The sequence below is a fragment of the Staurois parvus genome, unplaced genomic scaffold (assembly GCF_062004578.1).
Source record: "Staurois parvus isolate SC_StPar_1 unplaced genomic scaffold, SC_StPar_1.0 ptg000842l, whole genome shotgun sequence".
NCBI classification, from domain to species: Eukaryota; Metazoa; Chordata; class Amphibia; order Anura; family Ranidae; genus Staurois; species Staurois parvus.
Genome location: NW_028318638.1, coordinates 86,193 through 158,281, shown reverse-complemented (window position 1 = coordinate 158,281; position 72,089 = coordinate 86,193). Strand labels below are relative to the sequence as shown.

Sequence of the window (72,089 nt, the reverse complement as noted above, 5' to 3'; positions counted from 1 at the left end):
AGGCAGCAGCATGGTTCCGAAAACAAGGAGACAAATTATCAGCAGATACCCCATTGGTAAGTGCCAACTAAGTAGCAACTTGGCCAGCTTTAATGTAGAACCCCCTTTAAGACCTCTGTGGACAAAGGGGCCTTTAGTGTAATAATATATACCTAGTGACACCCTAGTAAACTAATTGCCACGTACAGGCAGCAGCATGGTTCCAAAAGCAACCAGACAAATTATCCAGCAGATACTCCATTGGTAAGTCCCAACTAAGTGTCAACTTGGCCAGCTTTACTGTGGAACCCCCTTTAAGAGCTCTATGGACAAAGGAGCCATTAGTAGAATGATATATACCTAGTGATACCCTAGTAAAGTAATGGCCACGTACAGGCTGCAGCATGGTTCCAAAAAACAAGCAGACAAATTATCAGCAGATACCCTATTGGTAAGTAGCAACTTGGCCAGGTCTAATGAATAAACCCCTTTTAGGAGCACTATATTTAGGTCTGACTTGCATGGACCTTTAACAAGTTCTACTCAAGCCAAACATAAAAATAGAAAATCTTGAAAAGAAGAACGGACTTGCAGGACTTATGAACGTGGTCCACAGACTCGCCAGCTATGGTAAAAATCATATGAGATCATCAGTGGCATGATATACACCCTAGTAAACCAATGGCCACACAAAGGCAGCAGCATGGTTCTGAAAACAGTTACCCCATTGGTAAGTGCCAACTAAGTAGCAACTTGGCCAGCTTTAATGTGGAACCCCCTTTAAGACCTCTATGTACAAAGGGGCCATTAGTGGAATGATATATCCCTAGTGACACCCTAGTAAACTAATGACCATGTAGCGGCAGCAGCATGGTTCCAAAAACAAGCAAATTATCAGCAGATACCCCATTGGTAAGTACCAACTTAGTATCAACTTGGCCAGCTTTAATGTGGAACCCCCTTTAAGAGCTCTATGGACAAAGGGGCCATTAGTAGAATAACATATACCCAGTGACAACCTAATAAACTAATGGCCACGTACAGGCTGCAGCATGGTTCCAAAAAACAAGCAGACAAATTATCAGCAGATACCCCATTGGTAAGTACCAACTAAGTAGCAACTTGGCCAGCTTTAATGTGGAACCCCCTTTAAGAGACAAATTATCAGCAGATACCCCATTGGTAAGTACCAGCGTGGTATCAACTTGGCCAGCTTTAATGTAGAACCCCCTTTAAGAGCTCTATGGACAAAGGGACCATTAGTGGAATGATATATACCTAGTGACACCCTAGTAAACCAGTGCCCAGTGTAGTAAAGTAATGACCACGTACAGGCTGCAGCATGGTTCCAAAAAACAAGCAGACAAATTATCAGCAGATACCCTCTTGGTAAGTAGCAACTTGGCCAGTTCCAACGCAGAAACCCCTTTTAGGAGCACTATTTTCAGGTCTGACTTGCATGGACCTTTAACAAGTTCCACTCAAGCCAAACACGAAAATAGAAAATCTTGAAAAGAAAAACGGACTTGCAGGATTTATGAACGCGGTCCAGAGTCTCGCCAACTATGGTAAAAATCAGACGAAGGATCATATCATATGGGGAACAGACTGAAACCTGTAGATTGTAGCAGAAAACTGCTCTGAGCCCCTCCAGGAAACATTCCCAGCATTACTGTGCACAGTAAACAGGATGCAAACTGTTTCCAAATGGTGTGAAAGGCCCTCAGGACCAAGAACTAATTCTTAGGGTTGATTTTTCAATTGTACAAAAAATAGAATCGAGACTTATCAAACCCTGAATGGGACTTTGCTAAGAGACACTAAATCCATATTTTAAATACATTTGATCCTTAAAGTGTAAAACCCAAACTTTGCTTACATCTTGAATAGAGTAGGGAAGGGTTAGCACCCCTGCCTTTTTTTTAAAAATAAATAATACATTTATTTTTTATAAATAAATAAATACATGGATCATCACACAAGTCACTATTCTGCCACTAGGTATTGTAGACTGTGTCCATCCAGGATCATCTCCTCACCTCTATAGGATAATGAATACGGGTAAGTCACACTGAGAGAGATGTCCTTATAGTATTAGGTGATGTCATTGGAGTGTGGACTGGTCATCCCCAATACCAACCTTCTATTCATGGACCTACAGGACTGGAGAGGTGCTATCTGGGTGGATGTGGAGGGGATTTTTGTTACCGCACCTGGGTGGATGTGGAGGGAAATTTGGTACAATTTGGGTGGATGGGGGGGAAGGGGTAGGGAATCAATACCCTGCCTTTTAAGGTACTCATGAAATGTAAATGAAAAGGAGGTTTGTCTTTTTCTGACTTTAAAACATGCTACCCAGGCCTCAATACTAAGAAGTATCATAGACTAGGATTATAATTCCTCGTACAAGAGTTCGGTTTCCTTAGAAATGGTCCAATGTAAAGTTCCCTTAGACCTAGTGTTATGGTTACCTAGGAAATTTAGAGGTCTGGCTAATGTCCAATAACCAACAACACCCTAGAAGAGCCTTTCCCAACCTTTTCAACACAGAGGAACCTTTGAAATAACTTTCTGCTCTCGGGGAACCCCTGCTAAAAGTTACTATATCTACAACCTATGATACATTGGTGTGATGGTCGGTGGGAAGAATGCTCCTTACACTTGTGGTCATTGGGAAGAATTACCCCTTACAGTTAGGATAGCTAAAAATATCATTGGTATCCAGGGGTGTATTTACCACAAGGTAAACAAGGCACTTGCCTAGGGCAGCATTTTTCAGGGGGGCAGCACCTCCCCACAGAAGAAGGGGTGAATGAAGGGACAAGCACACCATGGAAACCAGGAGGGATCTGAGAGAGGCTGCGGGCTGCTTGATGGTGTATGTAGAGCCTGGCTCTCGTTCCTGGGGATGTGTGGAGCTGTGAAGATGAGTGTCTCTCTATCGCCAAGGGAGGGAATAGTGGAAGGCTCTCCCAGGTGGGGGGCAGGGGTGTTGTTGGTCAATGTCAGGCTCTCTCCGCGGGAGGAAGAAGGGGGGGTTGTGTTGGTCGGTGTCCATGGGAGCAGACGATTTTTGTGTTGCCTAGGGCAGCACAAAACCTAAATACACCACTGTTGGTATTAGTGGGAACTTATGTTGGTATCTGTTGGTAACCACTGTTGGTATCAGTGGGAACGTCTGTTGGTATCTGTTGGTAACCACTGTTGGTATCAGTGGGAATCTGAGAGGCAGAAATTGTTTATTTCTCAAGAACCCCTAATAACCTCTGGAAGAACCCTAGGGTTCTATGGAACCCTGGTTGAGAAACCCTACCATAGCAACATGAGATTTTTTTCTTCCTGGGAAAATAGATTGAATGTTCTTCAAGTGGATCTAAGCAAAAACCCTAAAGCTGGGTACACACTGTAAGAAAATCAGAAGAAAAATTCCATATGAGGAACGATCAGCTGGTTATCTGATAGTATAGTGCTTTCAACAGCGAATCCCGACTGTTCAGATGAAAAAAAAAGATGCAAGCTAGAAATTTTTATTGTAAGTGCACACAACGTCAGATTTTGGCTAAATGTATACAGTATTCATACAGAAATAATCGAATTTAAAAAAATGGGATTAGGTGCAAAGAACGGCCCAGAAAAAGGTGGCAACGAACATAGAGATCCTACACAAGAAAGAATGTTTGGCTTTGTCGTTTGCGAATTTTCATGCAGATTAATACCATGGTTGGTTACATCATGATACACACCTTTGTGGAAAATTGGGTGATTGTTCATCTGGTTTTTTTCGTAGTGTTTACCCCACTATAGATTCAATGATATCCAACCTTTGCAAGTATTTTGGGTCTGCTCTGTTTGGAGGTATCTTGATTTTAATGAAGGACAACTGGATTTTAACCATTTCAATACCGGGCAATTTTACACCTTCCTGCCCAGGCCATTTTTCACGTTTCAGCGCTCTCACACTTTGAAGGACAATTGCGCGGTCATACAACATTGTACCCAAACTAAAATTTTAGCATTTTCTTCACACAACTAGACCTTTCTTTTGGTGGTATTTAATCACCGCCGGCGTTTTTATTTTTTGCTAAAGACCAAAAAAAAGACCGAAAATTTTGAAAAAAAAACACGTTTTTCTTTGTTTCTGTTATAAACGTTTACAAATAAATAATAGTTCTTTATAAATTTAGGCCGAGATGTATTCTGCTACATGTCTTTGGTGAAAATAACCCAAATTAGGATGTATTATTTAGTTTGTAGGAAAGTTATAGAGTTCACAAACTATGGTATAGATCTGAAAATTGATAAATCCTGAAGTACTGACAGCCAATCTAATTTCTTGAGGTCCAAGAATGTCAGAACAGTACAGATATCCCCAAATGTCAGGACAGTACAGATATCCCCCCAAATGTCAGAACAGTACAGATATCCCCCAAATGTCAGAATAGTACAGATATCCCCCCAAATGACCCCTTTTTGCAGAGTAGACAGTCCGATGTACTTCATAAGAGGCATGGCGAGTTTTTTGAAGTTGTATTTTTTTTGTCATAATTTTTGGGAAAATTAAAAAAATTATTTTCACCATTTTTTTTATACATACTGTCACCAGTGCAGTACAGCGTTATCATATAACTGGCATGGCAGCGATCAGGGACACTGACTGGTGACAGTATGAAAAAAAAAATATATATATATATTTTTTCATTTTTAAAACAAAAATGTATTATTTTTAATTTTTTATTACTCTTTTTTTCTTTTTTTTAAGATTTGTTTTTTCATATTTCACTATGTCCAAAGTAGTACAATGTTACCATAGTAACATTGTACTACTTTGGGGAAGTGATCAGTATTTTTTTTTTTTTTTTTACGCAATTTGCTTATAGCAAAGAATTACTTTGCTATAAGCAAGCATTTACCTGAATGACATCGATTCATTCAGGGTTTTTTTTTTGTTTTTTTTTTGTGCTTAGCTGTGATTTGGCAACAGCTAATCACATGACATGTGCATGTGATCGCTGTGACTATTCACAGCTAGACACTAGTATACAAGGGATGGCATGAATGAAGCCATCCATTGTATACAACTATCATGTGACTTGCTGTGATTGGTCACAGCAGGTCACATGGTACCGGCAACGGGGCCTGTACTCAGATCTGTCATTGGCCGTGTCCGAGGTACACGGCCGGTGACAGATCGCGCCGCTGCGCGGTTCTGCAAGCACAAAATCTGCGCATATGCGGGAGGACGCCATATGGCGTCCACCCCGATATCTACAGCCTTTTCCCGGCCGCCAAACGGCTATTGGCCAGGCGGCTATTGGTTAAGATAAGGGTTGGGTTTATTTACAAACAGGGATATACATAAATTCCAATTACAAATAGGGAGTATGTGACGGAGGGTAGGCAGGACAGAACACACAAAGCAGATGGCAAACACACAAAGCTTTATTAAAGCAAATGACAGTCACTCAATTGGGGTCTGCAGGGAGCGTGGCAGTACCCGGTATGGGAAAGTAGCAAGGAGAGGGCTCAAAACAGTGTAATCCGGCCCCAGGGGCAAAGTTAGAGACTCTACAACAGTTTGTAATCCCAGCAGGGAAACGGGGATAGAGTACAGGAACAGTTCAGGGAAATGAAACAGGGGTGCAAACACCCACAGCTCCAGCAGGGATGCCCAGATTCACAGCCGGGGGGGGGGACTCTTCTCAGCCCACAGCAGAGGGTCCTAGCAGCAGGGACCAGCCTGGATTCTCCAGCAAGCAGTACGCCAGCACCCCTGGGTTCAAAGCAGGGGCAGTATAACAGCAAGCATTTGCCCTAAGTCCTGAGTATTCATAGTGTAGCCAGTGGGTAATAATCCTCCCCAGCCTGGGGTTAATGCAGAGTGTCAGCGGGTAGCACTTCTTCCCCAGATCCTGCGTTATTGCAGAGCGGCAGTGTGTGGTAATTCTCCCCCAAATCCCTGGTTATTGCAGAGTGGCAGCGGGGTTTATTTTGCCCGGTCTCGGGCTCTTGCAGAGTGGCTGTGACAGTCTCGACGCAGCAGAGACCTCTCAGCGGCTGTGCAGTGGAACGAACGATCGAGGAGCCTGGCATCAGCCTTCTTAAGCAGATGCAGGATGTTCCCTGGTCGTCCTGGCAACCGTGGGAGGCATGCCTCCTCACCCGGTAACGAGGCATGCCCCCCTTGACATGGGCCGCGCTCTCGAGAGCGCAGCCTTTGTCTGTCAGTATCTGCAATCGTGGGAACTTTCGTGCCCGTGCTGCAGATGCCGGGGCCGTGCAGCGTCAGGCTGACTGCTGCGGCCTGGAACATCCCCGCGGGAGGTTCGCACCTCTCCGCGGAGAGGTGCGAACTTCACTGTGGGAAACTATCTTCCTCCCTCCGGCCGAGCCAGATGGGGCGAAGATAAGTGACAGGGGTGACAGGAGTCACATCTCTTATCCTGCACGGCCTAGCTTCAAAGAGCCGCGGCAGGATGAGAGGTGGAGGGGGGTGATCAGTGTGAGCCAAGGAGGGAGCGGGACATCTGCCACACCATGACAGGGACATTCTGTACATACCTTCTAAAGGCACAGCAAATTAAGGAGGGGTAAGGTGAAGTAGCAGGGAGATGGTGATGGGGTCTTCTCTAGGCTCTCACAATCATTCTCGCTGGATGTTTCACAAAGGGTTTCTTGTCCAATCTTTGAACATTCCCATCAGGTGGATCCCAGAAAACCATATTCATGCTTGTAGAATTGCTGAGGACTTATCCAACAGGTCATGCAATGCTCATCTCTGTGCTGCACTCCAGGCATGTGACCTTTGATGTCTGAAGATGTCTGGGTCCCGGAGCGCAGGAGATATCGCATTTGGTTCATTGCCTATTAACAGCTGTGTCCTCAGGAGCTTATAGTGGTCAATGTGCTAAGGACTCCCAAGCATTCCTTTATCGGAAGATCAGTTAGTATCATTTCTCTTTCTTTTTTGAGGAGGCATACTGTACAGTACATTATATTATCTTATATCAAAGATGCAAAGATATCAGTTTTATCAGTTACAACACCAAGAGACCTGGGTACCTTCCCACATGGACCTCTGGAGATATTGAGAGCTTCTGAATTTGATCTCAGCCTTACCGACCTTAATGTGGATGACCTTTAGCCACTGGAAGAGTTACTGAATTTCAGATGCCTCAACTCACTGAGTCTCACAGACCTTTACAATCCTCACAACTCTTGAAGGCCCACAATCCCCACATTACCTTCTAAATGGGAACAAGAACTTTACATCACCCTGTCTACTGAGCAGAAAACGAAGATTTTAGCCTTTTGTCATATATCCTTAATGGCATTGGTCTGCAATTTGTGGCCAGATGTGGCCCTTTGCTTGCCTTTGGAGCATAATTCATCCCACTTTCTCCAATGATGGGGCAGAATTCCTCCCGCAAATACCAGTGATAGGGTACCATTTCTTCCACTGATATCAACAATGGGGCACTATTCCTCCCATTGATACCAATGATGGGGCACTATTCCTCCCATTGATACCAATGATGGGGCTCTATTCCTTCCAATGATGGGGCTTTGTTTGCTGCCATTGACGCTGGGGCATTTTCTACTCCCACTAGCTACAGTTTGTTTCCAAGTAAAGCCTGAAGAACAGCAAATTGACCCTTTGTTTGGAGACCACTGCTCTATAGACTCCAAAACAGAGGAGATGAACTTTAAATTGGTAGCCAGATGGTACAACATACCACCTAGAATTCATCACTTTAATCCTTTGACTTCCACCAACAAAAATATGGAGTGTTAACAAGTGATCCCCTTAGAATATGTCAGCACATCAAAAAAAAGAATCACTCCTTCATACAATGTATTTTTGTGTTTTTGGTTCTTAGAGCACCGATGAAGGGGGAGTGTTCAGACCTCCAAATGTGTTGGATATTTTTTAATTATTTGAACAAATAACTTTTCCTTGGTTTCTTGGACTCATTTGTGGTGTATGCTGTTCACGTGATCTTTGTCTTTCTGGATTCTGATTCTGCATACCCCAGGGCCATTGAGCCTTAGAAATTGATTTGACATCATGCACTATCCCCCCATCATTCCTCTCTGTTATGTATTCTAGGCCAGGGGTGCTCAACCTTTTTGAGGCCAAGGCCCAATAAATTCTTCCAAAACATTCCATGCCCCAACATTAAAAAATAAAGTTTGCACTCGTTCAATAAAGTTAGGGAATGGAAAACATGTATTGAGATGCTGAAAGTCCCTGGATGGTGATGGGTGTCACTATGTGGGGGATGTGGGTTGTGGACTGGGTCAGAAAACCCTGCAGCAGACTTGGTGACCCATAGGGGGATGGAGTTGCTGGTGGAGGCTGGGATGCACTGGTGGAATTTGGAGAACATTGTGGGACACTGTTGGAGGTTGGGGACACTACGAAGGCCTGGAGCCTGTGTAGCAGGCTTGGGTGCACTATGGGAGTTTGAGGAGCACTGTGGGACACTGTTGGAGGTTGGGGACACTATGAAGGCCTGAAGGCGGTGTAGCAGGCTGGGTTACACTGTGGGAGTTGTAGGGGCACTGTGGGACACTGTTGCAGGTTGGGAACACTATGAAGGCCTGGAGGCTCTGTAGCTGTCTGGGGTGTACTGTGAGAGTTTAAGGGGCACTGTGGGACACTGTTGGAGGTTGAGGGCACTATGAAGGCCTGGAGGCTCTGTAGCAGGCTGGGGAGCATTGTGGGAGTCTGAGGGGCACTGTGGGACACTGTTAGAGGTTGGGGATACTATGAAGGCCTGGAGGCTCTGTAGCAGGCTGGGGAGCATTGTGGGAGTCTGAGGGGCACTGTGGGACACTGTTGGAGGTTGGAGATACTATGAAGGCCTGGAGGCTCTGTAGCAGGCTGGGGGGGGGCACTGTGGGAGTTTGAGGGGCACTGTAGGACACTGTTGGAGGCACTATGTAGCCCTGGAGGCTCTGTAGCAGGCTGGGGTGCGCTGTGGGAGTTCTAGGGGCACTGTGAGACAGCATTGGAGATTGGGGAAACTATGAGGGCCTGGAGGCTCTGTTGCAGGCTGGGGAACACTGTGGGAGTTTAGGGGCACTGCCTCTAGGCTGATGGCTGTCAGTAGGCCTAGGGATACCTGGTGACACCATGGGCCACTATGGGAGGTTGGGACACTATGGGAGCTGAGAGGAATCTGCAGCTGGATGGGGGGCCCAGAAGAGGGGAGGCCATGGTCTGGTGGTTGATAACTAATGTTCTTGTCCTGTTTTTGTCCTGATGAGCATTATCCCTGGAACAGAAAGTGATGGTAAATTTGTAATGGGGCCGTCTGTTCTGAGGACAAGAGGGAAAATCTCCACCTTCACATGACTTCCTCTTGTGTTTCTGGGACAGGAAGTGAAGAAAAATAACCTGATCACAGGCAGCAAAAAAGAAATCTGACCGGGGCCCTAACCCTTCCTTACTCCGTACATTTTATTTTTAAGTTTTCACTTTACACTCAAGTCAAAACCAAAAATGAAGCTGCACTCATTTTCTTTTACCCAGTCCTTTCTATAGAACAGTGGTCCACTCCTCTCCCTTTCATTGACAATCTGGTGACCTGGGAACCCCTTTTGCTCACCTGTATGTAATTCCAGAGAAAGGTTCCCAAACACGCCCTTTTAGACTTCTCTTTTTTTCTCTGTGTCTGGTTTGCCATAGTGTCAGTACAAAGATATTTTTTTTTTTTGCAGCAACTAATCAGACCCATGGCCATACGGGGGATGGGGAAATTTATTGCAGCTTACCAATTCCTATTTGTGATGGCTGCATTAGTTTTCTTTTTTAGGTTTTCTTCTGGTTTCAGCTGGTGATCCAGCCAGCAAGTCTGTTGTTTTTCAACAGAACAAGCTCTCTTGCATGTATTAGTTACAGAGATGAGATAAAACATTGAACATGAACAGGGGTGCTTACAATAATCAGTTCCTATTTATTTATGTAAAACCTATATCCTGAAAGGAAACGAATGATTGCTGTGACTGCTTATGAATTATTAGCTGGAGTTTGGCTTCATATTGTTAGTGTATTTAAATCTGCTAGAACATCTAACACTCCCTCCCCCATACTGACAATGCTGCTGTCCAAAGGTGCCCCCTGTGCTCCATCCAGAACGGGGGCGCTCTAAAGCAGGAGGTGTGTTACTGGTCAGATCACCAGGTGAAAAAAAAAAAACAAATGCAGCCAGCACATCTAATGACTGGTAAGCTGCAATATATTACATTGTTGGTTTTGGGTTTAATACTGTTTTATGTTTTTGCTCTTGGGTGTAGTTATCCTTTAAATTTGGTGAAATTTATAGTGTGTGTGTCCTGTCCAGGCAACAGTGCCACCTAATGGTAAGAGCCAAGAAGACAGGTTCCATCTGGAAGTTGAGGTGTGGAAGCTGAAAACTTTACACAGCCATGCTGTCGCCTCCCTCTGAAAATACTAGTCGCCTGGCTGTCAGGATTACTCTGTTGCTTCAACATGTTGAGTCTCTGATCTGTATACAGATAAGGACTTCCTTTTTCTCCTCTGTTCTTGATCTGCATACTTGTTTTGGGGCAGTGACTTCAAAATACTGATGCCAGGCAGCCAGGCAACTAGCATTATCTCACGGTGGACAGCAAAAGAAGCCTCTACCACTGGTAGGTTCAGGGTTATACTGCAGCCTGGTGGTTAGCACTTCTACCTTGCAGCACCGGAAGAGATCCCGGCCAAGTCACTATCTACATGGAGTTTGCCTATCCTCCCTGTGCTTGTGTCGGTTTCCTCCCACACCCCAAAGACATGCTAGCAGGTAAAGTGACCCTAGTATGTGCTTATGTGTTGGAGGCAGAGACCTTAGATTGTACGCTCCTTCGGGGGCGGGGACAATATGTAATGTGCTGCTTACAGCAGAACAAACTGCAAAGCATTTTTTATTTCCATAGAGTAAGGGAGGGATTTTTAATTTAAATGTATTACTATTATTATTATTATTATTATTACACAACCATTATTACTTTTCTATTCTTATTGTTATTACTACTACTTTTATTATTATTATTATTCTATTATTATTATACCATTATTTATTATTATTATTACTCTATTATTATTATTACTATTATTATAATATTATTATTATTTTATTACCATTATTCTTATTCTATTGTTATTGCTACTATTAATATTAATATTATTATTATTATTTTACTACCATTATTATTATTCTATTGTTGTTATTATTATTATACTACCATTATTATTATTCTGTTGTTATTACTATTATTATTATACCATTATTATTATATTATTATTCTACCATTATTATTATTATTCTATTATTATTTTTACTATTATTATTATTTTACTACCATTATTATTATTCTATTGTTATTCTTATTACTACTACTATTATTATTCTACCATTATTATTATAATTATTATTATACCACTATTATTATTATTATTATTATAATATTATTATTATTAGTAGTATTATTATTATTTTACTACCATTATTATTATTCTATTGTTATTGCTGCTATTATTATTATTATTATTATTATTTTACTACCATTATTATTCTATTGTTATTGTTATTACTACTACTATTATTATTATACCATTATTATTATAATTTTTATTATTATACCACTATTATTATTATTACTATTATTATAATAATATTATTATTATTATTATTATTTTACTACCATTATTATTATTCTATTGTTATTGCTGCTATTATTATTATTATTTTACTACCATTATTATTATTCTATTGTTATTACTATTATTATTATACCATTATTATTATATTATTATTCTACCATTATTATTATTCTATTATTATTTTACTACCATTATTATTATTCTATTGTTATTGTTATTACTACTACTATTATTATTATACCATTATTTATTATTATTATTACTCTATTATTATTATTACTATTATTATAATATTATTATTATTTTATTACCATTATTATATTATTATTATTATTATTATTATTATTATTAATAAAATGCTTTTACTACCATTATTATTATTCTATTGTTATTGTTATTACTACTATTATTATTATACCATTATTATTATTATATTATTATTAATATTATTATAATAATATTATTAGTTTACTACCATTATTATTATTCTATTGTTATTGCTACTATTATGATTATTATTATTATTATTCTATTGTTATTACATTATTATTATTATTATACTATTATTACGATTAATAAAATAGTTTTTTGCCATCTGTGTCACATTGGTGAGATTTCCCTTCCTGTCCCCATAGCCACAGCAGGAAGTGAGAGGAAATCCCTGCAAAGTGCGGGAATCCCTGGTTGTCACCAAAACTAGTGTCCCCATGGGAAGATTTCCTCTCTATTCCTGTTTTGGTGACAGCCCAAAATTTGGGATTTTCTTTCAAGACAAAATGGAGAGGATGAACGACCCTCCCTAAGAGGGGCGCTGAGGGCTATAAAAACCTGGCCGAGGTTCTGATCCATCTCCATCTGTCACAAAGTTTTTTTAAAATGTTTTGCTTTTAGTTAGACTTTAATTAATAACAAATTGTGACAGTGACATCTGCTGGTGATTCAGATGTATTACATGAGGAACATTTGACCCTTTTTTCCCCATGTTGACATATTGGTGAGCAGGGCAGCAAAGAAGGGGATTGGTTTATGCCCAGAGATGGGCTTTAGTACAGTAAAAAAGGAGGGGCAGCTGCCCTGGGTGTGGTGGCACCTCCTCACCATGTGACGGCAACTAGTCAGCCACGGCTTCATGTATGCTCGGACAGCTACTATTGTCAAACCGTGCTACAACTTGCCCTCTCTCTACCCAATCTGCCCACAGTTGGCACGAAAAAGTAGATTGTGCAAGAGCTACTACCTTCTAGCAGCTAGAAAGCAAGCCATTGGCTGCATGTGTTCAGTGCACACTCCATGCCAACCACGGGCAGACACACCGCATGTGGCCCATTGGTATATGATGTGCGGCCCTCGGACCTCAGCAGTCTGTAGTGAGAACATTGATTAGGGTAATAGCATTGATCTCTACCAGCTCGTTGAATGCAAAGAGAGTGGAGAGGCTGGGTGGTGACGTCCCATTCCTTACCTCATCCAATCAGAGAACGCCTTGTATTTTTCTCAATAAATGCAAAGAGAGTGGAGAGGCTGGCGTGGTGATGTCACGTTCCCTACCTTGTCCATCCAGAGAATGCCTTGTATTTTTCTCAATGAATGCAAAGAGAGTGGAGGGCGTGGAGGGCGTGGTGACGTCATGTTCTCTACCTCGTCCATCCAGAGAACGTCTTGTATTTTTCTCAATGAATGCAAAGAGAGTGGAGGGCTGGCATGTTGACGTCAAGTTCCCTACCTCGTCCATCCAGAGAAAGCCTTGTATTTTTCTCAATGAATGCAAAGAGAGTGGAGAGGCTGGGTGGTGACGTCCCATTCCTTACCTCGTCCAATCAGAGAACGCCTTGTATTTTTCTCAATAAATGCAAAGAGAGTGAAGAGGCTGGCGTGGTGACGTCACGTTCCTTACCTTGTCCATCCAGAGAATGCCTTGTATTTTTCTCAATGAATGCAAAGAGAGTGGAGAGGCTGGGTGGTGACAACACATTCCTTACCTCGTCCAATCAGAGAACACCGTGTATTTTTCTCAATAAATGCAAAGAGAGCGGAGGGCTGGCGTGGTGACGTCCCATTCCTTACCTCGTCCAATCAGAGAACGCCTTGTATTTTTCTCAATAAATGCAAAGAGAGTGGAGGGCTGGTGTGGTGATGTCACGTTCCCTACCTCGTCCATCCAGAAATGCCTTGTATTTTTCTCAATGAATGCAAAGAGAGTGGAGGGCTGGCGTGGTGACGTCACGTTCCCTACCTCGTCCAATCAGAGAACACCTTGTATTTTTCTCAATGAATGCAAAGAGAGTGGAGAGGCTGGGTGGTTACGTCACATTCCCTACCTCATCCAATCAAAAAAAATACCTGAAAAATGCAAGGCATTTACTAAATGCTCCTGCTTAGCACTTCTCCACGGTGATTGCATTTTATTGCTCCTGAGTCTCAGAAGGAGCCTGTCAGTCTGCTCACAATACAGTTTGCATGGTCTATCCTGTAATTGGTTTTATCTCAGCTGCTAAAAAAAATTAAATAAAAAAAAATTATAATAATTATATATATATGTGTGTATTTCTAATTTGAAAAATGTCCCTTCTGTTGCTTTTGCCCTCCTCCAAATCACCAAATGTATATATATATAAAAATGTTTAATTATTACTAATATTATTAATATTATTATTATTATAAAAAAGTATCGCCGAGACAATACTCAAAATACTCATAATTGCTTTTTATATACATATGGACACACACACATACAGTATATATATATTCATAATATTAACAAAAAAAAAAAAAAAACAGCACAGGTTTAATTAAGGGATATTCCACTTTAAATATTTATTGACATATCTACAACGAAACCCAAAAATAGTAAAATATACAATGTGAATTCATAGGATAGGAAAGGCAATTTTTTTTTTTTTTTTTTTAACAAAACTAAATATCTCTCCCATCGCAATCAATATACCTTGTATAAAAGCATTTTTATTTTTTAAAAAAATATAATAATTGCTTTTCTTTTTTTTTCAGTTCACTCTATTTAAATATATTAAATATTTTTTTTTTAGAATTTTTTTTAGAATTGCAAAATATTTAAAACATAACCTATGTACCTATTGCTGTCAGGTGGGTGTAAGTGGGTGGGCGTCCTTACAGTAAAACCCTCCAGTGTTGTTGAGCAAAAAAAAAGAAGCCATTTCTCATGATCTGCATATACATTACAAGGACTTTAGAAAATATAATTGTATATATTTAACAGTTTCTGATGTGTAGATATTGTGATTAGGCCATCCAGAGCACTTGATGGGCTCTTTACATTGATAAAGGGATAAATGTAATGATTTGCTATTATCATCACGTACAGGGGCGGACTGACAACTCATGGGACCCCCCGGACAATAGGGGATCATGGGGCCCCTGTGTCCTCGCCCACACTCAAACCACACCCAAAATAGCCTATGAAAGGTACCAGGGGCATCTCATGGGGCCCTCTACTGACCCCGGGCCCTCGGACAGTGCCCGAATGGTCAGTCAGCCCCTGATCACGTAATTATTTTTATTGTTGCAGTGACGGATGTTGATTCATATGCATTCCTTTAGACGTCCAACCTTCTCATATGAAATCTAGTGCATTCAGCCAGAAGATTTAACTGGGGATGCCATATTCCATAAAACAGGCTGCTGGCGTGACAATCCAGTCCACCAGCAGATATTCTGAAAGCTGTCAGTTTGTGGATTGTCTCCTGCTGATGTATTCCCTACATAAATGTATCTCCTTCCCTTCTCAATGTTGTTGGGAAAGCTTTCCGTTCATTGGCAGCCAGTGTGTCATGTGATTCCTCTATGTCCATTCCTCTATCACAACATGATTGGCTGATCTGAGCATGCTCAGATGGTGATTCCCATTTCAGGTTGGCTGGTTATTTGCTCGTATGTCAAATGTAGAGCTCAGGAGGAACTTAGATCTCTGGAGCCTTCATAGGGAGCAGATGGGGCTCCACTATCTAATCCTATCATGCACACTCAGGAGCTTGGAGACATCGTTTACTATCAGTAAGATGCTTGATATTGAGAATACCCAAGTTGGTGGATTTAATAGATTTGGTTTGAAACTGATGGAAATCTCCAAAACTGCCAACATTATCAACTGTACAATTATTATTATATGGGCTCCTACCCACCCTCATTTCCTATACGAGTTGATCCCGAAATTCAGATGACATTGGATTTGTACTGGATTTCATGAATTCAGATGTCAGGAACTGAATTTCCATTATTTTTGTCCGTTCGGATTCCAAAAAGGCTCTTGGGAGAAAGGGGCCAAGGGCTGTTTCTGCCTCCACTGTTGGTCACCCTTAGGTTGACTGCCAATTCCACCGGGTCCCAACCTTCTATCTTATTATACCTACTAGAGTTTTTGAAGGAAGTGTTCCATAATTTATACTTTTTGGAACCTGCTTTAGAATCCTGTTAACTTCAAAGAGACTTCTAGTTCAGAAATTCCAAATTTCGAGAGTTTTTACAAAAATTCACCCAGTGATTGGACTTTTCATAAGTTCACCCAGCTCTAGTTCCCAGTGGCTTATTAGAGGCTACTGGGTTTTAGAGACAGACTACCTTCCTTTTATATATCTGAATGTGATGAAGATAACAAAATTCTTTTTTCAATGTGTTATTGATCTCGTCTCAAAGACCATACACTGGAGATGGGAAGGCTTACCTCCTGTGTAGATTGTGTCCAGGAACACATTGAGTACAACATTTTGTTGAGTGTACCCAACCAACTCTTCAAATGTGTTGGATTCATACATCTAGTAAAATCTTTGTTGACTTTACCCAACCAACCCTTCAACTGTACAGGATTAATACTGCTGGTGGATTCTTTGTTGAGTGTACCCATCCAACCCTTTAACTGTGCTGGACTAATACATCTAATGGATTTGTTGTTGAGTGTACCCATCCAACCCTTCAAGTGTGCTGGATTAAAACATCTAGTGGATTCTTTGTTGAGTATTCCCAACCAACCCTTCACCTGTGCTGGACTAATACATCTAGTGGATTCTTTATTGAGTATTCCCAACCAACCCTTCAACTGTGCTGGATTAACACATCTAGTGGATTCTTTGTTGAGTATACCCATCCAACCCTTCAAGTGTGCTGGACTAATACATCTAGTGGATTCTTTGTCCAACCCTTCAAGTGTGCTGGATTAATACATCTAGTGGATTCTTTGTTGAGTGTTCCCAACCAACCCTTCAACTGTGCTGAATTAATACATCTAGTGGATTCTTTGATGAGTGTACCCATCCAACCCTTCAACTGTGCTGGACTAATACATCTAGTGGATTTGTTGTTGGGTGTACCCATCCAACCCTTCAAGTGTGCTGGATTAATACATCTAGTGGATTCTTTGTTGTGCGTACTCTACCAACTCTTTAGCTGTATTGGATTATTACTTGGATTATCTGGTGGATCTGTCCATATGTCTATTAAAATCTTTGTTGAGTTTACCAAACTAACCCTTCAACTGTGCTGGATTGTCACATATAGTGGATTCTTTGTTGAGTGTACCCAACCAACCCTTCAACTGTGCTGGATTAATACATCTAGTGGATTCTTTGTTGAGTGTACCCAACCAACCCATCAACTGTGCTGGATTAATACATCTAGTGGATTCTTCGTTGAGTTTACCCATCCAAACTTCAAGTGTGCTGGATTAATACAGCTAACTGATTTTTTATTGAGTGTACCCAACCGACCCTTCAACTGTGCTGGAATAATACAGCTAACTGATTTTTTATTGAGTGTACCCAACCGACCCTTCAACTGTGCTGGATTGTCACATCTAGTGGATTCTTTGTTGAGTGTACCCATCCAACCCTTCAAGTGTGCTGGATTAATACATCTAGTGGATTCTTCGTTGAGTGTACCCAACCAACCCTTCAACTATGCTGCATTAATACATCTAGTGGATTCTTTGTTGAGCGTACCCATCCAACCCTTCAACTGTGCTGGATTAATACATCTAGTGGATTCTTTGTTGAGCGTACTGTACCAACTCTTTAGCTGTATTGGATTATTACATCTGGTGGATATGTCCATATGTCTATTAAAATCTTTGTTGAGTTTACCAAACCAACCCTTCAACTGTGCTGGATTGTCACATCTAGTGGATTCTTTGTTGAGTGTACCCAACCAACCCTTCAACTGTGCTGGATTAATACATCTAGTGGATTCTTTGTTGAGGGTACCCAACCAACCCTTCAACTGTTCTGGATTAATACATCTAGTGGATTCTTGTTGAGTGTACCCAACCAACCCATCAACTGTGCTGGATTAATACATCTAGTGGATTATTTGTGGAGTTTACCCAACCAACCCTTCAACTGTGCTAAATGAATACATCTAATGAATTAATTGTTGAGTGTACCAAACCAACCCTTCAACTGTGCTGGATTAATACATTTGGTGGATTCTTTGTTGAGCGTACTCTACCAGCTCTTTAGCTGTATTGGATTATTACACATGGTGGATCTGCCCAATGCAACAATGAAGAACATTTTAAAACAAAATCAAAACCTAAAACATATTCAAAAGATATGTTCACCTGTGTGATAACGTAAAAAATAAATATGTTTGCTTATGGAAATCGGCTAAAAAAAGTTCTCCAGAAAAGGTGACCAAGTTTTATCCTTCACATTAAATGCTTTGTTTAAAGTGGACCTCAATCATCAGTTCATGTTACCCTCCTTACACATCCCATGGTGCACCCGCAGCAGTAGGCTAACAGCTGTTTGGGAAGGTGGCTACTTTTGACCAATCCATGTCTCTGACTGAGCACATTTGCTGAGAGTGGCCATGACACCCCTACATATAAAGATCTTCTTTTGCTGCTACAGCCAGCTGGTGCCCAAGGTGCTGGAGATAGTTATGTGTACATGTTTAACAACATTTTACATGTTATTCCAGCAGGAAGAGGGTTGGGTAGTGAAAATTGACATGCATTGAGGGTCTGGGTCAACATATGCATAAATTTCCCTGCACATAAAGTTCAGATCATACTTATGCATATAAGATAACAGAAACTAAATCCAGGAAACCCAAGCTGAGATCTGAAGTGGCTGAACCCCTGTTAACAGACACGTAATTGGCCTGAATTTATATATTAGAGAGGTTATTGTATTTTAGCAGTGCACTTACCCTTTGTTTACAGCAACCTTTCCCAACCTTTTTACCTCAGAGGAACCCCTAAAATAAATTTCAAGTTTCAAGGAACCCCTGCTAAAACCAATTTATTGGGGTCTATGGGAAAATGCCCCTTACATTGGTGGTCAGTAGGAAGAATGCAACCCTTACAGTGGTGGTCAGTGGTGCCACCATTACAGACAGCTAAAAAGATACATTGGTGTCATGGTGGTGGCTTTGCCAAGTGGTGTTGGACCAGGACTATGCAGGCACAACCAGATGGGAAGACAATCAACCACAGCTCAAGGAACCCCTAACAACCTCTGGAGGAACCCTGGTTGAGAATGATTGGTCTACAGAATACCTCTACTGTCATACCATCCACCAGCCAATGGTTCTCCCATTACATTTACCACTGAGTATGATCAATACCAGTAAAATCTCAAAGGAACAACATGGTAAACAAATTCTATTTGCAAAGTTAATATTTTCCTGGCCCGGCCTTGCAGCACTAATTAGGTCAGGTTAATTTGGGCTTCTATTATTTTTTTAACTGCAGTTATGTGTTTTTTGTTCTAGTGAAGATTTACATTTTAAATTATATATTACATTGCATAAATAAATACAAAGTTCTAACCGCAATGAAATAGTTAAACTCTTTCCACTTATGGAGGAGGCTGTGTGGAGATTTACATCTTTCAGCTCCTTAACTTATAGATGAATGCTGTAGGAAGTCTGAGCCTGGCTCTGGAACCATGCTGGGACACTAGGTTTTTGAAGAGGTTCCTGCTACCAATACTGAAAGATATTAATAGTTATCTCTGGGGTTACCTACCCTTACAACCAACCCGTCTTAGACTAGTTTCACTCAAATTAGGAATCAGACTTCAAATAACACACAGCCCCCCCATTGAACTTAATAAGCGGAGTGCTGCAAAAACCCAAACAGCCATCTTCACTGGAGAACAACTTTAAACAAGTTTGAAATATCCAACATTCATCATATTTCTCGGGATTCTCATATTCACATTCATGATTAGTTTGTACAGGTCCACATTTCCATAAAGGTCCTCAGCTCAGCCACACCAGAACACCCAACAACAAGACAAATCAGAAGAAGAGCAGCTACAGATAAACGAGGCCCGCTTTCCCCTCTGCTGAATATATGTAAAGTTCCAGGCTCAGGATGGAAATCCCTTGCATCTTCTAAGGCGTGGTAGGCTGCGTACGTCAAATTGCTATTTCCTGATGCCATCAGGTCAAACACGCAAGACTGAAAGTAGACGTCTTCTACAGTCAATTTCTCCCCACAGAGGGATCTGGCTGTTTCCAGGTCCATGACTGTTGTCCTACTGAGGTCCTTAGTTCTAGATATCCATTGGCCGGATGGGCAGCCACCAACACAGAGCTGCAGGTCTTGCTCCTCTGGAAAGGCCTGTGAGATCTCCTTGGCCATACGCAGAGAGAAGGACAGCTGCTTGTCCAGCTGTCGTATGCGGATAGTGGTGCCAATATACGCTGCTTGGATTTCAATGTATTTCCCAGGCTCCCTTTCATGGATGGTCAGGCTGCTTCCACCTGCTCTTCGGCCCCCGTTCACAGAGCCATCGTCAAATGCTGCTGGCATGTTGCCAACTTCTGCCTGGTAGACCTTCTGGTCGATGCACTGCTTCATGTTCTTGAAGATAATTGTTAGCTTTGAAAAGAAAGGAATTAAAAGATCCAATGAGAAATCAATGAATAAAAATACATTTAAATGTGGCATCTTTTTACTAAATACAACAAAAAACACAAATATTGGCCCAAGCTCTGCTCAGCATTATTTCTTGACAATCTTTAATGTCCAAGGTGGATGAAAACAAATGGATGTCTGAAGAACATATTTTACCTCATTACCCACCCCCTTTCATATTTCAAAATTTTCAAAATAAGACAAACGTTTACATTTATATGCAACTAGCACAGCATTTGTTTTCTAGAGGGAAAAGGTGGAACTTCCTTGCTGTGAACCAGGTTCCTCCATCTGTTCCTCAGCTCCTGATCAAGCCCTGCTTTACTGGCCAGAACGGGAGGGATCTGTGTTGTCAGAGAAGGAACTTTCAAAAGAGCTATGCCATAAAGCTGTTGTTCAACCACAGCGTCTATTGTGCCCTTTGGTATGTTACAAGGGCCCAGTCCACTTAGAACTGAGATTTTAGTTTGGGAGGATGCTGTAGAGCAGTGGTTCTCAATCTCCAGGCTGTGGCCTCCCTCCTTCCGGGCCTCCAACCACCTGCAGATCCCTGAACCTCCCACAGTGCCACCCAGCTCGCATTGTGCCACCCAACCTTCCATAGTAGTCCACTGTGCCCTTAAACCCCCCACTGTACCCTGTTTGCTCTCACCCCCTACAGTGTCCCCCAACTGCCTACAGTGCCTCCCAGCTCCCATAATGCCCCCCACCTCCCATGATTGTCCACAATGCCCTGCAACCCCACTTAGCGCCCCAAGGCCCACTGACAGCTCTCAGCTCCCACAGTGCCTCCCAATCTGCTGCAGAGCCTTCAGCCCCCCAAAACACCCTCAACCTTCAACAGTGTCTCACAGTACCTCCCAGCCTCCCACATTACCTCCTACTCCCTGCAGTACCTTTGCAAAACCCCATCTTTCTGGAGAGACTCCATCAGACACCTCATCCCTTACAGGGCTACCAGGTTCGCTGCAGTATCCTCTTACCCACTCCAGAAACCCCTATCCCGCCCACAGTGACAACCAACTCCCCCCAGAGCCTTCCATCATTTCAATACATAATACATAATTCATGTATGCATGTATCAGGGATGCAAAAGGGTGGGGATGCTCATGATGTCATTTACCTGATATGACCATATGGCCAAATCATGTGACAGCTTCCCGGCAGTTTTTCAGAACTGGGTTTGGGTCAAGCTTGGACCAAACCCAGCTCATCCCTACATGTAATCAGATTCCACAGTCCCATTTACAGCAGAACTCAAAGTAGTCGGTCAATTTCTCTGCAATACTCATGTGACAACAAGGAACATGTTGACTAGAGGAGTGAGCAGAGTGACGGAGAGATGAGCTCATCATTCTGCTGCTTCTACTTTCACTGTCCAGTCACAGGGTGGGAGTGGAGAAGAAACTAGGTCCCCTCCCCTGCCAGACAGAGCTGTGCTGTGTGGAAGAGCTGTGTAAATCTCAGAAGTGGATGGGCAAATATACAAGTCCTTTGGCAGATAACACAGACACCATATACTGTATGTGTGCCAACCAGGGGCGGACTGACCATTCGAGCACTCGGGCATTGCCTGAGGGCCTGGGGTCAGTAGATGGCCCCAAGAAATGCCCCTGGTACCTTTTATAGGCTTTTTTGGGTGTGCTTTGAGTGTGGGCAAGGAAACAGAGGCCCCATGATCCCCTATTGCCCAGGGGCCCCATGAGTTGTCAGTCAGCCCCTGGTGCCAACTGTGGATTTTTGCCTGGAGTTGCTCTAGAAACTCAACCTAACCCCCCTAATCCAAAATCTTAAACACAACCAACCAAGCGTTCTCTAATTGGGTGAGGTAGAGAGATGGAGTGGTGATGTCACAATCTTCATCTCTTCCAATCAGAAAACGCTTTGTATTCTTCAAGTAAATGGAGTTCTTTGAATGGTTGCCCTTGCCAAGCTCTTTACCTTGCTTGTTACCGTAGCATTTGAGAACGGAGACACCGGTGAGCTGGTGGCCTGAACAAACAGATATTCGTTGTCCAAGAGAGGCCATGAGCCCTTTACACTGCAGGTTTGGAAGTCACCGCCGAAAGTCCGTACGTGTGGGTCCCCGAAGACCCCACAGTGCACATATTTGGGTTCGCTCCCATGCTTCTCTTGGTAGACCTTCTCATAGTCGCAGGCTTGTTTCATGGCTCCATCTGGAGGAGGAGGTGGAGGCTGCCTTCGTGGAGGGTTAGTGGGTCCCACCTTGGAACAGTTGAACTGGATCATGCGGTCCTCGATGATGTGCACGGCAGAGTGGTAGACCAGATCTCCGCGGCAGGTCCGAGCCGTGTTGCGGGTGCACTGGGAGTAGGAGCGCAAGGCGTTGCAGTGCGCTACGTTCTTGTTGGAGGTCTTTGCATTGGATACGGCAGCAACATATTCCGTGTTACATTTCATGATCCTGCACTGTGCATCCACTGTACAGAGGAAAAAGGAGGACATGTTATCAAGATTTATACTTCTGCAAATCAGTTAAAATATATATCTGAGGGATGTTTTGGATGCCAACGGATTTATAGGTTTGTCCATCCAGTACTAAAATTCACACTGCCCTGCTAGACGGAAGAGTCAAGCTTATGACCCGACCTTTTTCTGCTGTGTTTAAACTATACAGCTGGGTCACCTTCCTTCCCCCAGCCTGGGATTGGACAGTGAAGGAGCAACAGAAGACTGACTGATGATCACTGTGCATGCAGCACGCCTGATTGGCTTCCCGTGACGCCCCATGGAGATGAGAATCGGTTCATGGGACTTGTAGTTTGGCAACAGCTGGAGGGCCGCCAGTTTGACACCCGTGCCCTAGACTGTTTCCTGAGCCAGAATGGATGGATGACAACTGTGTGCCTGGCTGCCCTGCACTGATTAGAGAAAGGACCTGTGAGGACCTACAGCTCCTGCGGGGGTAGCGCTACATATGTATGTACATGGGGCATCCATATTTGTTCATTACACATGCAGGCTGTGCTTCCTTTGCTGACCCTTTGACTTAACCAATTGCTTACCAGGCCAATTCTGACCCTTCTCTCATATAGGTAAAAATCAGCATTTTTTTTGCTAGAAAATTACTTCGAACCCCCAGACATTATATATACTTTTTTTTTTTTTTGCGGTATTTGCGCAGCGATTTTTCAAATGCAATTTTTTGGGGAAAAAATGCACTTTAATGAATTAAAAAAAAACCAAAACACAATATATAACCCATTTTTTTTTTTTAAATATGAAAGATGATGTTACACTGAGCAAATAGATACAGTGTCTTGAAAAAGTATTCATACCCCTTGAAATTTTCCACCTTTTGTCATCGAAAACGCGTGTTCAAAAATGCACCAGAAAATGTGGCACAAAAACGCATCGAACGCAACCTGCATAGATGTGAACCTAGCTTGTGGGAGGGTTATAGAGTGCCTTGATGAGGAGTCATTGATGGGCATTGACAGGCATCACTGATGGGCACTGAAAGGTGTCACTGATGGGCAATTAAAGGCATCACTGATGGGCACTGATAGGTGGCACTGATTGGCACTGATAGGCAGCATTGATGGGTACTAATAGACAGCACTGATGAGGAAGCACTGATGGGCATTGACAGGTATCACTGATGGGCACTGATAGGTAGCACTGATGGGCACTGAGAGGCATCACTGATGGTCACTGAAAGATGGCACTGACGGGCAATTAAAGGCATCACTGATGGGCACTAAAAGTCATCACTGATGGGCACTGATAGGCATCACTGGACACTGATAGGCATCACTGATGGGTAGTGATAGGCATCACTGATGGGCACTGATAGGCATCACTGATGGACACTGAAAGGCAGCGCTGATGGATGCTGATAGGCATCACTGATGGGCACTGAAAGGCATCACTGATGGACACTGATGGGCACTGATAGGCATCACTGATGGGTACTGATAGGTATCACTGATGGGCACTGATAGGCATCACTGATGGACACTGAAAGGCAACGCTGATAGGCATCACTGATGGGCACTGAAAGGCATCACTGATGGGCACTGATAGGCATCACTGATGGAGACTGAAAGGCAGCGCTGATGGACGCTGATAGGCATCACTGATGGGCACTGAAAGGCATCACTGATGGGCACTGATAGGCATCACTGATGGACACTGAAAGGCAGTACTGATGGGCACTGAAAGGCATCACTGATGGGGCTGCACTGGTAATCAGGGCACTGATGATCAGTGTAGATGTCCCTCTGAGGATTGCTTCTTATCGGCTCTTCTCTCCTCACACGCTGTCAGCGTGAGGACAGCCGATAACCAGCATTTCCTGCTTACATGTGATCAGCTGTGATTGGACACAGCTGATCACATGGTAAAGAGCCTACATTATCGGCTCTTTACCACAATCGGTGATCCAAGGGACCACCAATCGCCACGCTGCGTGTCCCTGGGGGCGGGCGTTCGCAGCTAGAGTGGGAGGGCATCATAAGACATCCTCCCAGAACAAGAAAGCCGCCGCCCATCCGTCATTTCCCGATACGGGTAAATATTTTACGCCAAATAATTGGATTTTTTAACACGGGCCCGTGTGCCATACAGCTTTATGTAGTGCGAATTTTAATGACAGGTCCACTTTACAGTAAACATTGTCATCAAGTTACATTTGGAATGAATGGGTGGCGGCCTTCACTACTGATATAGAATACCTATCCAGGCATTTTTTTTAGGCTCCCCTTCACTTGAGCCCCAATGCAGCTCCCTGTGGGGTCTTACCTTCCCACATGGAAGAAAATATATTTTAAATGTATTTTAAAAATATTCTTCCCAAATATATTGACATATATTTGAAATACTGCAATTTTGGCCTTATTCAATATATTTATTTATATATATATATATATATATATACTGTATGTTGAAATGCATTTTTATTACAAAATATATGAAAAATATTTTTAAAAATGCATTTTAAAATATACTGTATGTAAAAATACATTTAATCTACATTTTTGGAATGCATTTACAAAGAAATGTAAAAATATATGTTAAAATTACTATTTTATAAAATGTTAAAAAAATTTAAAAAAAAGTTAAAAAAATCTGAAGAATATGTTTAAAAAATATATATATAAAAATATATTTTGTAATATATAAAAATGCATTTCAACATACAGTATATATATATATATATATATATATATATATATTAAAATATATTGAATACAGCCAAAATTGTAGTATTTCAAATATATGTCATATATAAAAAACGCATTTCAACATGCAGTATGTATATAAATATATATAAATGTATTTTGAAATATATTGAATACGGCCAAAATTGTAATATTTCAAATATATGTCAATATATTTGGAAAGAATATTTTCAAAATATAATTCAAATATATTTTTCTTCCATAGCACCTCCATCTGGCAGTACTAGGGTCATCGGTTCATATCCCCACCACGACACTACCTGCCTGGAGTTTGCATGTTCTCCCTGTGCCTGTGTTTCCTCCCACACGCCAAAGACATGCATTTACAAACATATGTAAAAATATATGTTAAAATTACTTTTTTATATGTTAAAAAAATCTGAAGAATATAATTAAAAAAATATATTTTTAAAAATGTTTTTCATTAATTTTTAATATATAAAAAATGCATTTCAACATGCAGTGAAATGCCAAAATTGTAGCATTTCAAATATATGTCAATATATTTGGGAATAATATTTTTAAAATATATTTCAAATATATTTTTCTTCCATGTGGGTTGGCCATGAAACCTTCACTTAGATTGCAGAGCATCGCACTTACCCTGATCACAGAAAACCAGCAGCAGCGTGGTCTTGAGGAGGACACCGGGCAAAGTTCTCAGCAGAAGGAACCTGGTGGTCGGTCTACCCATCACAGTCCATTCACATCGGCCACGGTGGTCACTCTTCACCGGTCATCCTCCACCTGCCAATTTAAAGTCGTGGATTAGGATTGATGTCTTCAGAAAAAATGAGAAGAACTAAAGAAATATAATAAAATGGGGTCTTAAGGACTTTTAAAACTGTACTCTAAGCGGATAGAGTGGAGTGGCCGGGGAACGTGGTGACGTCAGGTATCTGTGTAGGCTTTCAAGGGGATTGGTTGCTTTGCCCAGAAAAGGTTGAATCCCTATATAACCCTAATTTGAATAAATTTAGTTGTATTTGAAGTTTTAATGTAAACTTGGAGAAGAGTTTCCTATTTTCTCTGTTTGCTCTTCTATAAAGACATACTGGGAGGTTAATTGGCTCCTGCCTAAAATTGTCCCTAGTATGTGTATGTATGAATGTGAGTTAGGAACTTTAGATTGTACGCCCCTTGAGGGTTAGGGACCTTAGATTGTACGCCCCTTGAGGGTTAGGGACCTTAGATTGTACGCCCCTTGAGGGTTAGGGACCTTAGATTGTACGCCCCTTGAGGGTTAGGTACCTTAGATTGTACACCCCTTGAGGGTTAGGGACCTTAGATTGTATGCCGTTGAGGTTAGGGACCTTAGATTGTACGCCCCTTGAGGGTTAGGGACCTTAGATTGTACACTCCTTGAGGGTTTGGGACCTTAGATTGTACGCTCCTTAAGGGTTAGGGACCTTAGATTGTACCCTGCTTGAGGGTTAGGGACCTTAGATTGTACGCTCCTTGAGGGTTAGGAACCTTAGATTGTACGCCCCTTGAGGGTTAGGGACCTTAGATTGTACTCCCCTTGAGGGTTAGGGACCTTAGATTGTACGCTCCTTGAGGGTTAGGGACCTTAGATTGTATGCCCCTTGAGGGTTAGGGACCTTAGATTGTACGCCCCTTGAGGGTTGGAGACCTTAGATTGTACGCCCCTTGAGGGTTAGGGACCTTAGATTGTACATTCCTTGAGGGTTAAGGACCTTAGATTGTACGCTCCTTGAGGGTTAGGGACCTTAGATTGTATGCCCCTTGAGGGTTAGGGACCTTAGATTGTACGCCCCTTGAGGGTTGGAGACCTTAGATTGTACGCCCCTTGAGGGTTAGGGACCTTAGATTGTACGCCCCTTGAGGGTTAGGGACCTTAGATTGTACGCCCCTTGAGGGTTAGGTACCTTAGATTGTACACCCCTTGAGGGTTAGGGACCTTAGATTGTACGCCCCTTGAGGGTTAGGGACCTTAGATTGTACGCCCCTTGAGGGTTAGGGACCTTAGATTGTATGCCGTTGAGGTTAGGGACCTTAGATTGTACGCCCCTTGAGGGTTAGGGACCTTAGATTGTACACTCCTTGAGGGTTTGGGACCTTAGATTGTACGCTCCTTAAGGGTTAGGGACCTTAGATTGTACCCTGCTTGAGGGTTAGGGACCTTAGATTGTACGCTCCTTGAGGGTTAGGAACCTTAGATTGTACGCCCCTTGAGGGTTAGGGACCTTAGATTGTACTCCCCTTGAGGGTTAGGGACCTTAGATTGTACATTCCTTGAGGGTTAAGGACCTTAGATTGTACGCTCCTTGAGGGTTAGGGACCTTAGATTGTATGCCCCTTGAGGGTTAGGGACCTTAGATTGTACGCCCCTTGAGGGTTGGAGACCTTAGATTGTACGCCCCTTGAGGGTTAGGGACCTTAGATTGTACGCCCCTTGAGGGTTAGGGACCTTAGATTGTACACCCCTTGAGGGTTAGGAACCTTAGATTGTACGCCCCTTGAGGGTTAGGGACCTTAGATTGTACACCCCTTGAGGGTTAGGGACTGATGTGAATGTACAATATATATGTAAAGTGCTGCATAAATTGACAGCGCTATATAAGTACCTGTAATAAATAAATGATATCATACAGTATTGCTCTATATAAATGCTGTATAATAATAATAATAATTGTATCAAATATTGAGATTTGTAAATTGACCAATAGGGGGCGCTCACATTTCATGCAATCTGCCTAAAATTATTTTCTGCCTATTAGATTCCTTATCTTTTTTTTTTTCTTTTTTTTCCCAGTTAGGTAAATATATATGTTGCCTATTAAGAGGGATCCCCAGGTAACGTAACTAGAAAAAAAAAACATCAGGAGGTTAAGCCGAGTACACAAGATGAGAAAATTGGACGAAAAATACGGTTTTCGCAGCGATCGTCCGATAATCTGATCGTTAGTATGCAGCGTCTTAGCCCTGGTTCACAACAAACTGCAGAAAAAGTCATACAAGAACTACTTTTGAATTCGCGCCGCAGCAAATCGCATGTGTTAAGACGCTCACATTCATTGGATTCGATTTCAGGTACAATTTCAATTCCAAAATCGCAACTGAAATTGCGGCGGTGTGAACCAGGTGTCTTAGAACCCCAAACATTATTATTTTTTTTTTTTTGAAAGCAGAGGCCCCAGAGAATAAATTGGTTTTGCAATTTTATGTGTCGCACAGTATTTGCGCAGTGGTTTTTCAAGCGCAATTTTTAGGGAAAAAAATTCACCTCCATAAAGAGTACCTGTCATGTGTCTATTGCTGGGACACACAGATCAGAAAAAAAAGTGACAGTGTAAAAAAAAAAAAAAAAAAAATTAAAAGAAAAAAATAGCGTCCCTGTCCCCCTGTGCTTCCACGCAAATGCGAACGCATGCGCCGGTCCCGCATGCATGTAAACAGCGAATGTCCCACATGCGAGTTTTCATTACAAAAATCTGATCATGAGCAGTAATTCTAGCACGAGACCTTTGTAAATCTAAAGTGGTAACCTATAAAGGCTTTTAAAGCGTCGCCTAGGAAACGTTAAATTTCCATCCTTTGTCGCCATTGCACGTGCGTACGTAATTTTCAAGCGTGACATGTTTGGTATTTTTGGAACGCATTTACAAATATATGCAAAAAGATATGTTAAAATTATTTTTTTATATGTTAAAAAAAATCTGAAGAATATATTTTAAAAAATATATTTTTAAAAATATATATTTTTTAAATATATTCTTCAGATTTTTTTTAACATATAAAAAAAGTAATTTTAACATATATTTTTACATATATTTGTAAATGCATTCCAGAAAATGTAGATCTGTATTTTTAAAGACATACTTATTTGAAATGTGTTTTTAAAAATATTTTTCATATATTTCATAATAAAAACGCATTTCAACATGCAATATATATATATATATTTAGTTATTGAAATATAGGAATTTTTTATATACTACAAAAAGTATGAAAAATATTTTTAAAAATATATATTTTTTAAATATATTCTTCAAATTTTTTTAACATATAAAAAAGTCATTTTAACATATTTTTTTTACATATATTTGTAAATGCATTCCAAAAATGTAGATGAAATGTATTTTTAAAGACATACAGTATATTTGAAAATGTATTTTTAAAAATATTTTTTATATATTTTGTAACAAAAAACGCATTTCAACATACAGTATATATATATATATAGAATATATTGAATACGGCCAAAATTGTAGCATTTCAAATATATGGCAATATATTTGGGAAGAATATTTTACAAATATATTTCAAATATATTCTTCTTTCATATATGTATTTATTTATTGAAATATATAAATTTTTTATATACTACAATATGTATGAAAAATATTTTTAAAAATATATATTTTTTAAATATATTCTTCTAACTTTTTTAACATATAAAAAAGTCATTTTAACATATATTTTCCATATATTTGTAAATGTATTCCAAAAATGTAGATTAAATGTATTTTTAAAGACACAGTATATTTGAAAATGTATTTTTAAAAATATTTTTCATATATTTTGTAACAAATACGCATTTCAACATACAGTATATATATATATATATGTAAAATATATTTTTGAATACATTGAATATGACCAAAATTGTAGCATTTCAAATATATGGCAATATATTTGGGAAGAATATTTTAAAAAAATATTTCAAATGTATTCTTCTTCCATATATATATGTATTTATTTATTGAAATATATGAATTTTTTATATACTACAATATGTATGAAAAATATTTTTTAAAATATATATTTTTTAAATATATTCTTTTAATTTTTTTAACATATAAAAAAGTCATTTTAACATATATTTTTACATATGTTTGTAAATATATTCCAAAAATGTAGATTAAATGTATTTTTAAAGACATACAGTATATTTGAAAATGTATTTTTAAAAATATTTTTCATATTTCACGGATGGACTTATTGCACAGGTGGCCACCTATCACGGGACCACGCTTGGAGTCACTGAGCTCCTGAGAGCGACCCATTCTTTCACCAATGTTTGTAGAAGCAGTCTGCATGCCTAGGGGCTTGATTGTATACACCTGTGTCCATGGAGGGGATTGGAACACCTGAATCACATGATTGGGAGGGCGGGGCCAATTAGTGTTGCCACCTCATCCCTTTAAAACCAAACACGTAATAATTACTCAGGTTCTGTGGCTGATTATGGCGGTAATTAAACTCAATAAATTTGCGTCAGAACCCGTGTCATTAATATTTGTACGGTTTTAAAGGGATGAGGCAACCCTAGTCCCGATACTTTTGGCAATATAGTGTATATGTCCTATTTAATCAAACCAGTGAGGACCAACGTGTAAACACTGACCCTAGACCAACAGGGTTCCTTATTTTTTGGGGGGTGCTCGGGGAATAGAACACCGCCCGGTTGCCGTGGCCCATTGACTTTTTATTCTTCTCATAAATCATCCCATAGAAGAGGCCCTCGTCCAGCTTCCTGAGGCTAGATATGTTATTTTAGGTTAATCTCTCTTGATTTTCACATGGTCTGCCATCAGCTGCATCCATCTGTCGGTGGTGCAGCTGACAGAATTTTGGGGTGATCTCATCACTCTTTTCATATTTTGATGCTTCTTTTTTTTTTTGGGAAATGTTGCGATCAGCAGTTCCCACGCAAGGCAGTCTTTTCACTGCATAAAGTCGTAGCATGAAACTGTTATAGTGCTCTGCTATCAGCAGCCCCAGTTTGCCTCTGTACAGATATGTGAATGTTGGTATCGTCTGCAGTTATCAGATATGTAGGAAATGTATCAGAAATATATCTGCATAATGAACATTTGTTGTGACATTTCGGTTTCTGAAGAATGCTGTAGAGCAGTGGTCACCAACCACTGGACTATGGCCCACTGCCAAGTCATGTCCTTCCTCCTCCTGGACCTCCATCACCTGCAGATCTCTTAACCCTCCGCAGTGCCTCCCAACTCCCACAGTGCCACCTAACCTACCCTAGTGGTCCACCGTGCCCCTCAACCTCTCACAGTGCCCTCAACCTCCACAGTGTCCCCCAACCTCTCACAATGCTCTCAGCTCCCACAGTGCCACCCAACCTCCCATAGTGGTCTGCCATGCCCCTCAACCTCCCCCAGGCACCCTGTTTGCCTCCAACCTCCCATAGTGGTCTGCCATGCCCCTCAACCTCACCCAGGCACCCTGTTTGCCTTCAACCTCCCTCAGTTCCCATAGTGCCACCCAACCTCCCATAGTGGTCCACCGTGCCCTTGAGCCTCCCACAGTGGCCCCAGGCACCCTATTTGTTCTCAGGCCACACAGTGTCCACCAACCTCTCACTGTACTGCCTGTTTCCATGGTGCCGCCCAACCTCCCATAGTGGTCCACAGTGGTCCACCGTGCCCCTCATCCTCTTAAATTGCCACCAGGTACCCTGTTTTCCCTCACCACCCACACTATCCCCCAACCTCCCACAGTGCCACCCAACCTCCTGCAGTGATCCACCATGCCCCTCAACCTCCCACAATGCCTCCAGGCACCCTGTCTGCCCTCAGGCCACACAGTATCCACCAATCTCCCATAGTGCCACCGAAACTCACATAGTGGCCCACTGTGCCCCTCAACTTCCCAAAGTGCCACCAGTTACCTTGTTTTCCTCCAGTCCCCATAGTGTCCCCCAACCTCCCGCAGTGCCCCCAGATCCCATAGCGCCACCCAACCTTCCATAGTCATCCACCATACCCTTCAACTTCCCACAGTGCCCTCAGACACCCTGTTCTCCCTCAGTCCCAACAGTGTCCCCTAACCTCCCACAGTGCCCCCAGCTCCCATAGCGACACCCAACCTTCCATAGTGATCCACCATGCCCCTCAACCTCCCACAGTGCACCCAGGCACCAATTTTGCTCTCAGCCCCCACCGTGCACCTCAACCTCCTACAGTGTCCGACAACTTCCAGCAGTGCCCCCTAGCTTCCTGCAGAGCCTCCAGTCCCCCATAGTGCCCCAACCTCCCACGGTGTCCCCAGGCTACCTGCATGGATACCTATCCTGCTGCAGAGTCTCCAGACCCCCTAGTGCCCCCAACCTCTCACAGTATCTCAGCAGGCCCCACAGTTCCTGCATTCCACTCCAGTCTACCACAGTGTCACTGGAAAGTCCCCACCCTCCTGAAGAGACACACAGCCCCCTCCAGAAACCCCATCCGCTACGGTTACACCCAATCTACCTCCAGAGTCTCTTACAGGGCCACCAAATCTGTTGCAGAGTCCCCAAAACCCCTCCAGTATTCCCATACTTTTATTTTGCGAGTTTAAACTTTTTTTTTTTTACTGTTGGAACATGGAAGGGTATGGAACACTTTACCAAGCCATGGTCTCAGAAATGGTTCATTGTCCCCCTCAACCGGCTACCTAAACACTGTTAACATGCCACAGCCACGATGCATTACTTTGCAGATGTGCTAAGAATTAAACAGTATGCTGCATTTGGAGGACAGTACAGGCTGTGAACGCAACCCATTCAAGTAAAAGGGGCCATACCACAACCGCCATTCAACCACTTTCGATGCAAGTGGCTGCAGTGCCTTCTCTCGCGAACCCTTTTAAATTGTCCCCACTGTGCAATCTGAAGTCAACAGTAGTGCAGGATCATATTTTTTACATGCAAAGACAGAAAAGTTTCTCCTTCCTGGGTGGATTCTATTTACCCGGTGGTATCAGTTTTGGATCCTGCCTATAATTTCAAAGGGGGTAATGAGCCAAGAATCCCCACCCACTTTGAACCCAGCAGTGGGCTTCATATTTGATGGATGGAGTGTCCCTCTGGCCTTAGAATAGGGAACTGGTAAGTGGTCGGGGTCAACATACCCGATCACCGAATGAACTAGCCAGGCTAGCTAATATTCAAAGCCAGTTGATCCGACCCACCGTTAATTCAGTTTTCTGTCCACCTATCCTAATCTGCACACCTACTAAGGCCTTTACAAGGAACCTGGATCTCCCTACTGGATTTTTAATTTATTTTATGATATGAAGAACGTAACAAGAGGAACAGTGGGCAAGAGCACCAACACTCCAAAGTTGTCTGGATCACGGCAAAAATCTATGGCCCAGAAATACCCATTGTAGTACCCAAGAGACAAAAGGACACAAAAGGTGACTCAGCCAACCATCATTTGCCTTTATCACTTTTGGGTGGACTGACTCTTTAATATGAGATTTTTCTAAAGCCACTGCTTATTGTGGATATTCAATCATCTTTTTTGTGAGCACAGTCGTTTGGTGGTAAGCATTCCTTCTTTGATAGCACTAGGGTCCATGGTTCAAATCCAAACCTGGTTGGGATTTGAACTATGGATCCAACAACAAAACAGTTTGCATGTTCTTACAGACCTGCTGGTTGGTCAACTGGCCCTAGATTGTGTTTGTGTGGTAAGGACGTTAGACTGTAGGCTCCTCAAGGGCAGGGACTGATGTGAATGTACAATATGTAAATTGTTGATGCTATATAAATACCTGCAATGAAAAAACGGGAATCACTTGATCGTGAAGGGCATTGTGTTGCTGAGCATTCACCCTCTCTATTTGTTCTGGAAATCCAACATTTATCACCAAAACAAGGGGAAATCTTCCAGTGGGGCCACTTGTTCCAGGGGAAAATTCCTCTCATTTCCAGCTGTGTCTCTGGGACAGGACATGATAGGAATGTATGGAGGCAACAATATAATTTAGCCATAGCCCCCTTCAGGGACAAAGTTGCAGGTCCCCTTTGAAGTCCACTTTCTTCACACACTGAAACCCATCTACACCGCGTTCCCCCACGGCTCATTCTTCTGAAGGCCTTGAAATGACCCAGTTCTTCTGGTTATGGTGAAGCATGTGCCCTTCTCCCCATCCTCCAAGGATGTGACCAATCACCGGTAACAGCCGTAAATTTTGGATTTTGCTTTCTGGCCCAATGACAAGGTTCACCAGACCATACAAGGAGGTTGAATCTCCCCAATGGAGACAAAGACATCAAAAAAATTTACTGGCAAGGGTTCTTATCCTTCACTATTCTATCTAAAGCAACTAAAAGTTTTGGCTATACATACACTTTAACCCTTTTACGCCTGCTTTAAATGGGCTATGACGCCCAAGGCTGGTTGAAGTGCGGCTCTGCATTGGGATTGGCTGCACAGTTCTCGGTCTTGCTCCCGATCGTCAGTGGTTGACTTTGAGCTGTCAGTGACATCTCACAACAGATCTTGGGATGGGGGCAGGGGTTTGGTGTGGTGGCAATAGAACATGCCCCAGAACAAGTCACTTACTATCAGGGGCGGACTAACCATTCGAGCACTCGGGCACTGCCCAAGGGCCCGGAGTCAGTAGGGGGCCCCATGAAATGCCCCTGGTACCTTTTTTATAGGCTTTTTTGAGTGTGGGCCAGGACACAGGGGCCCCATGATCCCCTATTGCCTGGGCGCCCCATGAGTTGTCAGTCCGCCCCTGCTTACTATGATGTGATTGCTGAATAAAGATTTAGACCCATTCTGGAGATCCTTGGTGTGCTGGTGGCATACTTTCTGCCCAGAACATGACAGGGGTATATGAGGTGGCTGGGCCTTAAGGCTCACCTGCCCTGTTGCAGCATATTGCTGTTATAAAGGGGTTAATTGATGCATATATCTGTCTTCCGGAGCCCAAATGACCCCAAAAATGTGAGCGCCCAAACAGCTACACATCCAAGTCTGAACTTAAATGTTCCATCCCAAGCTGAGCAGAAAAGTAAAAATACCGCACGCTTGTCCATAGGAAACATCTGCTTTTTTACGTCCCCCCTTCCCTCCTTTCTCCAAAAAAACAATATATCTTGTTCCACCTGCACCAGGGACTGGGAAGTTAAGCTCGCCTGCCACAGTGTTGTATTGACCCCGCGCTAATATAAACCATTTGTTGCCATCATTTTCTGGGCCTTCAAAGAACACATTTGGAGAGAGGATGGAGATCCGTATGTAGAACACGAAGACGTGGGGCACCCTTTTCTTCCACCTGCTGCATGAGAGACCGTCCGCAGCTGGGAAGGGGCCGGACTTGGACTGTCAAGCCCTTTGCTGTCGAGCTAATTGCTCTCTGAAGGGTTGGGAGCTATTTCCTTCCAGATCAACATGTGTCCAGATGTCACGGGAGGGGGGAAGACGATACAGATGTACAGCATTACCATGAAAGCACAGCACTCCCGAGCTCGGCTTAGAGTATGGATGCTTATAGCAAAGATCTGGTTTAGATTCTGATTGAGTTTTAGAAGAAAGTTGTAAAAATTAAAGGGGAGCTCCTCATAAGTTTCTTCTGAAGAATGGCTTGATGATTCAGTGTGGCCTGTAGCCAGGACCTCACCTTTGGTAGATCTTGCCAATGTAATTCCAGTGCCACACAAGTACAGTATGTTTCTTTAATGTTTTATTTAGTGTTGGCGGTTCAGTTGGGCTTAGCGTTTGGGTCAAGAGACGCCTGGATGGTGAGAGATATGAAGGCTGCGACTGCTGAAGATGCAAGTTGCCGGTCTACTGATGGGTGACGTATGTTGGGTCACTGACCTAGATCAAGTATGCAGGTCAGGGAAGACAGAATGAGGTCAAAACTTCTGACTCCTGATCTGAGCACTGCTCCTGAGATCACCAGGAGATCCAGGGAGCAATGGTGGCCTCTATACTTCCTCAGAAAAGGGTTCCTTTAGGTGGGGTTACGTTTTAGGATCAAGGGCAAGGGTCAAAGGTTAATTTGACGTTAAAGCAGAACTTTTAGTTCAAATAGCTGAAGTTTTGCTGATCTTCCGGGTTAAGGGTTCCTTTTTTCTGGGTTGGGTTAAGGGTTAAGTTTACGAGTTTGGGGAATGATACCTCTAGGAGGGCGGGGGAGGAATTAAAGCTCAACTCCAGCCAAACGTTTTCTGTTTGGTTTTTGATAGAGTGAGCATAGCGCTAGAACCTCTCTTATTATCTCATAGGCAATGCATGTCCCCTTGGAGAGATTTCCCTTCTCTTGCAGTCAGGAGAGTCTGGTGACATCATTGCCTTTTGATACAAAAGTCAAATTTTATAGCCATGAAGTCATTACTCTCTGAAGATTCTTGACAGGACTGGATTAATTACTCATCAAATAAATGCTGTATAAAAAAAAGAGATGAACAATGCAAGTTCTAGTTTAGCTGAGATATTACCATCCCCCAGACACAAGGTATGACATCAAGGCTCAGCAGATGTAAGTTCTCTAATACCGCAGTGACATCACTGCTCTCCCTAGACATGTATAGGACATCTGTGCGACTTTCACCAGATATGACATCACTACTCCTTACATTTAATATTCTCTAGGCCTGACATCACTACTCTAATTATTTTATACTCTCTAGGTGTGACATCACTACCCTCTATATATTGTATATTTTCTAGGTGTGACATCACTACTCTAACTATTCTATATTCTCTAGATGTGACATCATTACCGGCTATATATCTCATATTCTCTAGCTGTGACATCACTACTCTCCTTAAATGTAATATTCTCTAGGTGTGGCATCATTATCCGCTATATATCTCATATTCTTTAGCTGTGACATCACTACTCTCCTTAAATGTAATATTCTCTAGGTGTGGCATCATTACTCTAATTATTCTATATTCTCTAGATGTGACATCATTATCCGCTATATATCTCATATTCTTTAGCTGTGACATCACTACTCTCCTTAAATGTAATATTCTCTAGAGGTGACATCACTACCCTCTGTATATTCTGTATTTTCTAAGTGTGACATCACTATTCAAATTACTTTTTATTCTCTAGCTGTGACATCACTACTCCCATTAAATGTAATATTTTCTAGGTGTGACATCATAACTCTATATATTTTCTCTAGGTGTGACATCATTACCCTCTATATAGTTTACATTTTTTAGGTGTGACATCACTACTCACTATATATTTTATAGGTGTGACATCATTACCCTCTATATAGTTTATTTTATTTAGATGTGACATCGCTACCCTCTATATATTTTATTATTATTTTTATTATTATACAGGATTTATATAATATTCTCTATGTGTGACCTCACTACCCTCTATATAGTTTATATTCTCTAGGTGCGACATCACTACCCTCTATATATTTTATATTCTCTATGTGTGACATCACTACCCTCTATATATTTTATATTATCTAGATGTTACATCACTACCCTCTATATATTTTATATTATCTAGATGTGACATCATTATCCTCTATACTTTTTAAATTCTCTAGGTGTGACATCATTACCATTTATATATTTTATATTCTCTAGGTGTGACATCACTACCCTCTATATATGTTATATTCTCCAGGTTTAAAATCGGTACCAGCTATATATTTTATATTCTCTAGGTGTGACATCATTACCCTTTATATATTTTATATTCTCTAGGTGTGACATCATTACCCTTTATATATTTTATATTCTCTAGGTGTGACATCATTACCCTCTATATATTTTATATTCTCTAGGTGTGACATCATTACCCTCTATATATTTTATATTCTCTAGGTGTGACATCATTACCCTCTATATATTTTATATTCTCTAGGTGTGACCTCACTACCCTCTATATATTTTATATTCTCTAGGTGTGACATCATTACCCTCTATATATTTTATATTCTCTAGGTGTGACATCATTACCCTCTATATATTTTATATTCTCTAGGTGTGACCTCACTATCCTCTATATATTTTATATTCTCTAGGTGTGCCATTGCTACCCTCTATATATTTTATATTCTCTAGGTGTGACATCATTACCCTCTATATATTTTATATTCTCTAGGTGTGACATCATTACCCTCTATATATTTTATATTCTCTAGGTGTGACATCATTACCCTCTATATATTTTATATTCTCTAGGTGTGCCATCGCTACCCTCTATATATTTTATATTCTCTAGGTGTGACCTCACTATCCTCTATATATTTTATATTCTCTAGGTGTGCCATCGCTACCCTCTATATATTTTATATTCTCTAGGTGTGCCATCGCTACCCTCTATATATTTTATATTCTCTAGGTGTGACATCATTACCCTCTATATATTTTATATTCCCTAGGTGTGACCTCACTACCCTCTATATATTTTATATTCTCTAGGTGTGACCTCACTATCCTCTATATATTTTATATTCTCTAGGTGTGCCATTGCTACCCTCTATATATTTTATATTCTCTAGGTGTGACATCATTACCCTCTATATATTTTATATTCTCTAGGTGTGACATCATTACCCTCTATATATTTTATATTCTCTAGGTGTGACATCGCTATCCTCTATATATTTTATATTCTCTAGGTGTGCCATTGCTACCCTCTATATATTTTATATTCTCCAGGTTTAAAATCGCTACCCTCTATATATTTTATATTCTCCAGGTTTAAAATCGCTACCAGCTATATATTTTATAGTCTCTCGGTGTGACATCATTACCCTCTATATATTATCACCCTCTATAAGTTACATGAATGTCACATCACTGAAATCCATATTTTTCTTCCAGACCTAATCACCAGATTCATAGTACAGAACTGATATTTACCCAAATATATCCTAAAGTAGCAACATCGCTCCTTTTATATATAATTTGCCAATTAAACAACAGACTTGCTGGTAGAATGCTGGGAGGGATAAGGCTTTGAATTCAAATTTTAGAGGCAGGTCTTAGTCAGCCAGGCTAGCCTTGAGGGTCCCTAGAGAAGTCTAAAGAATGTGAAAAGGCTGAAAACACCACAGACATGACGCGAGTCCAGTATATCTTTATTGCACATGACAGAAGGTAAGAAGAGAAAGCCCACGTTGAGTCGCTGACGACCTTTCATTTTGCAATCTGTTGTCTAATATTTTTCTTTATAACAGATGACATCGAAGTCCTGATGAAGGGGAACACTGAACCCCTGAAACATGTTGGGTTCTGATCTCCTGTCATGTGCAATAAATGTATCACTGCAGGAGAGAGTGGTGAAATGGGGTGAAAGAGTTCACCAGTGAGAGCCGTGGAAGTCCCTGGAGTTCAACAATCCCAGAAGTGACTGTTTCCCAGAGGACTGTGGGGGATCAGATTTTTTCACTAAAACAGGGTCCCCAAAGTCCATTAGGAAATTGACAGTCTCAGACGTGTTGACCTTTTGGGTTTCTCATTATTCTCACTGGTTCCTCCCTCATTATTGCAGGAGAGAGTGATAACATGGGTTTAGAGGGCGGAACCAGTGAGTGCTGTGGAAGACCCAGGTGGTCAACACTCCCAGAAGTGTCTATTTCCCATTGGACTTTGGTGGATCAGTTTTGTTCACTAAACCTGGTCCGCTGAAGTCCGTCAAGAAATCTACACTTTAAGTGTTGATCTTCTGAATACCCAACTGCTCTCACTGGCTCCTCGCTCGTCATTGCAGGAGACAGTGGTGGCATGGGTTTAGAGGGCGGAAGCAGTGAGAGCTTTGGAGGACCCAGGAGGTCAACACTCCCAGAGGTGTTGGTTTCCCCTTGGACTTTGGTGGATCAGTTCTATTCGTTAAAACTGATCACCGGAAGTCAGTCAAAAATACTACACTTCCAGGAGTGTTGATCTCCTGGGTACCCCACTGGCTCCTCCTTCATCATTGCATGATAGGGTGGTGACATGAAGTTAGAGGGTCAAACCAGTAAATGCTGCGGAGGCCCCAGACTATTCACACTCATGGAGTGTCATTTTTCCATCAGACTTTGGGAAATTAGTTCAGTTCACTAAAACTGGTCCACTGAAATAGGCATTTCTGTGAGTCTCCATCTCCTGGATACTGCTCTGCTCTTAGTGGTTCCTCCTTCAGCATTGCAGGAGAGAGTGGTGTCATGGGGTTAAAGGGCCTAACAAAAGAGAGATGCAGGGGGTCCAGGATCTTTAGAAGATCTGTAGCTGCCCTCTAACCTCATGTCACTACTCTCTCCTGCAATGATGAGGAAGGAGCCAGTGAGGGCAGCAGGTACCCAGGAGGCCCCCACAGTTACTTCTAGCCCCCTTCATGGCCCTTTAACTTGCTATAGTCCCAGCAGTGGTGGTTTCCCAGAGGACTTCAGGGGCTTGATTCTATTGGCTAAAACTGGTCCTTCAAAGTCCTTTGGGAAATCTACACTTTTGGAAGTGTGAATCTCCTGGGTACCTGCTGCCCTCACTGGCTTCTCTCTATTCATTACATGAGAGACTGGTGACATGAGGTTATAGTGCAAGCTGCAGATCTCCTAACTTCTTCCAGCTCCCATAGTGCTCCCCAACCTCCCATAGTGACTTGCAGTCGCATTGAACCTCCTACATGGCCCCAGCACCCCTGAGAGTCATCAGCCCCTACAGTTCACCCTGGCCCCCGTCAGTGTTCCTTAGCTTGCCACTGTCAGAGGAGTGGTGGTTTCCCAGTAGACTTCTGGGGATTGGTTCTGTTGGCTAAAACTGGTTCCTCAAAGTCCTTTGGGAAATCTACACTTTCAGAAGGGTTGTCCTCCTGGGTACCCACTACTCTCACTGGCTTCTCCCTTGTCATTCCAGGTGAGAGTGGTGACATGGAGTTAGAGGGATGAACAATTGAGAGCTGTGGGGGGACCCAGGAGATTAACACTCCTGAAAGTGTCAGTTGTCCAGGGGACTTTGGAGGATCAATTCTAATGATCAAAGCAGCATTCATTGATGTGGGCATTGGGAAATATGAGTATTTATTGCCTTCTCCCTTATAACCAATATCAGGGTCACTATAAGTGTAGAGTTTGTAGGGAAAAGAATGGCACACTATTTTTAAAGTCTACAAATGATTTATTGGTCACATGCTTTGTTCAGATAAGACACAGCCTACGCGTTTCAAGGGTTCTAAAGGATAGGAGCATATGTCACCAGCACACCATGGATCTGTAACCAATAGTCCAAATATTTTATTGAAACAATCCCATCAACAACAGTGTCATGGCAACATTTCAAGGCCACAGAGGACTTCTTTGTAGGTATGTGCTCACGCATGCTTATCACATGCCTCCCAACATGGTCTTGAAACGTTCCATTAACGCTGTGATTGCTTCAATAAAATACTTGGACTATTGATTACAGATCCATTGTGTGCTGGCAACGTGTTCCTATCAATGTGCTTCCTCTAGCTCAGTGGTCGGCAAGCCGCGGCTCTTTACAAACTTAAATGCGGCTCTTCTGTGTGCCGGGCACCCGCTCCCCTCCCTCCTCTCAGACGGCCGCCCCAAAAGTCAGGACTCTGCAGCTAGCCCAGCAATGGGCAAACTACGGAGCGTGGCAAACATTGGCTGTCAGGATGTAGGCGGGGCAGCGTGACGAACTCCTCTCCTCTCACAGTCCGCCCTGAAGACCGGAACGGCGCGGGAACACGGCGAGAGGAACGCGCGGAGCAAAGTTAAGTGAATTGACACAATATGGGGAATGAATTACTATAGGGGGGATGAATTACTATGGGGGATGAATTACTATGGGGGATGAATTACTATAGGGGGGATGAATTACTATGTGGGGATGAATTACTATATGGGGGATGTATTTTCAGTTTTAAAAATGTGGCTCTCAAAATAAATTTCAATCGTGGTTTTGGCGAGATTTGGCTCAGTTGAAAAAAAAGGTTGCCCACCACTGCTCTAGCTCAATGCTCCAAGCTGCGAACCGTGGGCCAGATGTGACCCTTTGCTTGCCTTTATCTGGCCCTCAGGGCGCATTACCTCTCAGTGACACCAATAATGAGGAACTATTCTTACTATTGACACCAACAATGGGGCACAATACCTCCCACTGATACCAATGATGAGGCACCATTCTTCCACTAACACCAAAGATGGGGCACCGCTCTTCCCACTGACAGCATTGATGGTACAGTATTCTTTCCACTGATATAATTTTCTACTCCCACTGGCTGCAGTCCAGCACCCACTAATGTCTTAAGGGCAGTAAACTGGCCCTTTGTTTAGAAGTATTGGAGACCCCTGTTCTAGATGACTTGCTGACAGTTGCCACAGCACCCTCTTACTCCAGGGTTTGTCCAGGAATGTGTGTGATGGGAATAGTTCTGGTTTTCAATGGACCCCCTTCATTAGTATTTACAGAATACAAGAAATTTGCCTTCAGTTTAAAGGGCAGGGTCACCTTTTCACAGAAAAAATTAAAAGATGAACTAAATCCAAATAGCTTGAACATAGTGGTTGTGATGCCCCATGCTACCGGTGCAGAACCAGCTGCAGATTTCCTATCTTTCCATATTGTCTCCCAGCTCCCATTGTGCTCCCCAATTTCCCATAGTGACTTGCAGTCCCCTTCAGCCCCCCACAGTTCTCCCTAGCCTCTTTCAGTGACTCCTACCTTGTCACAGAGCCTCCAGCCACCCATAGTACTCCCAAACTCCAACAGGGTTCCACAGTGGCCCCTTGTCTCTGCCAGTCTCCCACAGTGCCCCTACAAAATTTGATGACTTCTGGAGAGACCTCCAGCCCTCTTCAGAGACCTCAGCCCTAAAAGGTGTCCCCAGCTCCCTCCAGAAACCTCATCTATTATAGGCAGTGGCGTATTAAGGTTTTGTGCTGCCCTAGGCAACATAAAATCGGCACCCCCTGCGGAGAGAACCTGACATTGACCAACAACACCCCTGACTCCCACCCGAGAGAGCCTTCCACTACCACTGCCCCCCATACACCAGCCACCATCCCCCATGGCGAGAGAAAGAAAGACACTCGCCTTCATAGCTCCAGACATCCACGGGAACAAGAATTAGGCTGTGCATACACCGTCATGAAACCCGCAGCCTCTCTCGGAACCCACCAGGTCCCCATGCCGCATGTGTCCATTCTTCTGTCCCTTTTTCTGAGGGGTAGTGCTGCTCCCCTTGAAAAATGCCGCCCTAGGCAAGTTCCTTGTTTGCTTTGTGGTAAATACACCCCTGATTATAGGGTTATCAAAATCTGCAGAAGAGTCCCCTAACCACCTCCAGAACCCTCATCCCACTCAAGTGACACCTGCATTGCACTCCACTCCTCTACGGTGTTCCTGGAAAGCCCACAGCCTCCTGAAGAGGCTCACAGCCCCCTCCAGAGACTCCATTCCCCACATTTGCCACATGCTCCCTCCAGAATCTACTACATTATTATGTTTTCTCAGCACTTTACAATATAACGGGAGACAATACAGCAACAATACAGTTCAATACAAGAGGGATAAGAGGGCCCTAATCCTTGGAGTTTACAATCTAGGACATGGCAACAAATTCTGCTGCAGGGTCCCCAAAACTCCTCCAGAATCCACATCCCCCCACAGTGACACCCACTTCCATCCAAAGCCTTCCAGCTTTTGAATACATATTTTGTATTCCCATATTTTTTATTTATTTATTTATTTATTTTACTGTTGGGGCATGAAAGGTTTTGGAAGAATTTACCGGACCCTGGTCTCAGGGTTGAGGACCGCTGCCATAAATAAATTCATACATATTCACACCAATGAAAAACAAAACAAACTTTACAGTGCTTTAAAGTGCAGACTTACTACTCGGCGCAGTGTTCTGTCACCATGCATTTAATCGACACAGCGTGTCCCTTCGGGGGCCCCAGAGGTTAGGAGGATCCAGATTTTGTGTTCTGTAGTTCACCTGCAATTTATTTTGGAGAAAGCTGGTGTTCCAGGCAGAGCGAGCCAGCCTTTTTTTTTCCCGTCCTGTCCTGCTCCGTAAAAGTGATAATCCGGGGCTCTCGGCTGCAGCTGTCTTTCTGTATCCAAAAGGATTTTGTCCTCTTCTGTAGCTGTCAGTTACATGACTCCTCGAGCCGCTCTGCCCTTCATAGTGAACAGATAAGGACAGAGGGGTCTGGTGTGAAGTTGTAGCATCACAAGGGTCTGAAAGACCTCTCCCCTCCTCCCTCCGATAAATTTAGTGGAATTAATTTTTGGAAGACTATGGCGGTCACAAATCGTTCTTTTAGGTAGGTTCGGAAATTTTGAATCTGGAAGGGAAGTCCTCCCAGATGGTCTACACTGGCAAAGTGTTAGCTCATGGCCTTCTGGTCACTTTGCCCTCAACGAGCTCTTACCGGAATTGCGTAGGTGATGGACTTCAAGTCGGGAAACGCAACACTGTTCTTATAGATAGGTTTGGAAATTTTGAATCTGCAAGTGAAGTCCTCCTAGATGGTCCAAACCGGAAAGGTGTAAGCTCATGGCCTTCTGGGTCACTTTGCCCTCAACTAGCTCTTACCGGAATTGCGTAGGTGATGGACTTCAAGTCGGGAAATGCAACACTGTTCTTATAGATAGGTTTGGAAATTTTGAATCTGCAAGTGAAGTCCTCCCAGATGGTCTACACCGGCAAAGTGTTAGCTCATGGCCTTCTGGATCACTTTGCCCTCAACTAGCTCTTACGGGTCTTGCATAGGTGATGAGTTTCAAGCTGTGAAATGCAACACCGTCGAAGCTCTGCAAAGTTTCATAAATCTTCTCTTTGCCCCGTGTGACTTGATGAGGCAATCGTCACTATGTGCATCCTCCAAAAAAAACAAAAAGCTAATCATCAACTTAGGCCTTGATCTTTGTCAGTCGTTGTTCATGCCAACTCTAAGAGGAGGAAGTTTATTGTCACTTTTGATACTATTCAGCTCACGTTTGATATCATTTGAAGATGAACTCCAAGCAAACTGTTAAACACATATGGGAGCTGTTTTGCCTGAAAAAGGTTCACCCAGTCCTGAGATTTACACAACCCTGCCAGACAGTACAGTATTTCTGGTGCCCTGATGTTTCTCTGCTGCATTTAAACCATACAGAATGGTCACCGCTCCACCCCCAACCTGTGATAGGACAGTAGCATTGCCACCTTTGTTCTGGCAAAATAAGAGACAGGGGCAGGGGTGGGGCTAACTCTGCGGAATGATGAATGTGGCCAGTGGGGAGGGACTTAAATGAGTATGGTAAAATAAAACCTGAGCCTGCTGTGCTTCAGGTAAAGAATGCACGGGCTTGAGTGTGTAATGCAGAAAGTGCAAGGGTCAGGAGTGTGTAATGTAGAAAGTGTAAGGGTCAGGAGTGTTTAATGTAGAAAGTGAAATTGCCAGGAGTTCATAAAGTAAATAGTGTACGGGTCAGGAGCGCATAATGCAGAGAGTGCAAGGGTCAGCAGTGTATAAAGTAATAAGTGCATGGGTCAAGAGTTTTTAATGCAGAGAGTGCATGGATCAGGAGCATAAAGTAAAGAGCGCATGGGTCAGGAGTGTGTAATGCAGAGAGTGTATGGGTCAGGAGCATAAAGTAAATAGTGCAAGGGTCAGGAGTGTGTAATGCAGAGAGTGCACGGGTCAGGAGTGCATAAAGTAAATAGTGCACGGGTCAGGAGTGTGTAATGCAGAGTGCACATGGGTCAGGAGAATAAAGTAAAGAGCGCATGGGTCAGGAGTGTGTAATGCAGAGAGTGCATGGGTCAGGAACATAAAGTAAAGAGCGCATGGGTCAGGAGTGTGTAATGCAGAGAGTGTATGGGTCAGGAGAATAAAGTAAAGAGCGCATGGGTCAGGAGTGTGTAATGTAAAGAGTGCAAGGGTCAGGAGTACATAAAGTAAAGAGCGCATGGGTCAGGAGTGTGTAATGCAGAGAGTGCATGGTTAGGAGTGCATATAATAAAGAGTGCATGGGTCAGGAGTGTGTAATGTAGAAAGCACATGGGTCAGGAACATAAAGTAAAGAGAGCATGGGTCAGAAGTGTGTAATGCAGAGAGTGCATGGGTCAGGAGCATAAAGTAAAGAGCGCATGGGTCAGGAGTGTGTAATGCAGAGAGTGCATGGGTCAGGAGTACATAAAGTAAAGAGCACATGGGTCAGGAGTGTGTAATGCAGAGAGTGCATGGGTCAGGAGTACATAAAGTAAAGAGCGCATGGGTCAGGAGTGTGTAAAGTAAATAGTACAAGGGTCAGGAGTGTGTAATGCAGAGTGCGCATGGGTCAGGAGCATAAAGTAAAGAGCGCATGGGTCAGGAGTGCTCTAAAAAGCACTAATAAAATCAGGAGGCAACTATATCTTTGTAATGGATTATAAACAAAAAAAAAAAATATGTACAAAACACTACGATCCCCCTAGTAGGACCCTCGTAAAAAAAAAAAAAAAAAAGAAGCGGCTGCCCTATTGCCCATATTTATTTTGGTAAGCCAACTAGCACAAAGCTAAATTTATCCCCCTCTCCTGACACAGCCAATTCAAACGTGCACCTGCCATGCGGTAGTTGAAATAGCTTAATGTAGGATGGCAGTCAGGGCCCCCCACACGCTCTCCGGATCTACTGCAGCGGAGCATGTAAGGCTTGCATTATTTAGCCCCACTGAAACCCGGTATGCCTTCCACAACGAGGGATCTTCGTGCTCGTCTGTGTTATTTTTAGCCTAGAAAACATTTTAAGAGCCTATTTATGCATCTGTTAAAACAGGATCATTTAAAAGTAGTATTCTTTTTAAAAGCAAAATGTTTTTGGCAAGGAGCCAGGACATACGAGGCTGCAGGACTGAGTGTCCAAGAAAAGCAATGTCGGTTTGGTATGTGACATTCAGAATGATCGGTTCTGCAATATTCTAACTGGATCAGGAGGATTTGTGCTAAGGGCAATGCAAGAAGTTGTTCACTTACAGTCATTGGGTTGTCAGTCTCGAATCTCTAACAGCATGTGTAGCCAGGTCCACCTCCCCTTGCCTCCTACTCTTGATGATGTCTTGGGTTTAACTAAGGGAACAGCGTACAGTAGACACAGGAGGACCCCACGTAGTAGTCTGAAATCTCTATCAGCAGTTGTAGCCAGGTCCACTTACCCTTTGCATCTACCTTTGGTAATATCCTCAGTCTAGCACAAAGGAAGAGAGTACAGTGGACATGGAAGGACTCTACACAGTAGTCATAACCTCTAACAGAGATCTAACCAGGTCCACCTCCTGTTGCCTCTTTTCCTTGGTGATGTCCTTAATCCGGAACAGTGGAGCAGAATGCAATGGATACGAGAGGACCCTACAGAGTAGCCCTAACCATCTAATAGGAGGTCTATCCAGGTCCTCCTTCCCTTGGTGATGTTCTTGGTCTGGCACAGTGGAACAGCATACAGAGGACATAGAAATATCATACATAGTAGCCCTAAATCTCTAACAGAAGGTCTAGCCAGGTCCACCATCTCTCGCCTCCTTCCCTTGGTCATGTTCTTGGTCTGGCGGAGTGGATTAATGTACAGTGGCCACAAGTGGATCCTAAATAGAAGCCCTAAACGTCTACCAGTTGGTCTAGACAGGTCCACCGTCTCTTGCCTCCTTCCCTTGCGATGTCCTTGGTCTGGCACAGTGGAACAACATACAGTGGACACAGGAATATCATACATAGTAGCTCTAAACCTCTAACAGCAGGTCTAGCCAGGTCCACCATCTCTCGCCTCCTTCCCTTGGTGATGTACTTGGTCTAGCAGAGTGGAACATACAGTGTACACAGGTGTACCCTACATAGTAGCCCTAAACATTTAACAGCAAGTGTACCCAGATACACCTCCTCTTCCCTCCTATCCTTGGTAATGTCCTCAGTCTGGCACAGTGGAGCAGCATACAATGGACACAAGAGGACCCTATATAGTAGTCATAACCTCTAACAGCAAGTCTAGCCAAGTCTACCTTCCCTTGCCTTCTTGGTGATGTTCTCAATCTGGCACAATGGAACACCATACAGTGGACACAGATGGACCCTGCATAGTAGCCCTAAACCTTTAACAGCAGGTGTAGCCAGGCACACCTCGTATTCCCTCCTTTCCATGGTTATGTCCTCAATCTGGCACAGTGGAGAAGCATACTATGGACACATGAGGAATCTCTATAGTAGCTCTAAACCTCTAATAGCAGGTCTAGCCAGATCCACCTCCTCTTGCCTCCTTCTTTTGATGATGTTCTCAATCTGGCACAGTGGAACAGAGTACAGTGGCCACAGGCAGACCTTACATAATAGACCTAAACCTTTAACAGCAGGTATATCCAGGTCCACCTCCTCTTGCCTCCTTTCCTTGGTGATGTCCTCAGTCTGGCACAGTATTCTATGGACACGAGAGGAGCCCACATAGTAGCCCTTAACCTCTAACAGCAGGTCTAGCCAGGTCCACCTCCTCTTGCCTCCTTCCCTTGGTACCTGGTCTAGCAGAGTAGATGAAACAATATTCAGTGGCCACAGGTGGACCCTAATTAGTAGCCTCAACCCTTTAACAGCAGGTATAGCCAGATCCACTTCCTCTTGCCTCCTTTCCTTGGTAATGTCCTCAGTCTAGCACAGTGGAGCAACATACTATTGGCACGAGAGGACCTTACATAGTAGTCCTGAACCTCTAACAGCAAGTCTAGCCAGGTCTGCCTCCTCTTGCCTCCTTTCCTTGGTGATGTCCTCAGTCTAGCACAGTGGAGCAGCATACTATTGGCACAAGAGGACCTTACATAGTAGTCCTGAACCTCTAACAGCAAGTCTAGCCAGGTCTTCCTCCTCTTGCCTCCTTTCCTTGGTGAAGTCCTCAGTCTGGCACAGCGGAGCAGCGTACTATAGACACAAGAGAAGCCCAAATAGTAGCCTAAAACCTCTAACAGTAGGTCTAGCCAGGTCCACCATCTCTTGCCTCCTTCCCTTGGTGATGTCCTTGGTCTGGCACAGTGGAACAGAATACAGAGGACACAGGAGGATCATACATAGTAGCCCTAAGCCTCTGACAGCAGGTGTAGCCAGATCCACCTCCCCTTGCCTCCATCTCTTGGTGTTGTCCTTCTTCTAGCACACTGGAACAGCATGGACACAAGGAGACCCTACAAAGGCTGCTCCAGAAGGAAGCCTGGCAATGCAAAAAGGTTAGCCTGGCAAAAATATTGTAGTTCTTTTTCCAGATCTGTACTCATTATTACATCCCTAAATCCCCTCTCAATAGGGGAAACCTTAGGGGTTCCCTGAAGAAGTCTGAAGAAGGTTTACAAGAATGAGCGCACTATTCGTCTATTATAGTCCAGTAAGTCTCTGTTGCATGTGAGAAGAAGCCAGAAGAAAAAGCCGTCGCGTTTCCAGGGTCAGAACTCTGAACAGAGACCCAAACCATTGAATCTGAGAAGCAAATTGTATTCTTCTTAATCACAGCCAGAATCCAAGCCTTGATGAAGGGGGATTTATGACCTTGAAACGTGTTGTTGTTTTTTTCTTCTGGATTCTTGTCCCATGCAATGAGAATTATTGAACCAGATGAGTGGCACCGTCATCTTTATTAACTTACTTCAGAGCTGTACTGCGTGGCAGAGCTGTGTAAATCTCTCAACTGGATGGACAGAAATACAAATCCTTTGGCAGCTACCATATATTTATTTCAGAGCCTGAGCCCCGATGAAGGGAGGTTTCTGACCCCGGAATGTGTTGACTATTTCTTCTGATTTTTTTTTATGTGCAATATACCTTATTAACCCTTTCAGGGTTGTTCAGTGTAAATCTCAGAGCTGGATGGACAGAATTACAAGTCCTTTGGCAGGTAAAACAGCTCCCATATATACGTTTCAGAATCCAAGGCTAGATGAGGGGGGATTTCTGACCCCGAGTCGTGTAGGATATATCTTATGATTTTTTTGTTACCTGTAATAAAGACTTACTGGGCCTTAGCAAGACAAATGGAACCCTCATCCTTATTGCCTTCTTCAGGGCTGTGCTGTGGGGCTGAGCTGTAAATCTCAGAACTGGATGGACAGAAATACAAGTCCTTTGGCAGGTGAAGCAACTTCCTTAGGTGTATTCCAGAATCCAAGTCCTGATGAAGGGGGATTTCTGACCCTGAAACGCGTTCAATGAATATTTTTTTATTTTCGTCTGGTGCAATAAAGACTTACTGGACTTTGACCAGATGAGTGGCCCTTTCATTATTATTCACCTTCTTCGAGGGTAGTTCTGTGTAAATCTCAGAACCGGATGGACAGAAATACAAGTCCTTTGGCAGGTGAAGCAACTTCCTTAGGTGTATTCCAGAATCCAAGTCCTGATGAAGGGAGATTTCTGACCCTGAAACGCATTGAATATATATATATATATATATATATATATATATATATATACACACACACACTTTTTTTTTTTGTCTGGGACAATAAAGACTTACTGGACTGTGACCAGATGAATGCCACTCTCATTATTATTCACCTTCTTCGGGGTAGTTCTGTGTAAATCTCAGAACTGGATGGACAGAAATACAAGTCCTTTGGCAGGTGAAGCAACTTCCTTAGGTGTATTCCAGAATCCAAGTCCTGATGAAGGGAGATTTCTGACCCTGAAACGCGTTGTTTTTTTTTCTTTGTCTGGGGCAATAAAGACTTACTGGACTTTGACCAGATGAATGTCACTCTTAATATTATTTACCTTCTTCTGGGTAGTTCTGTGTAGATGTCAGAACTGGATGGACAGAAATACACGTTCTTTGGCAGGTGAAGTGACTTCCTTTAGATGTATTTCACAATTCAAGTCCTGATGAAGGGGGATTTATGACCCTGAAACGCGATGAATGAATATATATATATATTTTTTTTTTTGTCTGGTACAATAAAGACTTACTGGACTTTGACAAGATGAATGTCCCTTTCATTATTATTCACATTCTTCGGGGTAGTTCTGTGTAAATCTCAGAACTGGATGGACAGAAATACAAGTCCTTTGGCAGGTGAAGCAACTTCCTTAGGTGTATTCCAGAATCCAAGTCCTGATGAAGGGGGATTTCTGACCCTGAAACGCGTTGAATGAATATATATATATAGATATATAGCTATATATATATATTTTTTTTTTTTGTCTGGTGCAATAATGACTTACTGGACTTTGACCAGATGAGTGGTACTCTCATTATTATTCACCTTCTTTGGGGTAGTTCTGTGTAAATCTCAGAACTGGATGGACAGAAATACAAGTCCTTTGGCAGGTGAAGTGACTTCCTTAGGTGTATTCCAGAATCCAAGTCCTGATGAAGGGGGGTTTCTGACCTTGAAACGCGTTGAATTAATTTTTTTTATTTTTTTCTGGGGCAATAAAGACTTACTGGACTTTGACCAGATGAATGGCACTCTCATTATTATTCACCTTCTTCAGGGTAGCTCTGTATAAATCTCAGAACTAGATGGACAGAAATACACGTTCTGTGGCAGATGAAGTGACTTCCTTTAGATGTATTTCACAATCCAAGTCCTGATGAAGGGAGATTTCTGACCCTGAAACGCGTTGTTTTTTTTTTTGTCTGGGGCAATAAAGACTTACTGGACTTTGACCAGATGAGTGGCACTCTCATTACTATTACCCTTCTGTGTAAATCTCAGAACTGGATGGACAGAATACAAGTCTTTGCAGGTAAAATATGTGTTTCAGAATGAAGAAAGCCCTGATGAAGGCAGATTTCTGACCACAGTATTCTGATTTTTTACCTCCTGCCGTAAAGACTTACTGGACCTTAACCAGCATCCTCACCCCTATTACCTTCTTCAGGGTTGTGCTGTGGAGCTGAGCTGTGTAAATCTCAGGACTGGATGGACAGAAATGCAAGTCTTTGGCAGGTAAAATATACGCATTTCAGAATCCAAGCCCTGATAAAGGTGAGTTTTTGACCCTGAAACGCGTTGGATTTCTCGATTTTTATTTTTGTTTTGCACAATAAAGACTTATTGGACTTTGACCAGATGAGTGGCAAGGCCAAGCCCTGATGAAGGGGAATTTCTGGCCCCAAAATGCTTTGGTATTTCTTCTCATTTTTTTTTTTGTAGCTCGTGCCATAAAGACTTAACCAGGCAAGAGGCAACCTCATCCTTATTACCTTCATCAGGGTTGTGCTCTGGGGCTGAGCTGGGTAAATCTCAAGACTGGATGGACAGAAGTAAAACTCCGTTGGTAAAATATCTCCTATTAAGGGGCGGACTGACCATTTGGGAACTCAGGCCCTCGGGTCAGTAGGGGTCCCATGAGATGCCCCTGGTACCTTTCATAGGCTTTTTTGGGTGTGATTTGAGTGTGGGTGAGGACACAGGGGCCCCATGATCCCCTATTGCCCAGGGGCCTGGGGTCAGTAGGGGGCCCCATGAGATGCCCCTGGTACCTTTCATAGGCTTTTTTGGGTGTGGTTTGAGTGTGGGTGAGGACACAAGGGCCCCATGATCCCCTATTACCCGGGGGCCCGGGGTCAGTAGAGGGCCCCATGAGATGCCCCTGGTACCTTTCATAGGCTTTTTCAGGTGTGGCTTGAGTGTGGGTGAGGACACTGGGGCCCCATGATCCCCTATTACCCGGGGGCCCGGGGTCAGTAGGGGGCCCCATGAGATGCCCCTGGTACCTTTCATAGGTTTTTTCTGGTGTGGTTTGAGTGTGGGTGGGGACACAGGGGCCCCATGATCCCCTACTGCCCGGGGGCCCCATGAATTGTCAGTCCACCCCTGCTCCCATACATGTACTGTATTTAATTTTTTTGCCCAGAGTTCAGCTGTAAATGTCGGCAAGCTCTAGAACCCACCGATCGTGTCACGTACCGCGAAAGTCGATAAGACATCATTACCTCCGATACTTCAGCGGCACGCCACCGATGATGTACGCCGTTGCGTTTTTACGACACAGCCTATAAAAATAGGTCAGCCTCCGTCTTCCATTCACCTCTCCGGTGATTTAATTTACTGCTGGCGCGTTCTGCCAGGTCGCGATCGTAAATACGGAACGGTCGTCCGCTCACATGTTGCCTGTTAATGGCTCGCACATGTAATCGCATGGAGCGAGGTGTCCGGGAAGAGCCGGCCCGGGACGGGTGATTGATGTGAGTTAGTGATATTTGCAGAGACACGCACACGGAGCAGACGCGCGGGCCAGGTGCGCTCTCTCGGGGGGTAACTCCAACCAGGTGCCTGTGGAGGACAGGGGAGCGGCCATGTTGGATTTGTCAAGGGAGCCTCCGGGGAGCAGGCGAAGTAATGCATCACTAATGCGTTCAGATTGGGTCTGCTAACAGCTGGTGAACAGGTTGTGGGAGCCAAGCAGGACAAGCCGCACTGGAGATGGATATGGAAGCGTCTCTTATCTATGTGATCCGGAGATGACACGACTTTCCAGGCCCGTTACACGGAACGTAGCATGTAACTGCAGTGCGTTTCCTATTAACTGCTGGACTGCAGCGGCTGGAGGATGTAGAAGAGTGAGAAATGGAATTGAAGTGAAGGGATGGACTCTGCTCAACCGACCCCAGGAGTCTGATGTTGAGGAATGGCCTCCAGTTGCCGTACTGGCCAAACCCCTGACATGTTTCGCCTCACCTTAATCATTAATCTCTTGGAGAAATTACGGGACATCTCCTTCAACTTGCATGAATGCCTCAACTACTACCTCTGTGACCAAGCCCCAATGGGCGGGGTGAAACGAGTCAGCTGGTGTGGCCAGTACGGCGGCTGAGGCCATTCCCTAACATTGTAGTGGAGCGAGCAATGGAATAGAAGTGAAGGGATGGACTCTGCTCAACTGACCCCAGGAGTCCAATGTTGAGGAATGGTCTCCAGCTGTCGAATCGGTCACGCCGACTGATGCGTTTCGCCACACCCATGGAGATGACAACATGTGCATTAATCTCTTGGAGAAATTATGGGACATCTTCAAGTTGGATGAATGCCTCAACGACTACCTCTGTGACCAAGCCCCAATGGGCAGGGTGAAATGCATCAGTAGGCGTGGCCAGTATGGTGGCTGAGGCCATTCCTTACATTGTAGCGGAGCGAGCAATGGAATAGAAGTGAAGGGATGGACTCTGCTCAACCGACCCCCCAGGAGTCCAATGTTGAGGAATGGCCTCCAGCCGCCGTACTGGCCAAACCTCTGACACATTTTGCCTCACCCATGGAGATGATGACATGTGCATTGATATCTTGGATAAATTACGGGACATCTCCTTCAACTTGCAAGAATGCCTCAACGACTACCTCTGTGACCAAGCCCCAATGGGCGGGGCAAAACATGTCAAAGGACGTGGCTAGTACAGCGGCTGAGGCCATTACTTAACATGGGGCTTTTTTAATTTTTTTTTAAATTTTTAAAAGTTTTTTAAATTTTTAAAAATTTTGTTCGCTTAGAATTTTTGTCAATTTTTGATTTTTTTTGTTCATTTTTATATTGTTCATGTTTAATTTTTTTTTAATTTTTGTTAATTTGTAATTTAAAAAAAAATAATAAAAATGTATTTTTTTTTGTGGTGGGGTTAAAAATAGTTTAAGGGCCCATGCAAACCTTGGTGTATCGGCGCATTGTGTTTGCACGCAATGTTTAGTGCGCTAAGGCAGCCCATTCAGGTGAGTGGGCTGTCATCGCACCTAAACGTTCCAAAAAAATGGAAATAAATACTTTTTTGCCAATGCATCGCACCACAATGCCTGAGTGCCATACTCTGTCATTTTAGGTCCTACTTGCTGCAGGAAAGTCCCGCTGGTTAAGCAATGACAACGATAGTAAATATGTACTGAGGAGAAGACAGACCACCCACCAGAGGCTGACATGTGCAGAATATTTCACGGCCGACTGTCACAGGCTGAAGGGTCCAGGTGTCCCCGTCCGGCACGCAGAGCCCCATTTACAGATAGGTGCAATATTTGGTGCACATGGCGGCCTCAGATGAAAGGGCCACTTGGAGCATTTACAGATCTCAACCCCCTTCCCACCCTCCTTCCCAGAACACCCATCTGTCCAAAGCAAACCCTGCAATGCGGACGGACAGCTGCTCTGTCACCCCCAATGTCAGGACAGCCATCCCTTCCTCAAAACCATAGCAGAGGGATGGAAGGAGCCTCATCAGCGAAATAAAACGGCGCTACGCCAGCATGAAAAAAAAAAAAACAACGTACAACGTTACATAAACCTTTACAGGAGAACTATTTCTGTCTGAAATAACGACCCCATTTTTATTCTGGAATGTTCACAACCAGCTGTTTATTTACTTTCTCTCTTTTTTTACACATTTGTTTATTTTATTTTCTATTTATAAGTTTTTATTTTATTTATTTTTTAATTTAAATGTATGATTATCTTATTTTTTTAAATGTATATTTATTATTTATTTTTATTCATTTACTTTATTTTTTTCCACATAGTTACCTTGTCTATGACTGTTATGTCATTTATTTACTTCATTTATATAATTTTTTTTGTATACTTTGTTTTTATTTATTTACTTTAGTTATATGTGTTATTATTTTATTTTAAATTACCTTGTCTATGACTGTTATTTATTTATATAGTTTTTTTTCCCCACGTATTTCCCTTGTCTATGACTGTTAAGTGATTTATTTACTTTATTTATATAATTTTTTTTGTTTGCTTTATTGTTTTTATTTATTTACTTTAGTTATATGTGTTCTAATTTTATTTTGTATTACCTTTTCTATGAATGTTATGTTATTTCTTTACTTTATTTATATAGTTTTTCCCCCACATATTTACCTTGTCTATGACTGTTGTTATTTATTTACTTTATTTATCTAGTTTTTTTTCCCACATATTTCACTTGTCTATGACTGTTAAGTGATTTATTTACTTTATTTATATAATTTTTTTGTTTACTTTATTGTTTTTATTTATTTACTTTAGTTATATGTGTTATTTACTTAATTTTGTATTACCTTGTCTATGAATGTTATGTTATTTCTTTACTTTATTTATATAGTTTTTTCCCCCCAAATATTTACCTTGTCTATGACTGTTATGTTATTTATTTACTTTATTTATGTAATTCTTTTTGTTTACTTTATTTTTTGTATTTATTTACTTTAGTTATATGTGTTATTATTTTATTTTGTATTACCTTGTCTATGACTGGTATGTTATTTATTACTTTATATAATTTTTTTGTTTACTTTATTGTTTTTATTTATTTACTTTAATTATATGTGTTATTATTTTATTTTGTATTACCTTGTCTATGACTGTTAATTTATTTCTTTATTTTATTTATATAGTTTTTTTCCCACATATATTTACCTTGTCTATGACTGTTATGTAATTTATTTACTTTATTATTTTTATTTATTTACTTTAGTTATCTGTGTTATTATGTTACTTTGTTTTTATTATTTACTGTATTTATAGTAGTTATTTTATTCTACATTTATTTGCTTTATATTTTGTATATTTTTTACATTTTCTTTATATTTGTTGCAGGATTTGTATTTAGTTTTTTAAAAATTTTTTCTCATGAAGCATGTAAGAGGAGGGCGGGGACACACCAAGGTGGGCGGGGACACACAACTCCCAGGTGGACAGGGACACGGGATTTACGGCTGGGAGAACATATGTAAGAGGCCGGGAGCTGGGTCAGTCCAGCAGGCTCCACCTATAACTAAAATTTCACTTTGGAGTGGACGTGCCCTCGAAGAGTGACTGGTTCCCCTAGAGCAGGGAGGTTTCCTTTAATGGAGGTGCACAGATCGAGGATGGGGGGGGGGGCCCAGAAACAGGACACCAACGTGAGGATTCTCGGCTTGGCCTTTCCTGTGGTTCCCGGAGCAGCTGGGCCAGCCTCGACCACAAACACTGCATGTGCTGACATCTGAGCCCCCGCTAATGTCTTTTCCAGTCAACCTGATCGGCCCGGAAAGGAGGACTGTCTGTGCTGCTCTCTGCAACGAGTCGCTGCTGGTTTGGTGTCCAGGGGTTAGCCCTGCGCAGGGAAATAAACAGCTGGCAGCCGATTGGTTGGTTTGTACGGCTTAGACGTGCTATAGGGGCCTGCGGAACCTGGCCATACACATTACAATCGGATTGTACAATCTCCTGAAAAAGGTGCAAAGCTTTGTCATGCGAGGCTCTGCCCATCCAAGATGATAGGACGGCAAATCGGAAACATCCCCTCCCATTTCTATCCAATCAGACGGATCCTCGTACTACATGGTAGCTGGAAGATGGAAAGGAGATTGTACGGTTCGTTCCAAGCCACACATGGTACAATCTCCTGCAGATCACCATACAAGTTACAATCTGGCCATACAATCCACATCAGATTTGCCGTAAATACGTAATATAAGGACCTTCATAATCTATTGACTTTGTCAGGCCCACACACAGTACAATCTGGGCGCACAATCGCTTTTATATCTCGCCACAACTAGGTAATGGAAGGGCCTGCCTGATTGGGTAACGATTGATTGGATAGATCAGCTAGTGTCGGTAGATCGACCGTTTATTGTACAGAGGTTATTTGGTCAGATTGAAGGGTGTATGGCCATCCTAAAACAGATGGTACAATCTGATTGTAACCAGATCCCGCCCGGCCTATTGTAGAATGACCAGCTGGGAGGGACCTCGTTCTGGGAGGATGTCACATGACGCCCTCCCATTCTTGCCACGTGGAGGGTGGTGAGCTGTGCCCCTCGGACATCACTGATCGGGGTAAACGGCCAATGACGCTGGATCATGTGATCAGTGGTGACCAATCACAGACAAAGGACGGTTATCGCTGTGACTGTCTGAGGAAGGGAAAGATGATGACCAGTTGTCCTGTGACCAGGGACGGACTGACAACTCATGGGGCCCCCGGGCAATAGGGGATCATGGGGCCCCTGTGTCCTTGCCCAAACTCAAAAAAGCCTATGAAAAAGTTACCAGGGGCATCTCATGGGGCCCCCTACTGACCCCGGGCCCTCGGACAGTGCCTGAGTTTCCAAATGGTCAGTCCGCCCCTGCCTGTGACGGGACATTTACACTGATAATCAGGGCAGCCGCATCACTGCAGCCTATCAGTGCCCATCAGTGCAACGTATCAGTGTCACCCATCAGTGCAGCCTTATCAGTGCAGCTTCATCAATACAACATACCAACGCCCATCAGTGCAGCTTCATGAATACAACATACCAGTGCCCATCAGTGCAGCTTCATCAATACAACATATCAGTGCCCATCAGTTCAGCTTCATCAATACAACATATCAGTGCCCATCAGTTCAGCTTCATCAATACAACATATCAGTGCCCATCAGTGCAGCCCATCAGTGCCCATCAGTGCAGCCTTATTAGTGCCGATCAGTGCAGCTTATCAGTGCCCATCAGTGCAGCCCATCAGTGCAGCCTATCAGTGCCCATCAGTGCAGCCTTATCAGTGCCCATCAGTGCAGCCCATCAGTGCAGCCTATCAGTGCCCATCAGTGCAGTCTTATCAGTGCAGCTTCATCAATGCAACATATCAGTACCCATCAGTGCAATGTATCAGTGTCACCTATCAGTGCAGCCTTATCAGTGCCTCTTCATCAGTGCAGCCTTTTCAGTGCTTATCAGTGCAGCATTATCAGTGCCACCTCATCAGTTCAGCCTATCAGTGTCCATCAGTAGAGTGTATCAATGCCTGTCAGTGCATTTCAGTGTCACCTATCAGTGCCCATCAGTGCAGCTTATCAGTGAAGAAGAAACATCACTTACTTGCAAAATTTTATAACAGAAACGATGAAAACGTTTCCCGCCCAAATTTTCAGACTTTTTTCACTTGTTTAGCAAAATGAACGCTGCAGAAAAGTGTGTAGTGCGTTTTTGCTGCATTTTAAATCTGCCTAGCAACAAGAAAAAATTTAAAAATGGAAGAAAAAAAACGCAAAAGGCATACAAATGTGTTGAAAACGCAGAAACGCAACCTGCATAGCTGTGGGCCTAGACTAAGCCATCGGGTCACATCAAGCCCGACTTTGAAATCGTGCGACTTACAGTGAAGTCACACAATTTAAAAGTCGGGGGACTCGCGGATTTCAGGTGCGATTTGTAAGACGTCTGATACAAAACGCGCTGAAAGTTGCGCATGTACTACATTAGAAGTCGGTGCGGCTCCGACCAAGTCGGGACCGCACCGATGTGACCACTCCAATTGCGGACAATAGGGTGCGACTTGGCAAATGATTGGAGGGGGAGCTGGGGTGGAGCTGGTGTGGAGGTGGGGTGGAGGTGGGGTGGAGATGGAGTGGAGGTGGGGTGAAGCTGGTGTGGAGGTGGGGTGAAGCTGGAGTGGAGCTGGTGTGGAGGTGGGGTGAAGCTGGAGTGGAGGTGGGGTGGGGCTGGTGTGGAGGTGGGGTGAAGCTGGGGTGGAGCTGGTGCGGAGCTGGTGTGGAGGTGGGGTGAAGCCGGGGTGGAGCTGGGGTGAAGCTGGGGTGGAGCTGGTGTGGAGCTGGGGTGAAGCTGGGGTGGAGGTGGGGTGGAGATGGAGTGGAGCTGGGGTGGAGGTGGGGGCGGTGCTGGGCATTCTCATCATGTGTCCGCTGTGATTGGCTGTCACATGATTGGACATCTATTGATCACATGTATGCACAGGGAGCTGTCCAGTGCCTCATCTGCATTTGTCGCCTTTGTATTCCGGCAGTAGGAAGACTTCACCAGGGTCACCATACACTGATCTGCACTGCCGGCTATAGCCTGCAGCGCCGAACGAGAGGAAATTTTCCAGCAATCAGTTGGTCGATTGACTTCTGTTACTACAGTGCCCATACATGGATGGGCATTCAACCGATCCCTGCTGAACCAGGCAAATTTCATTCAAATAAAGTGTTACTAAACCCCCCGCAGTACAATCAGTCTGTAGATGCAGTAAAGCATGCTTGTTATACTCACTGTGGAACCTAAGGGGTTAATGCTCTGCATTGTGTAAAAAAGGCTGTTTGATCCTGTCTTCTCTGATCCTCCCCTTCTACTACTGTCACCAATCCATCTGCTGATAGTACAGAGCTCTAAGAGTCACTCTGCACATGCTCAGTTTGGTGAGTATTTCTAGAGAGGTTGTTTTTTTTTCTTTGGAGAGTGCATGTAATCAGCACAGGGCCAATCTGCACTATCCAGACAGAGGGTCAGGGGTTCTGCATCCTCCTAGAGCAGAAAGAAAACTCCTCCTACAAGCTGTAACCAGTGCTCTGCTGGACACTGATAGAAGTCACAAGACTGCTCTAACTGCTGATGGGAAAAGGGATTTAGCAGTTTATATTTACTAATTGTATTTCCATGTTGTGTGTACTGTGGGAGACCAGATATAGTGAATGCAGGGTCCGGGGAGAGCAGATATAGTGAATGCAGGGTCCGGGGAGAGCAGATATAGTGAATGCAGGGTCCGGGGAGACCAGATATAGTGAATGCAGGGTCCGGGAAGAGCGGATATAGTGAATGCAGGGTCCGGGGAGACCAGATATAGTGAATGCAGGGTCCGGGGAGAGCGGATATAGTGAATGCAGGGTCCGGGGAGAGCGGATATAGTGTATGCAGGGTCCGGGGAGAGCGGATATAGTGAATGCGGGGTCCGGGGAGATCGGATATAGTGAATGCGGGGTCCGGGGAGACCAGATATAGTGAATGCAGGGTCCGGGGAGAGCGGATATAGTGAATGCAGGGTCCGGGGAGAGCGGATATAGTGAATGCAGGGTCCGGGGAGATCGGATATAGTGAATGCAGGGTCCGGGGAGATCGGATATAGTGAATGCGGGGTCCAGAGAGATCGGATGTAGTGAATGCAGGGTCAGGGGTTTAGTAACACTTTAAGGGACCCCACAGACATTGCAGTCTGACCTGACAGTCAATTTTAGATTTCCTCACACTATGTATAGACCCCCTAATGTCTCATTTGCCCTTCATTGACGCTAATAGGGGACAGATTGCTCTCCATTAGCTTCTTCTCTGGCCACAATGGCCGGGGAACATGACAGTTGAACCCAGAAGTAATGTAATCCATGTTGCTTCCAGGTTCTAGGTAGGATAGATCAGGGGCGGACTGACAACTCATGGGCCCCCTGGGCAATAGGGGATCATGGGGCCCCTGTGTCCTTGCCCAAACTCAAAAAAGCCTACGAAAAAGCTACCAGGGGCATCTCATGGGCCCCCTACTGACCCCGGGCCATCGGGCAGTGCCCGAGTTTCCAAATGGTCAGTCCGCCCCCTGTTCCCGGGGGTCCCTTCTTCGGGAGAGCTCCCTGACCTAGTACTTGGTGGTCGGCTTCAGCTAGCCTCAAGGAAATGAGTCCGCCAGGCCTTTTGGCTAGGACTAGGTGGACCATGTTGTCCCTGTCAGAAGCCTTGCACCCTGGGGGATCAGGGTAGAGGTCCCACCCCTTCGGGGAGTGAACAGAAGCACACCCCTAAGTGCACGTTTTTATTGTGTTTTGCACGTGTACATTTTTTGTCCACTTACGGGTTTTTCATTTTTTTGCACCTCCAAGTAGACTTTCTCCCTCACTTCTACCTGGTGGCACCTGCCATGCCGGTCTTGGGTCCACAGGTGGGGGAGTGGAGTCCAGGTTACATGATGGGGGTGGGGGACAATACCAGGGGTCAGAGTGTATAACCTCCCCCCCACACCCTTTGTTGCCACCAACATGACCTACATCAGTGTCTTTAAATGGGTTAAGATGACACCAAAGTCTGGTCAAGTAAGTATCCTTCACTCGGTAAAATCCCTTCCATTGCCCTCAGTCTCCTCCCAATCTCAAACTCCTCCTTTTATTTTTTGCTGCTGTAATCCGATCTCCTGTTGGAGGGTGGCTACATTCGTTCTCCATGGTCCCGCTGTTTGTAGGAACGTAGCCACCCTCACTTACTCAGTGCCAAGATGGACTACCCAGTGTGGGCTTTGTAGTGCGCAAAGAGCAATGCGCACTGACCTCAACTAACGTACACTGTTTGATTTCTTCAAAAATAGACTACAGGACCATTAGGTAGTGGGCCTGTTTATAGAGAGTGAGGATGTGGTGCCACTTTAAGGGCAACCCCACCCAAAAACTGATATTGTACAGTTTGGTAGATGTTGGAGAGCTGAACCCTTTGACAGCTTTTTCTATCCTCCCCCCTCCCCCTCCAAGAGATCTCTGTGCTGGGTTTCCGGGTCTGCACATCTGTTGCTTCATGGAGAATGTAAGAGGAGGGGCTGGGACACACAAAGGTGGGCGGAGACAAAAAAAGTGGGTGGATACAAAAAGTGGGCGGGAACATTCAAATCTACAGGGAGGACAGGAGTAGAGCCGTGAATTTATATCAGGGAGATCTCACCGCTGGAGCCTCCAGGAGATGCAAGAAACCAGAAAGAGATCATATTTCTTCTAGAAGAACCAGCTCTACATGCTGGCCATGCCCTACAGTGTGATTGGGACAGAGCCCGGGTCACAGCATCGTCGGGACAGAGCCCGGGTCACAGCATCGTCGGGACAGAGCCCGGGTCACAGCATCGTCGGGACAGAGCCCGGGACACAGCATCGTCGGGACAGAGCCCGGGACACAGCATCGTCGGGACAGAGCCCGGGACACAGCATCGTCGGGACAGAGCCCGGGACACAGCATCGTCGGGACAGAGCCCGGGACACAGCATCGTCGGGACAGAGCCCGGGACACAGCATCGTCGGGACAGAGCCCGGGACACAGCATCGCCGGGACAGAGCCCGGGACACAGCATCGCCGGGACAGAGCCCGGGACACAGCATCGCCGGGACAGAGCCCGGGACACAGCATCGCCGGGACAGAGCCCGGGACACAGCATCGCCGGGACAGAGCCCGGGACACAGCATCGCCGGGACAGAGCCCGGGACACAGCATCGCCGGGACAGAGCCCGGGACACAGCATCGCCGACAGAGCCCGGGACACAGCATCGCCGGGACAGAGCCCGGGACACAGCATCGCCGGGACAGAGCCCGGGACACAGCATCGCCGGGACAGAGCCCGGGACACAGCATCGTCGGGACAGAGCCCGGGACACAGCATCGCCGGAACTGGGTCCGGGACACAACATCGTCGGGACAGACATGTAAAAATAATAATTAAAAAAATAAAAAACAGACAGACTCGATGGACCACTTGGTCTTTTTTCTGATGTCATCGTTTTAGGTTTCTACCTGTCCTATTGAGGAGATTTCTCTTCATTTCCTGTCCCATAGCCGAAACAGGAAATGGGAGGAAATCCCTCCAAAGTGAGGGAAATTTTGGAGTCATTTCTTTTAAAGTCTATTGCGCCCCAAAGAAGCTCATGTATCTTTTTGAACTTCATAAAACAGGCGACACAAGGCTTAGTTGTGAGCAGGCCCATTGGGGTGTGAATGGGGCCCTTAATTGGGGGAGATGGGGGAGGGGTTATAAAGTTACGTGCCGGCACTGACCAATCAGAACTGATCTGATCCATCTCAGCGTCCCTGGGGAAAGAAGAGGAAGAACTGCACAGTTTTCAAACCCCAGGACCACTGGACCGAGCTGCGTGGCCGGTGAAACAATCTCACACATGGAGGTAAGTGGAGCGGGGACCATTTTATTTTGGAAAAGGTGAAGTAAACCTTTAAGGTCCCAAGGGGGGCGCCAACTAAGAGCAGTATATAGGAAAAACTTTATTAAAAATGACAAGTGGCAACAGTGGCAGTGGACCTATGAACTCTTTAGTAAAATCCTATACCCCCACAGCACATTCATGTGTATGATTATGTTGTAGCCAGGGGCGGACTGACCATTTGGAAACTCGGGCACTGCCCGAGGGCCCGGGGTCAGTAGGGGGCCCCATGAGATGCCCCTGGTACCTTTTTCATAGGCTTTTTTGAGTTTGGGCAAGGACACAGGGGTCCCATGATCCTCTATTGCCCGGGGGCCCCATGAGTTGTCAGTCCGCCCCTGGTTGTAGCTATATCCCTACCTGCGCCAATCTTGATAATTCCCGGTGTAACCTTTTAAAGTTGCCTCTGTTTATAAAAATTTTCTTCGCCTAATTATTTTCCAGGTTTGTGACAAATCTGCGTTAAATTTGACAAAACTGCCTGCAAATTTATAGAAAATAAAGCAAGGATCCCTTCACTTAGGCCGGCTATACATTGGTAGATTTTTGAACGAATGTTCAAAGGAAGATTTTTTTGTATATTCGATGGCTGGACAAATGTCATTTTAAAGTACTTAAAAAAATTGGTTTCGCCTTTAACATTCAATTTTTAGAAAGAATGCAATTTTACAAACAAACAAATAACACATTCACAGTTAGAAATTTGAGAAAAATTTTCCATCCCGCTCCATCAAATTTTCTCATCACAGTGATCAAAAACGAATGTTGACTTGACCTCACTAGCAACTAGAAAATTGAACAGACTTCTTAAAATTGAATTTTTTTTTACAAAATTCTACTAGTGTTTGACCAGTTTTAAGTTTCACCAGAGCAACAAGCTCGTGTTTACGAAGTTAAAAAAAATTTACTAAAATTTTTTGGCTTAATTTGGTTAGCTATTTAAGTCTAACATTTTTTTTTATTTTGGCTGAATTTGGTTAGCTATTTAAGTCTAACAATTTCTTTTTTTTAATTTTTGGCTTAATTTTGTTAGCTATTTAAGTCTAACATTTTTTTTTTAATTTTTTTGGCTTATTTTGGTTAGCTATTTAAGTCTAACAATTTTTTTTTTACTTTTTGGCTTAATTTGGTTGGCTATTTAAGTCTTTTTTTTTTTTTTAATTTTTGGCTTAATTTGGTTAGCTATTTAAGTCTAACAAATTTTTTTTTAATTTTTGGCTTAATTTGGTTAGCTATTTAAGTCTAACAAATTTTTTTTTAATTTTTGGCTTAATTCGGTTAGCTATTTAAATCTAACAATTTTTTTTTACATTTTTGGCTTAATTTGGTTAGCTATTTAAGTCTAACAATTTTTTTTTTTACTTTTTGGCTTAATTTGGTTAGCTATTTAAGTCTTTTTTTGTTTAATTTTTGGCTTAATTTGGTTAGCTATTTAAGTCTTTTTTTGTTTAATTTTTGGCTTAATTTTGTTAGCTATTTAAGTCTAACAATTTTTTTTTACTTTTTGGCTTAATTTGGTTGGCTATTTAAGTCTTTTTTTTTTTTAATTTTTGGCTTAATTTGGTTAGCTATTTAAGTCTAACAATTTTTTTTTTAATTTTTGGCTTAATTTGGTTAGCTATTTAAGTCTAACAATTTTTTTTTTACTTTTTGGCTTAATTTGGTTAGCTATTTAAGTCTTTTTTTGTTTAATTTTTGGCTTAATTTGGTTAGCTATTTAAGTCTAACAATTTTTTTTTTAATTTTGGCTTAATCTGCTTAGCCATTTAAGTGTACCAAAACATTTTTTGATCACAATCTCTACAAGCAAACATAAGTTACCATGTATACAAATTGATTTCTACAAATACATAAACATAGGTTACACCACGAAGCAAAAACTACTTGTAAAATTGAGTGAGCTTCTATACAAATTTACGTAAAAACTTTCTGAAGTTGCCTTCAAAAATATTAAAAAAAAAAATCTTACCTTGATGTGACTTGACTTAATGGGCTGTCCTCACTCGTCCATTCCACCGTAGGATGTAGCTATGGAGCACTTGGAAGTTCGAAGACCCAAAACCGACATGGTTCTTCCACTCAACCCAAGAAGGTCCCCACCAAGTCTTCACCATCCAAGAGCGACCTGGTGAGATCGGCTGATCCTTATCACTTTCTTCAAGCTCTGCTCTCGGCTCAAACTCAGACTTTTTTCTTTTTTAGAGGCTGGGTGAAGTTTTTCCCAGCAGGACTCCGGAGAAGATAAGTCAAACAGTGCTGGCACCTGCTCTGAGCTGGAACAACTGTGCTCGGCCTCCTCGTAGTTCACAGCTCAGTACAAATGTTGCTGGCCGAACTGGAGGAGCGCAGGGTGTGTGTGACGGAAAGAGAAAAGGGGGGGGGAGCTGGAGGGTCTAAAAAAAGATTGAAACAGATGTATTGGAAGGCAGCGTGTTCAATATATCAAGTCTTCCCGCAGGATGGATGGGAGCTGCACATGACAAATCTGAGAGGGAGCGATGCAAGGAACAACTGCAAAGTCCGCGCGGGCAAAATTTTCGTAGGGCAGATGATATTGAAAAATGCAGAATATTTTTTTTTTCTTATAACCCCAATTCTTGCCAGATTAGACACTGCATGGAAGAACGATGTGAGATACATAAATACACACACACATATATATATATATATATGTATATTTACATTTATATATATCTATATATATATATATATGTGTATATATATATATATATCTATATATATATATGTGTATATATCTATCTATCTATCTATATATATATATATATATATATATATATGTATGTAGATATATATATATATATATATATATATATATATATCTCTCTATCTATATATATGTATATACATATCTATATATATATGTATGTATATATCTATATAGAGATATATATATATATATATATATATATATATATATGTATGTATGTATATATGTATGTAGATAGATATATATATATATATATATGTAGATATGTATATATATATATATATATATATATATATATATATATACACACACACACAATATACTACACTGTCCTTCCACCATTGAGTATTTTTTTTTTTTATCTGCCCTATGAAAATTATGCCCACACTGACTCTATATAAATATATGTATTTTTTAATAAAAAATATATAAAAATATGTGCAACATAAAAAAAAATTATATATAAATATATATACACACACTGTATAAACAAACAATATACCACACTGTCCTTCCACCATGCAGTGTTAATTTTATCTGCCCTATGAAAATTACGCCCACGTTGACTATATTTATATATTTTATTCTTAAAAAAAGAAAAATATTCTATATAGGAAGAGCAATGCAAGGAACAAATGCAGATAATAAATTGAAAAAAAAAAAAAATACCCCAATTTTTGGCAGATTAGACATTGCATAGAAGGACAATGTGGGATATATAAATACACACACACACACACATATATATATATAAACAATATACTACACTGTCCTTCTACCACTATTATTTTTTTTTCATCTGCCCTATGAAAATTATGCCCACAATGACTATACATAAATATATGTATTTTTTATAATAAAATATAAAAAAATATATGCAATATAAAAAAAAATTATATATATATACACACATAGTATAAATAAACAATATACCACACTGTCCTTCCACCATGCAGTGTTAATTTTATCTGCCCTATGAAAATTATGCCCACGTTGACTATATTTATATATTTTATTCTAAAAAAGAGAAAAATATTATATATATATATATATATATATACATATATATATGGGGCGGACTGATAATTTGGAAACTCAAGCACTGGGTCAGTAGGGGGCCCCATGAGATGCCCCTGGTACCTTTTTCATAGGCTTTTTTGAGTTTGGGCAAGGACACAGGGGCCCCATGATCCCCTATTGCCGGGGGCCCCATGAGTTGTCAGTCCACCCCTGATATATATATATATATATATATATATCTGAGGAAGAGCAATGCAAGGAACAAATGCAGATGATAAATTGAAAAAAAAAAAATACCCCAATTTTTGGCAGATTAGACATTGCATAGAAGGACGATGTGGGATATTGTTTTATATAAATATATTTTTCTATTTTTTAAATCTATTTTATTAGGAATATATGTACATATATATTAATTTTATATATTTTTAACTAGATCTTAATATTTGAAAATAAATAAATATATATATATATATTTTTTTGGTGCTGTCTGAATCTAAACTGAAGGCAGACTTATCCCACATGCAAATGTCCAGTCAGAGGCTGAATAATTGCGTTTGTCTTCCAGCGTCTGGGGAACTGCAGGTCTCGTGCACACGCTGTCATACAAGTGACAGTCTGTACATAGCATTACTCACGTAAACGTCACTGCTTGCATGCACGTGTTTAATGAATGTGGAAGTTTGCTGTTGGGGAAATACACTGCTCAAAAAAATTAAAGGCAGACTTTTTAATCCGAGTCTAGCATCGAGTCAATGAAACTCCTGGGATATTGATCTGGTCAGGTAAGTCGCAGAGGGGGATGGTAATCAGTTTCAGCTGCTTTAGTGTTAATGAAATTAACAACAGATGCACTAGATGGGCAACAATGAGACAACCCCCAAAACAGGAATGGTGTACTGGTGGAGGCCACTGACATTTTTTTTCCAACTCATCTTTTCTGACTGTTTTTCATTAGTTTTGCATTTGGCTAGGGTCAGTGTCACTACTGGTAGCATGAGGCGATACCTGGACCCTACAGAGTTTGCACAGGCAGTCCATCTCCTCCAGGATGGCACATCAATACCTGTCATTGCCAGGTTTGCTGTGTCTCCCAGCACAGTCTGAAGAACATGGAGGAGATTCCAGGAGACAGGCAGTTCCTCTAGGTGAGCTGGACAGGGCCGTAGAAGGTACTTAACCCATCAGCAGGACTGGTATCTGCTGCTTTGTGCAAGGAGGAACAGGATGAGCTCTGCCAGAGCCCTACAAAATGACCTCCAGCAGGCCACTGGTGTGAATGTCTCTGACCAATCAGAAACAGACTTCACGAAGGTGGCCTGAGGGTCCGATGTCCTCTAGTAGGCCCTGTGCACACTGCCTGGACCCATAGAGCTGGATTGGCATTTGCCATTGAACACCAGAATTGGCAGGTCCACCACTGGCGCCCTGTGCTTTTCACAGATGAGAGCAGCTTCCCCCTGAGCACATGTGACAGATGTGAAAGGGTCTGGAGAAGCCGTGGAGAACGTTCTGCTGCCTGTAACATGGTTCAGCATGACCGTTCTGGTGGTGGGTCAGTGATGGTCTGGGGAGGCATATCCATGGAGGGACGCACAGACCTCTACAGGCTGGACTGCCATTAGGTATCGGGATGAAATCCTTGGACCCATTGTCAGACCCTACACTGGTGCAGTGGGTCCTGGGTTCCTCCTGGTGCAGTGAGTCCTGGGTTCCTCCTGGTGCAGTGGGTCCTGGGTTCCTCCTGGTGCATGACATTGTCCGGCCTCATGTGGCGAGAATTTATACCATTGAATGGCCCCCACGCTCACCTGACCTAAATCCAATAGAACCCCTCTGGGATGTCATGTTTCGGTGCATCCGACGCCACCAGGTTGCACCTCAGACTGTAGGAGCTCAGTGAAGCCCTGGTCCAGATCTGGGAGGAAATCCCCCAGGACACCATCCATGGTCTCATTAGGAGCCTCCCCCGACGTTGTCAGGCATGCATACAAGCACGTGGGGGCCATACAAACTACTGAGGACCATTCTGAGTTGCTGCAATGACATTTCAGCAAAATGGACTCGCCTGCTGCATCATTTTATCTCTTTGATTTTCGGGGTGTCTTTGAATTCAGTCCCCTGTAGGTCGATCATTTTCATTTCCGAACGATGGGACAGCCTTACGTTCCTCACACATTACCCCGTCCATGTCAGTATAGAGATCCAGCAGGAGATTTCTCCCCATTGAGATCTGATGGGTTTTAAAAGTCTTCCTTTCATTTTTTTGAGCCGTGTATATGCGGATGTGCAGGTAAATGCCAATGTATGAAAGCATCGGTGAGTACGGCCTGGTACAGCCATTCACTTGTATTGAAGGCTCTATGCAGCTCTCCAGGCTCAGGAAAGAGTCTGAAATTTTACTCCAAATTTATTTTCAGCCTCTTACCTTCTATGAGCGTGAATCCACAGAAGACACAACTTAAGGCAGCTCTGAATTCAATAATTCATCATTAGAAGCAAGCAGTGTTAAGACCCAAAATGTGGCTTGGTATTGACCTATGGCAGTCTCTGTACAGCAGAGCTCAGACTTGGGGAGGGAAGCACTGGGAGCCAATCAGTTAAGCTGCTTATAAGAAAGATGCTAATAGGAGGAGAGAGCAGAGTAAGAGAGATGAGCACATCAGTCTTTCGATTCTCCTTTCACTGTCCATTCACAAGCAGCAGCATGGCAGAGCTGTGTAAATTTCAGGACCGGATGGACACAAATGAAAATACTTTTGCCAGGTAAAATGGCTACCTTATCTGTATTTCACCTTAGTGTTTCTTTCCCCAGAGTTCACATCTAGGGCTCGGTCTCTGAAGAGCGAGCTGTGTTTGAAGAGCATTTGATTGTGTGCTCTTGCTATAGCTGTGGGATGTGTATACCTGTGCCTGCTGCCTTTGTAGCTAAAGGAGTAGGTAGCAGCTGGGGTGGGGGGCGATAAAAACATGGTTCTGCTGTGGGGTTTTATGCCCCCCAGACCTCACATGTGAATGAGCCCTTAAAATGCAGAGAAAAAAAATCTTGTTTCATTTTTGGATAGAATGGGGAAGATGTAGAACTATTTTTAGGTTCTTATTGCTGTGTACCCCCACTTGGGGGGGGGGGTTCCTTTACTTCCTGTCCTGAATAGAGCAGTAGTGTAGAGAAGGTAAGGTAGGTATGGGCCCGTACTAAAGGTAACCCATGGTTTTATCCTACATGGGCAAAGTACAGGTTCACTTTAAAGCCTTGTATCTAGGAGTCAACCCAGTGCTAGCAATTATATAGAGATCCAACTCCATTCTTTGGACTGGTAATCAGCATTCCAATTCATCCCAAGGGTGTTCAGTAGAGTTGAGGTCAGGACTTTGTGCAGACCACCGAAGTTCCTCCACACCAAACTTGTCAAACAGGTCTTTAAGGACCTGGCTTTTTTTTTTAAAAGGGGCACAGCCATGATAGAACAGAAAAGGACCTTCATTAAACGGCTACCACAAGGTTGGAAGCTCACACGTGTCGAAAACAGTACTCCTTCACTGGAAACAGCTGAAGTCCAGCATTTCAAGAGACGTTCACACAGGACCATACCATTAAGTGAATGGTCTGGTGTCCACATACTTTTGGCCAAATAGTGTATTTGACTTCCTGCATCAAGCCTTAATGATAGGGAGGAGCCTAACTAGAGACAAGCAAATTGTTGAGGATTCAATTTACCTCTGGGAATTGGCACATTCTGAATTTTTCCAACATTGTGAGTTGGAAATGGAATCCTTTGACCCCTTTTCAGTTCTTTTTTACATTAACCCTCAGCTCATACTTCCAGGGGCACAGTAGACAAATAGGTTGGTCTAATTTGTATTCAATTTTAGTTCCAATGTTGTGATCTGGTAAAAAGATCCTGTAGACCCCCCCTTAAGTTCCCTTTCAAATTAAGCCTCTGTTCCTACTCCCAGGAGCACAAGCTCTCCATGCTCACTCTCGGACTTCAGGTCAGACAGTAGACAAATAGGTTGGTCCAATTTGTAACTGGTGAGAGGATCCTGTAGACCTACTTGCAGTTCCTTTTCACATTTAGCCTCTGCTCCTACTTCTAGAAGCACAAGCTCCCCATCCTCACTCTTTCACCTATGGTCAGGCAGTAGACAAATAGATGAAATTAATAATACTCGTGAGCCAAAATGTGATACTCCCCTTGTGCAATAAATTAATAAACTATTACATCAAATTATGGTGCATCAACACTTTA

General features: G+C 42.9%; 1 protein-coding gene across 3 annotated transcripts; it reads right to left on the bottom strand.

Moving 5' to 3' along the window:
• Positions 1-14,330: 14,330 nt before the first annotated feature.
• Positions 14,331-66,631, bottom strand: HJV (hemojuvelin BMP co-receptor). Of its 3 annotated transcripts, none has more exons than XM_089655486.1 (4): positions 66,061-66,631; positions 26,348-26,491; positions 22,482-22,981; positions 14,331-20,504 (listed from the first exon to the last, which is right to left on the bottom strand). In XM_089655486.1, exons 2-4 carry the CDS (start codon positions 26,436-26,438, stop codon positions 19,845-19,847), a joined length of 1,251 nt encoding a protein of 416 aa, XP_089511612.1. In that variant the 5' UTR covers positions 26,439-26,491; positions 66,061-66,631; the 3' UTR covers positions 14,331-19,844. The 3 variants fall into 3 exon arrangements, with proteins under 3 accessions (XP_089511612.1, XP_089511613.1, XP_089511611.1); XM_089655487.1 differs by lacking the exon at positions 66,061-66,631 and adding an exon at positions 44,429-45,253; XM_089655485.1 differs by lacking the exon at positions 66,061-66,631 and adding an exon at positions 44,326-45,251.
• Positions 66,632-72,089: the final 5,458 nt, after the last annotated feature.

Coding starts and splice junctions, on each gene's coding strand:
- HJV (XM_089655486.1), bottom strand. CDS start 26,438: ATGGGTAGACCGACCACCAGGTTCCTTCTGCTGAGAACTTTGCCCGGT. Junction 22,982..26,347: donor GCTGGTTTTCTGTGATCAGG/GTAAGTGCGATG, acceptor TCCTCTGTACAG/TGGATGCACAGTGCAGGATC. Junction 20,505..22,481: donor ATGCTACGGTAACAAGCAAG/GTAAAGAGCTTG, acceptor TTCTTTTCAAAG/CTAACAATTATCTTCAAGAA.